Source organism: Mya arenaria, chromosome 10 (genome assembly GCF_026914265.1).
Source record: "Mya arenaria isolate MELC-2E11 chromosome 10, ASM2691426v1".
In the NCBI taxonomy this organism is placed as follows: Eukaryota; Metazoa; Mollusca; class Bivalvia; order Myida; family Myidae; genus Mya; species Mya arenaria.
In genome coordinates, this window is record NC_069131.1 from 36,441,930 (window position 1) to 36,512,268 (window position 70,339).

The 70,339-nt window shown below is 35.1% G+C and overlaps 2 protein-coding genes and 1 long non-coding RNA gene across 5 annotated transcripts in view; all 3 read right to left on the reverse strand.

Moving 5' to 3' along the window:
• Positions 1-2,702: 2,702 nt before the first annotated feature.
• LOC128204236 (uncharacterized) lies at positions 2,703-15,762 on the reverse strand. 2 transcript variants are annotated; one of them, XR_008256135.1, is made up of 3 exons: positions 15,689-15,762; positions 5,902-6,008; positions 2,703-5,004 (listed from the first exon to the last, which is right to left on the reverse strand). It is a non-coding gene; the product is annotated as an uncharacterized LOC128204236 (long non-coding RNA). The 2 variants fall into 2 exon arrangements; XR_008256134.1 differs by lacking the exon at positions 15,689-15,762 and adding an exon at positions 15,261-15,403.
• Positions 15,763-30,938: 15,176 nt separating this feature from the next.
• Positions 30,939-44,285, reverse strand: LOC128207025 (uncharacterized). Of its 2 annotated transcripts, none has more exons than XM_052909820.1 (22): positions 44,021-44,285; positions 43,316-43,346; positions 39,405-41,255; positions 39,099-39,219; positions 38,888-38,937; positions 38,524-38,688; positions 38,254-38,417; positions 37,885-37,972; positions 37,697-37,761; positions 37,466-37,502; positions 37,122-37,225; positions 36,834-36,959; positions 36,057-36,205; positions 35,651-35,786; positions 35,141-35,269; positions 34,845-34,944; positions 34,558-34,634; positions 33,822-33,956; positions 33,568-33,699; positions 32,973-33,130; positions 32,538-32,673; positions 30,939-32,196 (listed from the first exon to the last, which is right to left on the reverse strand). In XM_052909820.1, the coding sequence occupies exons 1-22, from the start codon at positions 44,033-44,035 to the stop codon at positions 32,098-32,100; spliced, it is 4,068 nt and encodes a 1,355-aa protein (XP_052765780.1). In that variant the 5' UTR covers positions 44,036-44,285; the 3' UTR covers positions 30,939-32,097. The 2 variants fall into 2 exon arrangements, with proteins under 2 accessions (XP_052765780.1, XP_052765779.1); XM_052909819.1 differs by having other exon boundaries at positions 34,845-34,947.
• Positions 44,286-57,465: 13,180 nt separating this feature from the next.
• LOC128204653 (organic cation transporter-like protein) overlaps positions 57,466-70,339 on the reverse strand; it is a 19,464-nt gene continuing 6,590 nt past the window's right edge. The window contains exon 12 of the mRNA XM_052906053.1: positions 57,466-57,629. Coding sequence (XP_052762013.1) covers positions 57,466-57,629 — 164 coding nt within the window. The remainder of the gene's footprint in view (positions 57,630-70,339) is intronic.

A 70,339-nucleotide genomic window follows, 5' to 3' on the forward strand; every position in this document is an offset into this window, starting at 1 on the left:
GTACAACTTTCATTGGTTAAATCTAACTAAAATAAACAAGCTCGATTTTGCTAAAGGTGATTAGCTGATAAAATCACTCTCTAGTCCGTTTCCTGGCTAGAAACTGTTACTGTGTCATTTTTGAGAGGCCATCCATGAGATAGTAGCCCTGGTAGGGATCGAACCCACATAGTCATGGGTAAGAAGCAGAAACCTACACCACTAAACCACTTTCATCCTTAAAGTACCGAGAGGCAGGCATCACGCGGCAAAGAGATCGAGCTAAATGGACCATGGAATGAACCCACGATTACGACTTCAATAGGCTACGCCTTAACCAATAGGCTATGGAGACGGTATTAATGCATGTACTCAATTGAAGATTCAGTGGGGGGGGGGGGGTCAGTCGTCCGTTTATACATTCTTAGTCAATATCGGGGAAAATACAATATTAAGATAAAAATGCCCTATTTCGGACTGTAAATTAGAGGAGTACACCTACCCCGGCCCAACATTTTAAGCCATTCAATTTCTGTTCTGAAGGAGGGGCGGATGTGGAAAGATTGAGCCAATGAGTTTCTGTAATCAGAATTGTTGTTTCATAATGTTATAGTTCCTTTAAACAGTTTAAACGTTTTAGGACATCGAAATAAACAGACGCATGTTCAGTTTAAACATACTCTGTATACAACGTTCTCGTACTCCAGTGCGATGATGCTATGCATTATATTTATCATCCGACCTCTGATGAACAGGAATGACGACGTTTAAAAGCTATTATTTATACAATTATGATCATCTGACTGACTATCTGCCAAAACTTTTCTGTTTAAAGAGACTCTCTCATGTTTTAACACCAGACATATTTTTTTCTCGTAATGCATCTGAACACTTATATTTATTTTACTCCTTGGTACTGAATTTGCAGAAATAATAGTAACCAGGTTGATATTCTTTTATACTTCAATTGCATTTTTAAAAAAAGATGGGAGCAAGCCCATGCCGGTGCAGATAACACATACTCGAAGATTATGTCAATCAATTGATTGTGCAACAGCCTTTTGTTGAATCGTGTTTGTAACGCATTTCAAAATTTTGGACTTCAAAGACTATATATTTTAGCACATATCAACATTTAGGGTTCCAGCCATCAATAGCTTAGCTTTAACACTTAGTTTGATTCACAATACTTTATTTCGTAATAACAAGCTATAAAATCCAAGTAAAAGATGCATTTTCAAAACCCTGTACGCTTCACTTAAATTCACTCAAATACTCAAGTGAGAAAGATTTAAAAAAGTATGTCATAAACATATCCCTTTAGCGGCTGAGGAAGCCGGTCCAAACCATTCACATACTAAAAAACTGAGTTTCTTAATATATAAATCTCTAATAAATTTGCCAAATAAAATTCAACATGGGTGAACAATTATAAAAAAAAATAACATATTTTATGTATTGCAACATATTTATAAAAAGATAAAGTCAATTGAATCAAATGAATATTTTCAACGTACTTTCTTTCCCGCGGTAAGTGGACTTTTCATCTTACTCCAACAAGTGATGAGTATGGTTGATTCTCTTGTGACTGAAATCAACATTTTTAAACACTTGGTGTATTTCAAATCTAGTCCATATAAACATCCCCTTTAGATTCTTTGACGATTGCATTTTCCATGGGAGATCACTGCGTAGGATAATCATACAAGTGTTGTTTAGCCACACTGTGGTTTCAATAATGTCAGGGGCGTAGCTACCCCTCTATTCATGTGGATTCATAAATGTGCTGGGGGGTTCGGGGGCATGCCCCCCTCAGAAAATTTTGAAAACCATGGTGCAATCTAGTGCATTCTGGAAAATAACCAGTTTTTGGATCATGTAGTCAAGTTCGCATACTGCTACTTCAGTTTTTTTTTTTTCAGAACCATGTTTTTTTCAGCCGCGTATTCACGTATAGGTGGCTACACGCCTGTATGTTGTGCATATGAATGTATAATTTGGTTTATATGATGCATCCTTAATGTAACACCTCCTTGCTGCTACACCAATAGAAACTTCATTGAATATTAGCAGTAAAAGAACTAGCACTGACGTTCCCAATTTTCGTCTGGGTCATTTAAATAATAGAAAACAAATTACAAGATAAACAAATTTGTTTTGACTTCTTTAATGAATTATATAAACACATTGTACAAACATATCATGACACTTTTAAACAAAAAGTATGGCTGTCAATTAAACAGTATGCTAGCTTTAAAGATTGAGGCAAACCATTGGAATTTTACAGCGGACTTAAAAAGGTGTATTTAAAGCTGCAATCTCACTAATTGATCGTTTTGACTACCGGCACTCTTTTATTGTTGGTCTATAAATAGACCATTTTTTTGCATAGACCCAATTTTAAGTGATATAAGACTTCTGAAATAAGATCAGATTGCATTTTGTCATATTTATGGCTAAAATGATGTTTTATGGGTATAGTAGCATTACGAACAATTTAATGTAAATGAACTTTTCGGCAGTCTTACCAAACATTTTTGATTGGTTCTATTGTGAATTATCTAATATGACTGAATTAAAGGAATGATAACCAAATCAGCTTTTGAGACAAAAATTTTAAAGTGTCTAAAATGACAATCTGTGAAAGTGCAGCTTTAAGTTTTGATCATTTACACATTGTTAAATTATAAATAACTGTTTAAAAGGTCTCATGTAAAAAATAAGATAATAATTTTCATACAAATATCTAAAATTGATTAAAATAATAAAGTACCATTAACATATTTCTTAATAGTGCTGTTTCTCAACTGACAAAACCATTCAAAGCCATCATTTCAACTATGAAGTTATTTTTAACTTTCAACTTTTTTATAGCATATATGCAACAAAATATACCAAAAATACAAGCCATGAACAATATGATTGTTCAACTTGCATTGTCCTTGACCTTTTAAAATGACCATTTTCCTGTTCTGTCTATTTGTAAGTTGTGCCCTGGGGAATGAAGTATGACTGTATGAATCACAATAAGCAATAAAAACACTAAAATAAATCCCCCATTACCCCTGTAATTTCTAATACAGCAGTAAAATCAAGCAATGTTCAAGATTGATTGTGCTGCCAAATCAAAAACATGTTTGCCAAAACATTTAGAGCTGCATTCTCACAGATATACCGTTTTAACAACTTTTGTTTTGTCTTGGAATGAGCAAATTTTTGCGTAAATATCAGCAAACCAATGGTAAAAGATTGCTGACAAAACATCAAATCCCAGATTTCATATTTCCTTCGAAGATTAATGTTACTAACGGTTTAAGAAAAGTGCATAAAACATCAATGTTTTAACTTAAATAAAAAAGTCTGCAATTGAATTTTTTGTCAGTAGTCTTATATTACTGGTTTCCATGCATTTTTCGCAAAGACTGGATGGTACCAATCCAAAACAAACAAGAGGCCCAAAAGGGCCTATGCTCTACTGGCTGGGTTTGTGTGGTCAACATCACTGTTTTCGAAAAGAACCAACCCCTTATGGGTATCTGAATACTCAAAACTGAAGACTGTATCATATTCGCAAGCATTTATTACAAAATAGCATTTTTTATACTATCAAGGCCCATCATCTAATAATTTCAAGGCCAATAATCCAGGAAACATGGGCAGATCAGGTTTTTGAAAGGAACTGAGCTCTAATGGATATACTGGACAAGTTTCATCAAGATACAATCAAAACTGAAGACTGTATCGTGTTACCGAGCAATTGTTTACTGACACACTATTTTTTTTTATTATCAAGGCCCATAATCTTGGCATGCATGGGCGGATCTGGCTGGTTTTCGAAAGGAACCGAGCTCATATGGATATGTAGATACTGTACAAGTTTCATTGAGATACAATCAAAAAGGCTGTATCATGTTAACGAGCAATTGCCTACTGACACACTGATTTTTGTATACTATCAAGGCCCATAAACTAGGCATACATGGGCGGATCTGGCTGGTTTTCGAAAGGAACTGTAGGCTGTATCATGTAAACGAGGATTGTTTACAGACGCACATACTACGTACACATTACCATCGCATAAGCTCTTCTGGCCTTTGGCCAGTAGAGCTAAAAATGAAAACAGTTGTCAAAACATCCAAAGTGTGAGAGTGCATCTTTAACATTTGAAAGTAACTCTGTTTGCCTCATGCCCCTAAACAAGGTTTAATCATATTATATGAGCAGTGGGCTTGTCCCTGTATTTTTTATTGTATGATTGCAGTAATGGATACTGGTCTCATTACCTTCTGACAATTTTTCATCAATTTTAAGGAAACAGAAAACACATATTAAGCTCATATAACGCTGTACAAATTTAATCTATTTCATTACGTTGAGAAATAGTCCCTAAAAATATTAATTGTGGAAACATATCTTATCTAAATACATACAGGAAATAGTGACATCATTTACCAATTTAGTATGAAAAATGCAGTTTCCTGATATTTGAATAGTGGTTCTTTATTTAAGCATCTCAATTCATTCAACATACACATAGTATGTATCAAGTTTCAAAGGAAACCAAATCATTGTAACAATTGTTTTCAAAGCAAATATTCACACTCTTGACAAACTTCTCTTCCTAGTTTCAACCTTGAGACTTTTTGATGAGTCTGCACCTTCCCTCCTCTTATACAGTGGCTTCAAGCAATAAAGCTAAAAGCTCAAGTTGAGCAGCTGGTGAACAAGACTGCTGTGTTGATAGTTAGTTGACAAACTGCACACTTGATGCCATAAATCATGTCCATCAACCTCTAGAATAAAGAAATGACGCAGCACAGAATTGATTTCAATTGGACCTCTCTGTACTTTCATCCCCTAAGGCCTTGTTGTAGTCAAAGACTATGTCTTAGTGTGCAGTGCGTGATCTCGAGAAGCCTAAATCTGCTCGTCTGAGGAAGTAAGTCTGGCAGAGTGTGAAACTCCTGTCTACTCATATGCTATACGCCTGTGATCTATGTCTTCTTGTTTGTGCCCAACCATCACCTGAAGAGAATTTAGAGGAAGTTAGTGCTTGATTACAAGTTAATGTGACAAAACAAGGTCTTTTATTTATGCCACCAAGATCTAGTATTCCAAGTGTCATATCTTGTATGTTAACTCAAAGCAATTGAGCATAAACTGTTTGGTAATTTATTTTAAGTCACTGCTTCCACTTATACTATCAGTAATATTGAACATGAACCGACTGACCCAAATATTATTCTAAATATTTTTATGTGCAGAAACCATAATCCTATTAACCCAAAAGTAATCCAATTATATGTCTTCACAAAACATTTTACAACAATATTTGTCAATTTAACTCAAATATTGATTGTTTTTTTGTCAGAAAAACACAGAGATGGCCCTATATATATTGCTCACCTGATTTGAGAAAGGATTCTAAATTAGTTATTGTTTGAACACTTACTAGACACTTTCGGTCTGACTTTATAATGCAGCTGGTGAAAATATTAAATGTCCCTTTATAATGGGCTTACAAAAACATAAAAAAAAATGTATTTGTTTAAAAATTACAAAGGGCCATAATTCTTACAAAATAAGTTTGTATTGAGCAGAATAAAAAGGCTTTGCCTAAAATACAACCTCAGAACTATATTTACAAGTAAAACAAAAAAATCTACAACTTGAAATATGTTTGCTATATCTGGTTTTGAGAGAGAATGATCAGAAGAAAACATCACACATTCACAATCATATTAAAAAATAATTTAGTTTTTTTTTTTTAATAAATTCTATTTCAAAAACACTGCAAAAGACAAGACACTTACATTCAATTTCTTGATTTAATACATTGATGATTATCAATTCTCATGAAGCGAGATGGGTCTTACACTCTAACCAGTGCAACTTGCATGTTCTTAGTTGCTCAGTTATTACCTTTTTTAAATTTCTCCTCTTGATCTGAGCCACGCCAAAATGATGGGAGATGCTTTTGTTGTCTTTTCCATCAGAAAGTATAGCACCTCTGTGTTTCTGTTTATCTCCTGAAACAGTAATAGTTTATTAATAATAATAACAATAATAATAATTAGTGACTTTTATTGGAATTATTTTCACCGCTTGTGCCTTGCACATTGGGGAACAAAATTGACTCTCGGAAAAATACAAATTGGACAGGCCAACATCGATAATATATTGGTAAAATATACATATTTTATTTATAACAGTATGCAGTTGTTGTTTTTTCAAATCCTACATAATTATATTATCAATGATATTTCATAATACAATATAAGTTATATAAAAATTGAAATAACACGGCATAGTTGTTGACAAAACATGAACAAATAAATGTGTAAGACTACTACTTTATGGGGTGTAAATAACTCAGGGCTATATTTCACTTTAGGGACATTTGAACACTTTTGGTGAAGATCCACTACCACACCCACTAATCCCCCCCTTCTGAAACCATATTTTTTATGGATCAACATATGGTAAAGGAATTTGACAGATGGTAACCTTAGGAACATTTCTGTGACATTATTTTGAAAACAGGCCAGCAGGATCTGAGGAGAAGATTTTTCCATTTAGACATATAGCGAAAAGTAGCTCCGCACCCTACAGCAAGTTTTTTTATGAATCAATATCCGGTGAAGAAAATTCATACAGGGTATTGAAACATTTTTTTTGCTTCATATGAAGATAACTTAACTAGCTCTTCATCATACTAAATAAAAATTAGCACAGTCTATGCCGCACACACAGAGCCCCGCATTTGATCTTTTACCAAAGTTTGATTGAGAGTTTAGTTTCTTGGCACACTATGACAAGTCTTTACAGGTATATTAAAGCTGCACTCTCACAGATTGATCGTTTTGAAAAAGTTTTTTTTTTATCTTGGAATGAGCCACTTTATGCGAAAATGAATGGAAACCAGTGATATAAGAGTGCTGACAAAAAATCAGATCACCGATTTTAATTTAAAAAATGGATACTTGTGCATTTTTCTTAAACTGTTAGTAATGCTTTATGCCATTAAAATTAGTTTAGTCAGATCTTATGTCAGCAGTCTTATATCACTTATAGCAGATATTTTGGCAAAAATTGGCTCATTCAAAGACAAAAAATAAAAGATTTGTCAAAATGGTAAATCCGTGAGAGTGCAGCTTTAAAGTGTTTGAGAAAAGTAATCATCTTATCAACACCGGTAAGAAAACAAATACAGGGCTCTTTGCAGCTGTATAGTCTGTCCTTAAGTTAATTCAAAATGGTGAAGAAAAATAAAAGTTGTCTTCTGTTTTAACTTTTAAGTCATTCAAAGGAATATTGCCTACTGTTGCAGCATTTGTGACTGCACATATCATGTGATATACACACACTGATATATAACAAAACCAAGTTCATTTGTCTCAGTATTTGCCAATTTTGGGCTTTCACTTCTTGAACATGTTTTGAGTTTTAGTGATCTGAATAGGCTAATGTTTTTTATGACAATGATGCAGGTGATCTAAAACATATTTTTTTCATCAAAAGATCTAGGAATGAACAAATTTTTTTTGTGTGAAAAAACAACAGTTCAATTCATTTTTTTATGTAATTTAGTTAAAAACAAAACTTATTTAAAGTAACTATATATATATCTCTATATAATTCTATTATTTATTCCACAGAATATATTCCAACAGCAAATTTTAATGATATGCTTTTTTCAACCATTCCAATTTATTTTGTCAATAAGATCATTTAAACTATTAGCAGGCAAATTGACTATATTTAATAAATATCAGTAGGAAAATGACCAACTAAGATCTTAATTATACACAGTAAAGACAGTTACCATGACAATACTTGGTGCTTTTAGATGAAGGCAAAGATAACAGTCAGAGAGTTGCTACTGAAAAATTTCTTATCAAAATTTGATCAGGGTCAGTAGCCTTCAATGATATATTGTCATGGACCTATAAACTATGGTTTATAGGTCTGTGATTTATGTATATTGAATTAAAAATAAATAAAAATGTACATTCATTTTACTATATTCTTCTTTATATCTTAAATTCTGAACAATACAATTTTATTGTTTTATATGTCAGTGAATGCATGACTTGTGTTCTTTTTTAGTTGCTAAACTTTTAATACTAACATGCCACACATATATATTAATGTTTTATGCAGTTTTCTTAAATCGTTAGTAAGGCTTAAGCCATTAATTATTAATTTCTGACCGAAATATGCCAATCTTTGATGTTACCTTTTGTCAGCAATCTTCAATCATTGATTTGCAGATCTATATTTACCAAAAATTTGCTTTTTCCAAGACAAAAATAAAAAAAAACAGTTGTAATATTGGTAAATCTGTGAGAGTGCAGCTTTAATTTATTATAATTTGGCGATTAATTCACGTTTACATATCATATATGTGTTTCAAGAAATGGAACTTGATTGGATATTTTAAATATCAAAATATATATTTGATAATCCTATTTGAGTGTCAACAATTATTAAAGTGTGTCAACGTTAATATACCATCCTCCACAGCTCCAACCCTGAAGAACACTCGCACAATATTGTCCCCCACCGCCACTAAGGAAAGTCCCAATAAAATTTAAAACATATTGACCTTAAAACTACTTGTGAATAATAATTTATAATTAATATACTGTCATTTAAACCTTAAAGTTGTTGAAATTATAATAGCTGCATTTTCCACATACTGATAAGTCATTTAAATAGCATAATTCTAGGCACCACCATACTTGTAAGTTTTCTTTTTCTAAGTCTAAATTTAAGTTACTATGAAATGGCCTTATTTATTGCTTTTCCTATGTATTGAATGACTTCGTTCTTTGAAAAAAGGCCTTTTCATTGTTTTTATGATCCTTGTGGGAAACAGTGACACCATTCTGTGTATATCATAAACTTGTCAGACACTTTTAAATGTCCCCACAGAAGGACTGCAGAAAAAACCTTGACACTACCTAGTACAGAAAAGATGCTACACTAAATATTAAAAGTTGTAAATTTCTGGTTCTCAAGCTCTTCAAATTTGTTTAAATTATTACATATAGCTCGATATTTTTAGAATCATTCAATTTTTAAATTATTATCAAAGTGAAGAGTTTGATAAAGATTTAATTTAATACTTTCAATCAATAGCCTTTTTGATACTATAAAATCTATTACTTTACTTATTTTTCCTCCAGAAACCATTCCCTTATATTATAAGAAATTGTTCAATGAGGGTATGATTAAGTAAAATCTCCTATTATAAAGAGTACCATATATATTCATAAAAGAAACACAACTTTCACTGCACTACAATTAAAAAGACAAAGCATTTGCAAAGCAAAGTAGAACATTAGGTCTCTGACTAACTGATACATTCACTTAATCATATGACTGAAAATTTTCTTTCTAAAATTTCTTTTTCTCAAGTTCTTCAACTTTCTTTAAAAATTCTAAAATGGAAAATATGACATATATATATCTTTACTTCAAGAATAAAAAAATAAATAAATAAAATCTTTTTCAGGTAAAGAGTATGATTTAGATTTGAATTTTAACAACTTTTTTTATGTAAAATGTATTATTTTTCATTGCCTTCATTCTTAAAGCAAACCCCTTAAATTTCCATTTCCAAAATCTCCAATTATAAAGAATTCCATATTCATTACAGAAACACTGTCTGTTTGACTATTAACTAGTCTAATAAATAAGCAAAGCAATTATTTAAACATAAAATGATATGATGATGTAATAAGAAATGCTAACAGCAATACGGGATTTTATTTACATTTAGAAATGGGATCAAAGATGACACTTGACATTCTAAATGAACGAGAATGCTTAGAAAATATACAGAAATATGGAAGAGTTTTGTTTCTTAATGACACAAATTCAAAGTAATGTTCCTTTCTTGATTGGGTGGGACTAATTTAGCTCCGCCTAAAAATTGTTTTGTCATCAGATTAGGTATAACACACAATGTGATTGGATCAAAATCCTGATATATAATAAACTCTGAATGGAGGCATCCAATCAAAATCTAGTAATATTTCCATTTGTTTCCAATTGATTGCACCATCAGTGATTTACACAGTCAGTGATTTATGGCCTTTTAACTTGTAATGGTCAAGTGGCAAGTGCATATATGACTTATGTTAAATCATGTTTTAAGAGCTAATTAGAATTTTAAAGTCTAAGCTATGTGACAGAAAATTAATACCAAAATCTTTTTTTGAATTGTAGTAACTGATTCTTTTGCATTTGATGAGGTCAGACATTTTAAGATATATATAATATTCAGTGGATATGTGTTGATCAAGCATTTAATAACATGCCACAAAGCAGAATATTTATGAGGTCATTTTTTTTTTACTTCAGACCCTGGGGCAAGTTTGGAGAGTTGCACAGAATGCTTAAAGAACTTAAGTGTTGGGAATCAGTTCCTGTTTGCAGTGTGTGTAAACCACGTGATAAATTGCGTCATAAATGCTACGTCAGAAGGCAATATTTTGATTTAAAACAAGAGGGCCAAATGGCCCTGAATTGCTCACCTGTCATATATTGCACAGATTTTTTATATTATTTTTCATATATAACACATATAGAGAAAACCCATCAGCCCCAGGGTGTGGCCAATTTTGACCCCAGGGCCATAATTTGAACAAACTTTGTAGAGGTCCACTAGACGATGAATCATGCCAAATATCTAAGCTCTAAGCCACGTAAGTTCAGAGGAGATGATTTTTGAACTTTTCACTATAAACATATAGAGAAAACCCATGACCCCCCAGGGGCCGGGGCCAATTTTGATCTCAGGGCCATAATTTGAACAATCTTTGTAGAGGTCCACTAGACGATGAATCATTCCAAATATCTAAGCTCTAGTCCAAGTAAGTTCAGAGGAAAAGATTTTTGAAGTTTTAACTATAAACATATAGAGAATACCCTAACCCCCCGGGGCGGGGCCAATTTTGACCCCAAGGCCATAATTTGAACAATCTTTGTAGAGGTCCACTAGACGATGAATCATGCCAAATATCTAAGCTCTAAGCAACGTAAGTTCAGAGGAGATTTTTTATTTTTTTTACTATAACCATATAGAGAAAACCCATGACCCCCCAGGGGGCGGGGCCAATTTTGATCTCAGGGCCATAATTTGAACAATCTTTGTAGAGGTCCACTAGACGATGAATCATGCCAAATATCTAAGCTCTAGTCCAAGTAAGTTAAGAGGAGAAGATTTTTGAAGTTTTAACTATAAACATATCGAGTATACCCATGACCCCCCGGGGCGGGGCCAATTTTGACCCCAAGGCCATAATTTGAACAGTCTTTGTATAGGTCCACTAGACGATGAATCATGCCAAATATCTAAGCTCTAGTCCAAGTAAGTTCAAAGGAGAAGATTTTTGAAGTTTTCACTATAAACATATAGAGAAAACCCATGACCCCCCGGGGCGTGGCCAATTTTGACCCCAAGGCCATAATTTGAACAATTTTTGTAAAGGTCCACTAGACGATGAATCATGCCAAATATCTAAGGTCTAGTCCAAGTAAGTTCAGAGGAGAAGATTTTTGAAGTTTTAACTATAAACATATAGCAAATACCCATGACCCCCCGGGGTGGGGCCAATTTTGACCCCAGGGCCATAATTTGAACAAACTTTGTAGAGGTCAACTCGACGATGAATCATGCCAAATATCTAAGCTCTAAGCAACGTAAGTTCAGAGGAGATTTTTGATATTTTTTACTATAAACATATAGAGAAAACCCATGACCCCCCGGGGGCGGGGCCAATTTTGACCCCAAGGCCATAATTTGAACAGTCATTGTAGAGGTCCACTAGACGATGAATCATGCCAAATATCTAAGCTCTAGTCCAAGTAAGTTCAAAAGAGAAGATTTTTGAAGTTTTCACTATAAACATATAGAGAAAACCCATGACCCCCCGGGGCGTGGCCAATTTTGACCCCAAGGCCATAATTTGAACAATTTTTGTAAAGGTCCACTAGACGATGAATCATGCCAAATATCTAATCTCTAGACCAAGTAAGTTCAGAGGAGAAGATTTCTTAAGTTTTCACCATAAATATATAGAGAAAACCCATGACCCCCCGGGGCGTGGCCAATTTTGACCCAAGGGCCATAATTTGAACAATCTTGGTAGAGGACTATTTGGTGATCCTAACTACCAAATATCAACGGCCTAAGCTTTGTGGTTTGGGAGAAGAAGATTTTTAAAGTTTTTCCTTTTGGTTGCCATGGCAACCAGAGTTCTGCATGGAATTGAATTCTTTGAACAACTTTGATAGAAGACCACCCAAGGGACATCCCTATGAAGTTTTATTAATATTGGCCAAGTGGTTAAGGAGGAGATGTCTTTTAAGTAAATTGTTGACGGACGACACACAATGCATGCCGGACAAAAGGCGATCACTAAAGCTCACCTTGTCACAAAGTGACAGGTGAGCTAAAAAGACTTTAAGCAAAGATAACTTTACTATTTCTTCACCATTTTAAATGAAACAAAGCGCAGTCTACGCCACCTACGGAGCCTTGCTTTCGGCCATTTACCAGAGTTTGATTGCGAGTTTAATTGCTTTAAACACTTCGACAAACCTTTTCACAATATGGCCGTCGGACGGAGCACTGTCAAAACATGATTTAGAAAACGGGCGAAGCGTTTGATGAAACTAATGACTTTATCAAATGTCGGTAATAAAACAAATGCGGGGCTCTTTAAGCGGCATAGACTGCCCTTTGTTTCATTTATAATGGTGGTGTAAAAGAAAAGGTATCTTTAATTTAAGTGTTCATTTTAAGCAAAATGTTGCCTTCCGATGTAGCATATATGACGTAATTTATCACGTGGTATACACACACTGGTTTGACTATTGGTAATCAGTTCCACTCACGTTGCTGTTTATTAATAGAAGAAATATTTGTTGACAATACCTGGTACCGTACTTGTAATTTTATTCTTGTACAAAAACTCATCATCCTTTACTCTACTTATGTTAGGTAAAGGATTGAAAATATCTAGTTAGGGTATTTTATGGAATTATTTTTACCACCTGTACAATACAATTTGGGAAAAAAAGTCGACATTGGGAAAAATACAAAATCAGGCTTAAATATCTAATTTAGATTTTAATGGCAAAATATATCATCGAAATTGGAGTTCGGGATGAACAAGCCTGAATTATTACTCTATTGCTTGGCATATTTTTTTTTTCAAGCCCTGCTATATTAAATTCAGAATTAGAACAAGCCCCGATGACATAATTTTCACCAGTGCAGGATTGTGGGCTTGTGCTAAAATATTCTATATACTACATGTTTTAAAGATTTTTATGCATATATTATTTTGTTAATTCATAGTAAGTCTTTTCAAGATTTTTTATTCATTAATGTTATGAAATCTCCACTTATCAAATTTGGAAAACATAAAATATGGTGAAAAATGGACAAGTTTTCACTAGGGAAGAAGGCAGTAAGGCAGTAAATTTCACCAAAAAAACCCACTATTAATGTTGTTGTTGCTTTAGCCATATTGTTAATGATTACAACTGAACAAAATTGACAAGATGAAAGAAGAAAAACTGATTTCAGGAACATACCAGTTATTTTTTCATTATAATTGATCATCAGAACATCACTAATTAGTATAGTCTATCTATATCATTATTAAAAAAAAAGAACATGGAAATTATATTGATATAGTATATGAAAAATATTACTTGAAACTTAATGAAATCTCAAAACGCTGAAGTATAAGCAATAGTATTGTGCCGAAGATCAGTTATAATCGACAATTGATCGGAAAGGCCTTCATCAGCGACAATCGATAGTGAAATTTGAACAATCGATTATAGAAACAAGAGACGTAACCACTACCGACTACCAGTTAAAAGATTGTCTTGAAAATATATTTTGTTTCTGGTCAATACATGTTAATGTTGAAATGTTCATGTGGTACTATGTTGTGTTATCTAGTTATATTATCATGTCAGTAGCTCACTACAGTACCTTATTACAAATTTTCTTTGTAATTTAACTGCAAAAGGATTGGTTCTCAACATCACACTTTTGTGGTTTTAAAATGTTACCGGTATTGTTTACTTCTTAAATCATGTAATAATTTAGTTTTCTCAGTTTTCTGAAAGAAAATGTTCTTGTAAAACACAGAATATTCAACTGTTTGTTTTACTTGTTACTGACTGATTATCAAAACGAAATTGATATTTTTCTTTGTGTTTACTTTACACATGTATTCAATACCGTACACAAAATTTAGAGCCTGCAGTCTCATGATCTGTAATAGTAACTTGTAAACACTAAAGTATAGTTGCGTTCTGAATATATAATGTAATTTATACAAATAAATGTACAAATAATATTGTAAGGGAACATTTTTTCTTAAACTGGTTCATGTAGTTTATCTATATGCCTTATATATGATGACCTAAGATAGTTAAATAATGATTAAAACGATTAATAATCGATCATTGATTGTTTTCATAAACCGATTATCTATAGTAATATTTCAGTCCGATTCCCAACACTAATAAGCAATAAAAACAGTCAATTGTATATATATAATATATATCAACATCTACAGATACTTAGCCATAAGTTTTCAATTTTGGATAAAATTAACAAAATTAGAATTGCATACCTTCTTGAGTACATCTGTTTAATAAAATGAATAATTTTCCTTTATCATTAAGTAAAACAGTTTTTAATTGAAGGATTAAAATTTTGAGCTACTAATTGCATTACCATAGATCTACTCAAATTTTGACACTTTTTAAAGAATAACCAATAATAATTTCCAAATCTTCAAATGTAAAAGATCTACAGCATTCTTCCAAAATGGAAATATTTCATACTTGACTGAGTTCTTATTGAAAAATTGTCCTGAGGTAAAATGGTATTATTAAAACATGTGCTAACAATATTCCCAAATAATTTGGTACAGTATGACAAACAAATAAGCACATGATTGTGAAGAATCACTGTTTCTATGTACAATTGACTGGTGCAATAGTTAGCAATAGACTTGGCGTCAATTGAATTTAGTTTGAAGGATAAACAATAACACTTTTTTAACACTTTTTTACCTTTTTTTTTCAAAAAAATGATTGCAGTCAATTGTAACCATGAACTCCCCAGGTCCGGGGAATAGTGGGATTTTCGGTTCAGCCAACCCCGGCTTTATAAAGCTACAATAATTAGCAATCAGGGATACTTTTTTATTATTTTGACATTTGTTATTAAAGTTAACCTGGGAGGAAAAGTGCGCCCGGTGTGGGGCTCGAACCCACGACCGCCGGAACACTAGCATGGCGCTCTAACCAACTGGGCTACCCGGGTGGGCGGCTGGTTCTAACCGACACTAACTACATTATGTAAGGATATCCCTGTCTCGAGTCTGCCATAGTCTAAAAATCTTCAAAAGACTGAAGGCCATTTAGGTGGACTAACCCCCGCTTAAATTCCTTCCCTGCAGGAATGAACTGATGGGAAAATGTCCTCGCACCAAAGGGAACCTAGGTTACGCCCATTCCCGAGGAAATTTTGCGGGGAAAAAGCAGACAAAGCTTTGCGGAGTAATGTCACTATGTGGGGGGGGGCATACCTGTGCGTGATCAAAAATAACAAACAATTCTTATCATTTAAACCATCATGAAAACAAACGGCATTTAGACTTACCATACAGTTGTCTTCAATAAGTCCATAGCCCAAAATTTTATGATTGTCCATTTCAATCCATTTTTTACGGTCGGCCCAGTTGTCTATCCTAAATTATGATCGGACCTGCTTGAGGCCATCATAATTATTAATGTCGTTCATCTTTGTCGTGATATTTTTTTTTACTTTTATGTTATAAAAGGAATGGCAATATTACTATATTATAGTATATTCCATACTTTTTTAGGAGTCTATCATGAACTATTTTAATGCAATGTTTATAAATACGTTGAAACTGTTGTCTATCACAGATTATTTAGCTTGACGAAATAGGCTATTGAGCAAACAGATTTTAGGCTTAAAAGTATCACGTTTATGAAACTGTTGTCCGCATCTCAATAATATGTACCTTTTAATACGAAGTTGTTAGTGTCTATCAAAGAAATATTTTAATTGATATTTATGTATGTCATACAAAAATAACCCTATCATATACCATTTCTTTTATGGACATTTGAAGGTACATATTAACAAAATCAATTGATATATTTTAATTTTTGCATCAAATATGTTCTTTGATAATATAAAGAAAAGTACATTGATCAAACAAGTGTAAGTGAGAAAGAAATAGAATTGGCTTCAATTGCCAATCAATAATTTCTGCTCACAGTCTGCAGTCTATCACAGATCAATGAGCAATTGCAATGACCAACAGTTAACACAAACGCTTCCGTGGGAGGGGGGATGGCACACCCGGCACATGCCCCATCACTAAAGTCTTCAAAGTTTGCATTCTATCTCAAAGGAGTGGAAATTAATAAACTACACCTTTCAAATGCCATCATGTGCAGGCGATGTGAACTCATAAAAACAACAAATTCAAACAGCGCAACTTCCTTTAATTATGTCCTCTTGATGTTTCTTCATCCGTATATAAACAACAGTTTCCACGTCTTCCAACAATTTCCAATACTGGTGAAAATGTATCCATCATCCGTGTGATATTTGCTGAAAACAAGAAAAGCATACATGCCATAAAACTGAGAAAAAAGTTATTTTCTCCAGTCTTGTAGCAGAACGCAATCCTTGAACATGTGCAAGATATGCCATGAAGTCAATATCACCACTACTTGAAGGCCACCGATGTGTTATGTTCACTTGTATGTCCTTCTGATGTCTTCACAAATTGCTTACGTCTAGCGGACCCTTGGGGGGAGGGGTACGCCCCTTAGGTATGTCCTCTCTTGGGGAGCGGAGTACGCCCCTTAGGTATGCCCTTTCTTGGGGAGCGGAGTACGCCCCTTAGGTATGCCCTTTCTTGGGGAGCGGAGTACGCCCCTTAGGTATGCCCTCTCTAACGTCTATTCCTGAACTCTCCCCTGCTTTTAAGATAAACTTTCATAACCAGTATCACTTATTACCTTATTATTATAATAAAATTCATTAAACTTATCTTGAAGCCATATGATGGCAGATAAACAATGGTTAAAGTTAAATGAACAGTAATGTTCATTTCTATTTTTTTTTATTGATAAGATTAATCCCAGTATGAAAGATTCATTTTATATTAGAAAATAAATAAAATATATATGGTTAGGAAAGACAATTAAGAAAACCATGTTTTATGATAGACAATATTTTTTATGTAAATGATAAATAAGAAAAAATATTCTTATTGTCTATCATGAAATATATATTTCTTATTGTCTATCATGAAAAATATTTCTTACTGTCTATCAAGAATTGTTTTTATTATTGCCTATCATGAAATATTTTTCTAACTGTCTATCATAAATATTATCATATTTTATGATAGACAATAAGAATTTTTTTTTAATATTTCTTATTGTCTATCATGAAAAATATTTCTTACGGTCTATCATGAATTATTTTTATTATTGTCTATCATGAAATATTTTTCTGTCTATCATAAATTTTAATACATATGTTTAAATTAAAATATTTCTTATTGTCTATCATGAAATTTTTTCTTATTGTCTATCAGGAATTATTTTCATTATCATCTATCATGAAATATTTTTCTTACTGTCTATCATAAATTTTAATAAATATATTTTATGATAGACAATACGAAAACAAATTATACATAATTACAGTAAAGCAAAAACCATGATTGACTGTAAGAAACTTACTACTTGTGTTTTCATGTAATTATAGGACAAATAAGAAAAATATAAATAATTCTTATTGTCTATCATAAATTTAAAAAACAACAACATATTTTACGATAGATAATAAGAAAAAATCTGGATAAACAGCTAAAGTTCAACATTTCAAGAATAATATTTTACGATAGACAAGAGGAACTGCGTTGATCATGAATGATAGATAGTATGACAAATAAGACCACTTTTTATGCTTCAACTATAAATTTTTCATAATTTGTTTTCAAGATAGACACCAAAAATGTGTTTCTCCTTTGTTGACTTTCGTCTATAAACTCGAAGTTAGAGCAATATTAAAACCATTACCAAGATTTCCAAATCCTTTAGGCGAAGACCATGACAAAAAACGAGTTGTCGTTTCAATTTCATGTGTTCGAATCGCATCCAGAGCCTCCAATAAACTTTTTTGCATGGTCGCCGCCATGTTGTATCACCTAAAACGACCAATTTACGGTAGTCGAGCTACTTTACATTACTTTACAGTATATTAATAATTGTGATGCCCAATAAGAGGTCGTATAATAATCTGAGATAGACAATAGCATCGACGATTTTTTACACGAATGTTCGTCTGAGGTCACCGGAGTAGGTCCTACTTGATTTGATGCTAAACCGGTTTAAGAAAATGTTCGTCTCCTACGCAGTAACCTCCCCTACTGTACAGTAGCAAATATAAAATCCATCACAAAATCTTCGCCTAACTCTCATAAATGTGATTTAAAAATATGTTAATATTTAATCAACGTGTTTAACGATATTCATCTTTGAAACATTATTACAGTATCTTTATCCTCCATTCACAAACACGTAGACATGATATTGATATGCAAAGTACATGCGTATATTTGATAAACGAACAAAAACATGCAAACAGGTAGCAGGATGAAACAATATGAACAATATCATTCCTAATGCTTAGAACGTATACTTGATCAAAGATAATGTCATTCAAGACATGAGTTTTTAAACTATCATGAATTGCGTGAAGGGCTATACACTTTTGCAAAAAAAAACCCCTTGCAATAGTATTTGGATATATTTACTTCTTATTTATCAATGTAATGCTATCATTCAGTTATGGCAGGTGTTCAATGTAACTGAGCACAATTTAAGAGTGTAAACGAATTTCGTCACTGCTTTTAGCTACAGCTCCTAAACCCTGACAATAAGTGAACCGAGATAATGGCTCCTTTTCAAAGAATCATTTGAAATGGATGAATTCTGAAACAAAGAATGATTGTTGAGCTTATTTTTTTACGAAGTATTAAGTCAATATACAATGTTATAGAACATTTATAAATAATATCACTGACTTAGATATAATTGTTTAACCTATACTGGTAATAGGTTCGTGATAGTGCTATCATACATATATGTACCCATTTCATATGACAAGAAAAATAACATACCGTGAGTGATGGAAACGAAATAATAAAAAGAAGCCACTTTTGCATAGGATAAAAGATACACATCGAAAGGTTTTTTTTCTTTAAATTTGAGTGATCAAATTAAGTTTGTCACTAAGTCAACATAGTTTAATGTACCTACTGACAATATAAGATGGTGTTCTCTAACCTATTCGATTAACTGAAAGACACAAATTGAGCCCACCAGGAAATGAAAATTAGTAAGTTATTCTTTTTAAAAGTATTTAATATTTTCGAGCATCTAGGACCAGAAGGCTTCAGAAAAGGATAAATAATTCGCAAATCTAACGCAGTTGTATTTAAGATCACTGTTTTAGATTGCACACAACGTCACAAGTGAAAACACCGATGTAATACTCGAAATCAGGTAACATCTTGCAATGTTATTTTCTTGAATAATCTACAATATTAAATTAATGAGCAATAATATCATGACATGTATATATCACAACTTTATTTCTCCCCAGCAGATGTTATACGGTGAAAGTCTCCAACTGGTGATTCCTCCAACTTTTGTGATCACCAACTTCTGTGAACTCCAATTGGTGGCTTTTATCTATAGAAATTGACTGTGGAATTCTCCAATTGGAATTTTCCCCAATTGGAGAGCCGTTTTTACAAAATCATAATTTTTGATTATTTATTAGATTTTAATTATGTTTATGAATCTAGTACTACAGACATACATAGAAATGTAATTTTCTGTTCCAAATTGTAATATTTGATTTTTTTCAAATTGCTGATTTTTTCCCCCGTTTCGGCTCATATGGAAAATTCTCCAATTGGAGTTTGCCAAAACCCCGCGGGGGACCTAAAATCCAATTGGTGGCCAACGGGAGAAATCAAAATTGGAATTAAAATTTTCATATTTCTTAAAACTTTTTTTTTAATTTTGCTTAAAATATTTCTTATTTAATGGGCAAACTTTCTATGTGTCGCTTTTGAAGTTGATATCTAAGATAATAAAAAAACTAAGTTTGCAAGTAAACCGGATTTGCAAACTTATACCGGATGCTGTAGGAATTTTGTTCGTCAAAATAAAATTGATTGTTATAAACGTAAATTGCGTGAAATACATGCCTTAAAGAATACTTAACCTAGAGAATTTAGGATAAACTAAAAACAACTAAAATCACAATTTGAACACTTTCCGTGAATATTTTGAAAGTCTTGAAAGTGTTGCTTTTAATTGTACTGTACGAATGATGGAATGGATGATGTTTGTGAAAAATCGATTTTTATAAACCCAATATAGCTGTCACAGAACTACATCAACCTATTAATGCTTATGAAATTTTAAATGCTGTCAAATGTCTTAAAAGGGAATACGCCTAAGATGGTGATTTTAATTGAATAAATATTTCGTTGAAAGAATTATCTAAATACTTAAGCGATATATTGATTTGTAGTCTTCCCAGATATATCGATCGAAGGGATTATAATCCTATTCCATAAAACGAATAGTGTTCACGCTGTCAAAAGCATAGAGATATCACTCTCGTTAGATGAGTTGACTATCGTATGTGTTATCACTGTATTAGATAAACGCATTGAAGTGTTGTGACGCACATAATATTGTTTCGGACGCACAATTCGGAGCTCGGAAAAGATATTCTACTGTTGATGGAATATTTGTGCAAACGTTCTTTATTGAAATGAAACATGTGTACGTTTTATTTTTTGATATGATAAAATGTTTTCATTTTATTTATAGAACTGCCTTATGGCTGAATATGTATAAATGTGGCATTCAAGGCAAAATACTTGATTCGTAACATGCATCAAAAAGTAATATCCTGTGTCAAATCATGCTGCAATAATTCTGAATATTTTGCTGTTGGCTAACGGCAAGGGATGGTAATGCCACCTTTTTGATTTTTTATGTTTGTTCTAGAGGTGTATTTATAAAATAAATTTGATTCAGGTTTGCAAAAAGATGATGTAGTAGTATTATATAATTGTTTGCAGAGCAAAAGACGCCTATTGAAGTACAGAACCATTTCTGTATGGGTATTATAGTACAGTTAGGCATGAAGTTAACTCTAAAAATAAATAAGCGTGATGGATTATTTGTCACTCGACATTGGACCTACAATGGGGACCTTATTGACATTGTAAATAATTGAAGTTACCTCGGAACTATTTTCATTTATATACGGATCTTTGTTCTTAACCAAAACACTTGATTGGTAAAGCTTTAAGGCCATGATTGTTACATGATGGCTCAAGACCACAGTTATCTGCCCCCCGTTGACCAAGATCCGGATGTGAATACAGAAAAAAACAGTGCTTGTGTTCAAGTATCAATATTTTATTAAAATTGAATGAAAAAGAAGCAAAAAATGTTCTTTTTGCAGAGAACTTGACTGAATTTGACACTCTATTGCAGAAATTGATAGTTTTCAATGTAAATATTGGAATAATCATAGCTTGTGGAAGTCTGAAAATTAGTTGTTTGTAGCCGATTGACTTCCTGGCGGAAGGGTTATGTATTTGAACTCAATTTTGACAGTCGGGTCAATGGTCAACATGGTGTTTTCTTGTGATTATATTTTGTGTCTTGAATTGTTCTAGAGATGCCATGTCCTTGTTTTTTAATTGGGGTGTGTATAAAGTCAAAAGCCAGGTTAGTGTCTATATGAAACATATAGTAAAAATAACTGTGGTCTCACGCCATGATGTAAATGCCAAGAATATGATCTCACTATATAAACGTCATTTCAATTAATTGACGCTTTTGTTGTATCTATTTTGAGATTGTTGAGGGTTAGTGCTTGTATCAATGGTAAACTAGGCGTATATCCTTTTTATTTACATAGGTTTATAAGAATGATAACAAATATTGGTTAAAAGTAGTAAATACTAATGATATAATCCTAAAAATTGAATATGTCATTGAGCAAACCTTGCAATATTGTAAAAGCGGTAAAAGAATCTGGGTGTCGAATGTTAAGAAATTGTAAAATGATCATGGTTTCTCATTCCCTCCGATAATAATGCCAATATTGATTGGTAAATATGTTTTAATGAATTTAAATGTAGACTAAAATATAATTTTTATCAATATTGGCTCGGTTCGTTAAACAAACGTTCAGTATTAACTGTATATAAACAAATTAAAACCTCACTAGAATACGAAAACTATCTAGGTGTTTTACCAAAACAAACTATGTTTAGACTTCTACGGACTATGACTGTACTCCCACTGTGCATTCCGACTGGTAGGAATGCAAGAAACCGTACACCAAGCGAGAAAAAATATTGTTTAATCTGTAATGCAAATGATATAGCAGATGAATTTCATTTTATTTGTGTATGTCCAGGTTATTCTAATATTAGAAAGAGACATCAAAATCGTATTTAATGCATGCGCCCTTATGTGTACAAAGTTTTATAATGATTGAAATCAAATGAAGAGATTGAATTAATTAAACAAGCAATTCATAACAATGAAGCTCATATGATTATAAATAGTCTGTAGAATGTTAAAAGATAAATGTAAAGTTCAGCCTCTAAAACAGTAGTAGTTGTTACAATTAGTATTTTTTTATATAAGTACTTAAATACTCCCGTATGACTTATTATAACATATTATTCTTTTTACTATTTAACGTATGTATACGATGACATGATATATGATAACATGTATGAATACAACGTACAAATTTAAGTAAACGAATGTCTGTTCTGCCCTGTCCTGTTCTGGTATGCAGCCACAGTATCAAGCAGAGAAAAATAACTCTGGTCAACAGAAGCTGCTTTGAGGTGATAAACTATATATACACAGTGTTAATCAATTGAACGCTTCAACAAGGTTGTGCTAAACATTTTACAACATACTATAAGGTAACTAAGTACTCAGTTAACAGCTTGGACCAACTTCGTGATTATGCACAAATAATGTCGCACCACAGTCTATAACATACAATAATATTGACTCCAAACCGAGCAAATCTACATCAGCCTACAGGAATGTGTATTAAGATTGAGAACTACCCTTTTTTAACGTGCTCCCACTTTCAGCCTTAATGTAAATGTTATGGAATCAGTAGTTTACTTAACACAAGCTGTCACAAGAATGTGATGGAACTGCTTTTCGTCATCGCTAAAATGGCCAAGCGAAATAGTCTTGCAGAATTTTGCAGTATATTTCAACTTTTCAACAAAATCCGTTACGTATTTTTTGTATGAATAGACTTAAGCAATATAATTAAAGTATATAGCACGTACATCTTTGCAAATATTGTCTTAATTGTAATGATGATTTCTTCGAAACCAATATTATAGGATATTTCTCAGGATATGTTTTTATAAGTTATTACAATGTGAATGTATTTTGCTATACTTCAACATACAGAACAGACATGTTTAGTACATAATACATGGCTTGAGTTTAATGTAAGTTCAACATACGTCAAACATCATAACAAAAACGCTTTTTTCTTTTTTAATAGTTCTTGTTTATCATGTAGTGTTTATTTCTTGTAAAAAGGACCTAATGTTATTTTTTTGTAATAATGCTTTATGCGTGTGTTTATTACATAAGAAAAAAAGAGTAGGGCATTAGTTAACAGAATGTATGTTTACCGTGAAAACATCATAACATGCACTGTGGATTTAGAACAAACAACATATATCAGTGTTTATTCCGTGTCAATAAAAATATTGTTAAGTATAAATATTTATTGTTTATCAGGAAAATGTTGAAATCTCATAGTTAGGCCTATAATGATCATACTTGATTGCTATGTTATTGGCACTTATTGCAATATGTTTTATTCATTGCAATATTTATGTAAAACATTAATTATTATGTTGACCTAAGTTTGTAGATAAGGACTAATGGCATAGGTGATGTGAGAAAGATCTCATAAGTCTTTAAAAACCCTTTTGGTATTGTGAGTCTTTTGCTCAAGTCTTGTTCAGTTTAGCTTTTGAAGATTTTCAAAGAACTGCAAAACAAGTCCAGCTGTCTAGAAAGACTATGTCAAACCCTGACCAGATATAATTTCTTGTCTTTTCAAATTACCAACTTGGAAATGGTTTTATCATAACATAGGATATTGGTTTGAACATGTTAATGTTTTTGTATGTGGAATGAAATATCATAAGTGGCACTAAATTGAACATAATTTATAGTTCTCATTGATATTACACATAGCCCCAAGTACATATTGATCTAAGATTTAAGACTTGGATGGAGTCAGGGCAAGAAAAATGCATGTTAATACATTGTACTTTCCAACACAAGAACTGTTTGTTTATTCAAGTAAATAAAGCAATCCCAACACCAAGGAACTGCAGTATTGCATAACCAGCTTAATTGACATTATGAGTTGAGGTTCAAATTGCTGCAATTAAAGGCACATCTAGTTTTCAGAATTATTCAAACTCTGATTTAGCAACCTTAATTTAGTTATATGAACTACTTTTGCGAAATGAAAGCTTTTTTAGATTTACAAGGACGGGTGAAAAGTATTTGCCAAATGTACTGCAACACCTGATACCTGTTGCCTAGGAATCCAACAAATTCTTGGCACTCCAAATGTTACAGTACTATTCAATTTTGAGTGCTTGAAAAGAAAGCTTCTTGATTCTACATTCAACATCTTCTTTCTGTATGACATATTGGACCAGGAGAATCATGAACCTACAACCTCTGGCATCTATTGAGATAGGGAGCTATCAAGACAGTGACAGAGGACAATATAAGAATGGCCAACTGCTGCATTTATTGAGTTATCTAATGCATACAAATTAAGACGGAGAAAATAATTCTAAATTTTTCCATACTACTTCCTTAAGCATCTTGTACATGTATGTAGTTGTCTTTTACAATGATTGTTCAAAGTTACAATGGTCCTGTGGGTTAAAGATGCTCTGTCCACGGGATAACAGGTTTTGTACATAATAGGGTTATAAGTACTGCGTTTTGATCCAGGAGGTTGTATTCGACTCAAGTAGATTTTTGCAGATTCGGACACCACAAGGCACAAGGCCGAGTAAAATCAAAATCTACAAAAAACTACCAGAATCAAATATGACATCCCGCCATATCCGGATCAAAACGCAGTACAAATAACCCTTTTATTATATACATTACTGATTAGATGACTTAAAAGCCACATCTTTGCATAATAAATTTCATTTTAAGGATGCACTCATTGGTTTAATGACGTCAATTTAATATTGCGCAACATACTTGTTATGACGTGACGTCACAAGAGTGGTATATGGCAGTATTGCACTGGAGCGGAATATGGGTTAAAGTGTTTTGTGATATGTATTGCATGTGGATTGATGATAGGTATAAAATAAAGAATAAAATTATGTTTGGTATTCCATTCTCACTAGCAGTGTGATGAACTGCTGACACCATGTTATGAAATTTGATGGTCAAAGTATTTAAAAGACATTTCAATATTTCATACTTTTTAAACGATATTCATCTCATCTTAGTCTACTCAACTTGCTTTGCTATGTAAAAAGTCTGCAGCAGTTATATGAATAGCATTAGACAGAAGACAGTGCCTAATATTATCAACAGCACTAAGTTATCATGGCAACATGTTATATGAATTGAATACCAAGCACAAATTAAGAGGAAAAAAATAATTCTTCACTTTTTAAATAAAAACAACTTCTTAATAGCATTGTGTATGCATTCTGACATAGGTGTACAATGTAGATGTCTTTTACAAAGATTGTTCAAAGTATGGCCCTGTGGTTTAAAGCTCCCCTGAAAAAGAGGTGAGAGGTTTTATATATAGTATATAATTACATCATTGAAAATCTTCTATGAAACTGCAAATAACAGTCCTTTGATATAAAATGGTTTTTGTCAATAAATGTACGTGCAGCCAGTGATACTAGCGGAGAAAAACAATATTGGTAACCTATGGTGGTATTTAAGAGTGTGCAAAATATTAAGTTTGTTTGAGGCGGTAAACTATATATATAACACTGTGTTAATCAATAGACCGCATCAACAATGTTCGTCCCAACAGTTTATTCAAAACTGTTTATGTATGTACGTGAAGTTAGCGGCCTAGCGGCGTGAAGTTAGGGCCTAGCGGCCTAGTGGTGTGAAGTTAGCGGCCTAGCGGCGTGAAGTTGGCGGCCAAGCGGCGTAGCGGCCTGGCGGCCTAATTATTTATTTTCTATTTCCAAGCAATGCGGTTTTTTTAAAACAATGATAAATCAAAGTTTTTTATTCATATAGTTACATAGCGGCCTTAAATTGTTTTCTATTCAGAACATTTTTCTTTACCTTTTATTCTAAAACAATTTTAAGCAATTCAAAGCATTAAACATGCCTGTTCTTCTAAAGCAATGATATATTTACTGTTTTATGCACAAATAATAACTCTGAAGCGTTTTTAAACTTTTTTTAAAAAAGTCGATCAAGCACTTCAGCGACCTAGCGGCCTAGCGGCGTGAAATTAGCGGCCTGGCGCCCAACAGCCTAAATTAGAACCTATTTCAAAGCATGTATACATGCATTTTCTTTTAAAACAATGACATATTAACTGTTTTTATGCACACATTAACACATTAAAGCGATTACCAACATTTTTTTTCAAAAACGACGATAAAGCAGTCAGCTATTTCAAAGCATTAAACATGCCTGTTATTCTAAAACAATGATGTATTTACTGTTTTTATGCACAAATTATCACTCTGAAGCGTTTTTTATTTTATTTTTTCTAAAAAAGTCGATCGAGCACTTCAGCGGCCTAGCGGCGTGAAGTTAGCGGCCTGGCGGCCTAACGGCCTAAAATGGTTTCCTATTTCAAAGCATGTATACATGCATTTTCTTCTAAAACAATGACATATTAACTGTTTGAATGCACAGATTAACACTTTGAAGCTATTAGCGATAATCAACATATTTTTTTCAAAAAAGTCGTTTAAGCAGTAAGCTATTTCAAAGCATTAAACATGCCTGATCTTCTAAAACAATGATATATTTACTGTTTTTATGCACAAATTATCACTCTGAAGCGTTTTTCCTTTTTTTTTTCAAAAAAGTCGATCGAGCACTTCAGCGGCCTAAATTGATTTCACGTCGGAAGTACAAAAATTATAACACAAGCTCGAAGAGGTATCTTCCGACAAAATGCAAATATTACATATTCATAATGCAACATAGAAACGGGAAGATAATAAATGCATTCAAATAAGATAAATCGATTCTAAATGGATTATAAACATACGAGAATTAAAAAAAAACTTTTGACTAGATAATGTGTGTATTGAAAAGTGCTTTCAAGATTGTTCAAAGATAATGTTTGAATGTAATACTGAGAAATATTTAAATCTAAAATCAAAAAATGCAAATAACATTGATACAAATTCAGATAGCTAAATAAATTACAAAAGAGTAGCACAAAGTACATGATTTTGGAGAAAACATAAATCTGAGGAAAAAGTAACATTTGAACAGAAGAATGCGTTTTTAAAATAAATTTAAATGAAGGATAAAAATAGGGCTGAGCATGCTAAATACTACATAAATTGAGAGTAGACGCAAAGGGTTTTAATGACTTTAACTACGGTATTTATATATTACCATACTTACAAGGAACAGCATGAAATGAAGATACTATCATATTTTTACAGGTTGCATTAAAGAGTTAATGATTAGCTGCAGTGTAACGCACTGATAGGTTAGAAAGCTTTGTACAGTGTTATTTTTAAAACAACACATACACCACTTGGATATTGGTCTTGATTAGTTTTTCAAATTCTTTAAAATTGTCTTTTTGTCTCAACTCATTTGGAATGTTGTTTCATATATAAGAAGCCTCAAAACTAAATGAGTTCTTGCCATATGATGAAATTCTTATCCTAGAAAAGTCAACTGTGTTATCAACTCTGAGACTGTATTCTCTGTGCATTTGAATATTTTATAAGAGAACAAGGAAGGTTAGGCGTAGTTAACAGTTTGTGTTGTTATTGTGAAAACATTAAAACCTGCAGGGTAGATATATATAAAAATATTCTAAATACATCTGGTCATTATGTTTGTCAACAAGTGCACTCTATATTTGGTATTTTCAAAGCGATGAACTATACGTTATATGTGTTAATCAATTGAACGCATGAACAATGTTGGTCCCAACAATTTATTCCATACTATTATGATAGCAAGTACTCAGTAAACTTCTTGGTTGCGCGCAACCAGTCTATGCAATAAAATAATAATACGGGCTCATAATCGAACAAAACGTCGAGCCCTATTCAAGCTACAAAGAGCTGGGTTAACAGTGAGAACTTAAAATTAGGAAGAGCACTGACATCAGCATATCCGACAAATTTCCATTTAGTATCGAGTTCAAGCGCCAATTTCCCGTCATTCATTTATTGGATTAATTAAATGTGTACTTTAGTACAGGGACACTGGCTAGTATGGAGGCATTTCCTGCTGAACATTTAGGAGTTTCACATTTATTTTTAGTCTTCTAACCGATTGGTTTGCCGACTAAATTGATCGGAAATCCACAACAATGAACAAATACTTACATTGTATGGCTATGGCACATTAATCTAATGTACATGTTTATCTACAGTTGTGTGAATACGGAAGTGAATACTTTTTAGGAGGGGGGACTACTACTTTGCGAATCTCTGAACACTGATAATGGCTCAAACATATTTCATTGAGCCACAAATAAACATCATTTCAATAATGAATATAAATACATAATCACATTTTAGGATACGAAAGGTATAAATAAATAAATAGAGTTCCTTTCCCTGTTATAATAAATTACAATTTGCGATTGAGGGAGTTACTTCTAATGAAGTTATTATCATACAAGCTCATATAAAATCATGTTTTTAACACAGATGATTGTATGTGATTACTTATATTTTAGAATAAAATGTGTATTTAGGAACTGTTTAAACGTATTAATAAAAGAAGAAGAAATTATGATATATGAGAAAAGGGGGAGTAGAAAGAAGAAAAGAGGCAATGTAAAATATGTGTGGGTGTGGGTGGGTGAAATCGATCACTGGCTTTCAAATCGTTTTATATGTAAATAAAACGTTGAACTGCATCAAATATAGTACTATTTTGCTCTACAGTCAGGGCATCATCACCATTTGATAAAGGACGGAGGGTTTCTTCCGACAGAGATTGAACGTTGGTAAGCATATATGTTGCTCTTGTTAAGTAAAGAGTGGACAAAGAGAGCGAAAATTGGTTTGTAATCTCTTGTCTATCACAACTACAAAATGGTGAGGGAATAATAAATTTAACAAAGTGGTGATGATTCAGGGGACACATCCTTATATTGTGTATCCTGATTCATTTATATGCAGTCACGCGCGACAGTTTATTCGTTTCTTCACTAAATCTGATACGTATCATAAGACACGTTGAATTTACGTTTATATACAAACATGTGTATCACTGCTTTGACTCTATCTTTCGATGAGATTAATGTTCGTGTATTGAATATACTTTTAGGGACTTGCTCTGTAAATACACAATATCAATGATAGCAAATATATTTGCACTAAGAATAATTCAAATTATTTGCTGGAAATATTTCCTAGTCAAACGACGCTTCGGAAACACTCAATTTTCATCCTGATGTAGTATTATGATCTAACCAACTTTGATCACATGACGATATCTCATCACAAGCCTTACTATTGCGTTACCTGTTGCGGCCGCTACAGTTTGAAAATGTCTTAGATAAATATCCTTATGATCTCGAAAATCTGTGAAGTTTAAAAATGCCTCGATGTGACAAAGGGTTCAAAAGAGAAATGTGCAGTTTAGCCCAGCGGCAGAACGTCCGACAGAGCAAGTGAGGCAAACAGAGCATGAGAGAGGTGTAACTCCCTACCCTCCCAATCCCCCCAAAATGCCGTTCAATCACTTAACTCGTTCTCTACTCCATCAGAAATTATGCGCTAGCTGCCGACAACGAGGCCGTTCATCTGTTGGAATTTAGAACAAAAGCCACATGGAAATATGAATGTACAATGGAAGGGTTAGTGAGCCCAAATATTGAGTTAATGGACCGCCACCAAATGGACGCCCCCCTATAATGACCCTGCAGCAAAAAATAAAGAAACCAATTAAAAACGACTGAGGTTCATTTACTTTTGCCTTCTCTTAAGTTTGGATAATACCTCTTTGGTTTTGTTAACTGGGATTTGTACCATCATCTTGTTAGAATTTAATTCCAATCCGAGAAAGGTTAGCACTTCTACAGGTTTAAACGGAGTCATGGGTACATTGAGCCGCTGCATTATGCTTTAAAGGGGCTACTAAGCTGTTCACACGAGGACCATATCCTGTCGCCGCCGATGAAATTCTCTTAGTAATATATTAACAATCCTGATGATAATCTGGACTAAACACAATACTTCAAAAATGTCGTTCTCGTTCAAACGATGAGCGATTAATCGAGCAACACAATGATTCTGTTTGTGATTATTGCAACAGTTTTTATTGTTTAAATATGCATTTGTAGTGATAATAACATTATAACTTGTTCCCTCGCATTCTTCAGGTAAGCCGCATGAGTTACATTATGTTATAATCTACGTGTATATTCATATATCATGGCTTATGTAGATGAATACCTTGTACCTACAAGGCGAAATATGTGTATACAAAAATGAAAAATGAAAACAAAAAGGTTATATTTATTGACATGTACATAGAGGATAAGTGATCGCAAAGTATTTTACAGAATAAGCCCCCAAAACTAGCTTTCACAAGTGGCAATTTTAGAAATGACGTCGGTGGAATTGTTACTCAGCAGTGTGTGCTTACGTTTGAATTTGACATGATATCGGACTTACTCTTTAGAGTAGTGAAAACTATCAAACTTTAAGAAGCCAGCTGCTTCAACGCATCTATTACAGTGCAAAGACGCTTCTTCTCTCCACGGGCCTTTTTCTTTGACATTCCTTCGTAAAATGTCCCTCTCTTTCAGCAAATCGTTGAAGTCAAGATCGTTTTCTTTGTTGATTTTGCTCTAGGAGTAAGTTCTAGCAATTCCCGGGACAATAGCTCTCCCTTTTGCCCTGGGTCGCAAATGAAACCCTCAACATCTACCGCGTTCTTAAATCTCGCATCACCAGACGCCACTTTTCAATTTTTTTCAAATGTAATATCTTAACAATGACCGCTCGACCGGAGGAGTGCTTAACAATGAAAGCGCTAAAAACAGCGCCACTTATCAGAGAATTATGGGAAAAGAGTGACGTCAGAGAACGCTTAATAATTATCGTATTTATGTCTAAATCTAATGTTTGAAACAGTAAAATATCAAAAGATTATCTCCTCAAAAAAAACTATATAAACTAACGCGAAAGCATAAGATATTACAACTTCAAATTACACATTTTTGAAATTGCAATTTACGTCTTCATACTAAAATCTGATTATTAAGTGCAGAATATATACAACATGCAAAACATCAACAATACACCAATCGCAGTCAAAACAAAATCACTATTTACAGCAGTGGCGCATACAAAGTCAATCAACATTGGTAGTAAAATTGTTCAGTTCAATGAAAAAGTCTCTAATACATAACTAGAGAGTACAATTAGTATATTGCCGGCGATTATACATATTCAAGCGTTAGTACATTATACTTACAAATGATAATTAGAAAAAAAACGTCCTGGTTAAATGAACTATACATAAAGAAATATAGTTAATAAAAGTTCAAATAAGGCAAACAAATTGTTTCCACAGTGTTTTGACAAATGCGGGAACTCCTGATTTCTTGCTCTCAGTAAAGGGTAAAAAAGTCAATCGAGCGTAAAGACACTAAACATTTTACTGTCTCAAACCCACCCTCTGTATGTTGCAGTATGTGTTCCCGTCATGGGTGTTTACGTACTCTAGTAGACAATCGTAGCAGAATTGAAATTGCTCCTACAAAGATAAAGTGAAGTCATTTCAACACAACACACGTACATGTTATGAAGAAGACCAAACCTGCCGTGAGTACATTTTGAATAATTATTTTTATAAAACAATTGTTTTGTTTGTGATATCGAGAGTCTACACAATGATTCTAACAACATGTTGTTTTGGCTTATAACAGGCAATCTAGCATTGCATTTGTCGATGTATGCGTATGCTAGCTGCTTAAAAGCAGCAGCAGATGATATATTGAACCAATCGTGTTGACAAAACAAAGTATTCTACTCAATTTACCTCGCACCACAAAGAACAATCATTCTTAACGAGGTAGCTATTTATGGGATGTTTACCTTGCAGGGAATGGCCAATGCTCTCCTAGACCTAACCTTTCGAACTGCATTCACAACACTGGCCTCACCTTCACAGTTCATCCTCTGTATGAGCAAAGATATCACACAGAACAGACCACTCTTGCTAGCACCGTCCCTGTTATAGAAAGAAAATGGGCGCATTGAAAAAAGGACCAACATTTTATTTTATCTGTAATATTCGTATCTATGGATATGTTTGTGTTGTAAATGCACCGAGGTAGCCATATTCCATTTTAATTTGAATATCTTTGCTTAAGCATGAAGGAAGTAAATAACAAAGTAACTTATTAAAATAAATGTTGATCATTTACAAGGAGATGACAACTACTAAATATGATTATAGTTTATTCTGGTTCCTCCATGTACAATTAATGAAACACATTTTTCATCAAACTATTTCGTATGTTTACATACAGACAGTGAATAAGTATAGGCCCATCGTAAGGAGACGAGTTTGCCACTTCCTCCACATCATCAATAAAACGCAGAAACGTTTTAGCAGACCGTGGCACGACCTTCTTTTTGTCCCAGTCAGTAAATTGCAGGTGCGGTACAGAATGTCCCTTGGTTGTCTGATATATATCATAACTATATATGAAACATGTCGTAAACTACTCCTGTAACGGATTGCTAATCGTAGTCACAATGGTATTATTGAAAATATCGACATTAAGAACTAGTTTTATAACCGAGGGTAGTTACTTCCCCTTGATCAAACTGAACTCATCACTTTTGAACCAGTCAATGTTGCATGAAATTATTTGATATTAAAATACCCTTGAAATAAAATACGATATTACACTAAAATCAACAAATATCCTTTATACCTTAAGCAAACACAATACACCCGATATGATTTGGCACATAAAAACAAAAAAACTAATGATTGATCTGTTACCGATCTGAGTTAATACTATCATAAGTAAATAAATACATGGTCTACGTATTTTTAAGACCCTTAATATATAATAACATTTTTCATATATAATTGTTTACACAAATAATATACCCCTGTAGCTCCTGAATACTCAAACTTCAGTGTCCTCTTTGTGAACGTCGGCTGCACCTCCTTCTGACTGATTACGGTGAATGAACCTCTGCTCAGTACTTGGTTGTCGGCAGGAAAGTACAACCCGATATCCTTAAATCATATGTACTATGTCAAGATCATTATAAGAATATACAATTGGTTTATCGGATTTAAAAACAACGACATCAATACATGATGTTGTTAGATACGGAAATAAAATATTGTTCTTGTACCCCATTGTTGTCCAAATCGGGCTCAAGGTTAACAATGCAGGAACAGTTTTCTTGCATAACAAGGGTAAAGAAATCTGTCAGCGTAGATGGCAGAGGCGTCTGTGCCACTAAATATCGCCTTTTCGTCGTGAAGCTCTGTAAAGAAAAGCTTTGTGTCACAAGTAAGATTGTTACATGATAGTCATCTGAAATGTTTTATTGTTTTGGCATGTCTATTTTCAATGCCTGGTTCTGTAACTCTATATGTGAACTCTTATTTCACCTCATCGTCCATCATTTACCCATCTGCACGCATTTCCTATGTTTAATTTATCGAACGGTGACCGTTTAAACAACCGATTAGGTTCTTCGACCACATGCTCAGTTTATATATTTACTTCAGATTGGCGCGAGCTGTCCCTTCTTCAAACGCAATAAATATCTTTATTATGACGTATACTGGGTTTGCAGTTTAGTGAAGTATATAGGAAAAGTATGTTCCCATTCTGTGTATTACGATTGTTATTTTCTGCGCGTTTGTATACGTTCTGTGTGTTTATTTGATGTTGGCAGTTCAAATATTTACTTCGGATAAGCGCGAGCTGTCACTTGTTCAAAGGTAATAAATATCCTTATTATCACGTATACTGTGTATGCAGCACTTATTTACTAAAGAGAATCCTACATAGGTCATAACAGTTGCATCATAGAAAAAAATAAGAGGAGTACATTTTAACCAACTCCTAGCTGAGCTTACGTCAATATAAATAGCATTAATGTAGTCAGATGCTCCGGGCTTCAAATAGAGAAAGAGTCGTGGTCTGTTTACATCACCTGAAGAAATAATCATCATGTCAAATAAAAACCAAATCTTAATTCAAATGCACTGACCTAATTACCGTTTAAAGTAAAATATTTTTCATGCATTGGAATTTAGAGTATGAGTTTAACTCACAATTGGCATAGACCAAATAATGATTGTTTTAAATGATTATTTTTGTATCTCAACGTAAACTCTAAATACTTATATACAAGGACACTAACCAGGAACATCTGCAGAAGGTCTATTTCCATCTTTCAGTTTATTCCTTTCTACAGCACGGTGGTTTTCGTCTGACTTTTGTTCAACAGCTGAATTCATTTGCTTCTAATGCAAAATAACTTCAAATTAAATCATGTGTGTAATAAGTCTTAGACTTAAATCAGTACATATCTATGAAAGTGATTTATTACTTTAAATGCTTTAAATGGGCATCCATATGTATATCACTGTGAATTACAATTGGCATTTTGAAATGTTTTCTGAAACTGTAAAAAAAAATAAAAATTGAGGAAGATACCTGAAATTGTCTGTCAATTGTCGTCTTGTTAGTAGAAGTCATAAAGTCTTGAAGGTGGTCTCCCTTTATTGTCTGACAATCGATTGTCAATGAATGAACCAATGCTCTGTGTAGATATTTGTATTGTCCCTGTAAAACATAGACATATCATCGATAGCCAATGATGTGGTAGATAGAATGCTTTAATAGTAAGGCAATAGATATCTAACAACAATTGATCTTCAATATACATTGAACGGAAAAAGCAAGAATCAAAGGATTTTACTAAGGAAAATGTATACTTGTTAATTGGAATCATATAGAACAAAGCTTAGAGTAAAATTTAAAAGAAAATATTAAGTAAAACTTGGTAAATCGTGTTAGTAGTCTTATCAACCAAGTGGTCAGGATTGTTCGTGAAAGGACAAATAAGCTCTTTCTTATTATACAGTATTCCAATCTAACAAAATTCACTATCATCACCTTTGCACCAAACGACTTTTCGAAAACAACACGAAATATATTTATTACCAGTGTCTGAATCATGTTTGGTCTGTTTTGCCTCATGTTGATCACACAACCCTGTATGGCGATTGCTTCTTCGGTCTCTCCCTCATTGGTCAAAATGTCAAGTGCAATGTAGGTCCCGGTCCTTCCGACACCAGCGCTACAAGTATAAAAACAAACATTTTATCATGTTTTCTTCTACATTCCAATGTATTTATTCACATGTTCTTACCTTCTATCTCAAAACCTTACCAAAACCATAAGATGGCAGTATTGGTGTTCCATGTGCTATACCTTTTGCGTACTCTACCATTCCATTTGTTTTATGTATAAAGACCGCGTTTTGCCACAAGCATTGGCATCAGGCTACCGCTCTTAGACACCAAGGAACGTTTGTTGAATTTAGACATTGTAATTAACCATAGCTGACCTGCAATGAACAAGGACTGGACCATGTAACTGTGTTGTCGAATTGATGACAGCCTGTCTAAAATCAATGATTGAAGTGACATTCTCAGGAACATCTTTGTCAGGCCAACAAGTAAAGTGTAGATGGTGCAGTTTTCTTTGTTCAGAGCCCTAAACACATTAAAAGGACAATTGTAACATCCTTGTAGTAACTAGTTATAATGTCTAAGGTTACAACTTATACTAGTTTTTGCTTTGTAAAATTGGTAATGTGACTTTAAAGCTGCACTATCACAGATTTGCCGTTTTGACTACTTTATTTTTTTTTTTTGTCTTGGAATGAGCGAAGTTTTGCGTAAATATCTGAAAGCCAGTGATAAGACTGTTGACAAAACTCAGATTGCAGAAGTTCATGTTCCCGTCTTAAATTAATGGTGTATGGCTAAAAGCGTTACAAACGGTTTAAAAAAATGCATAAACATCAATTTTTGAACTTGAAAATATGCGTTCTATTTTTATTAGCAGTCTTATATCACTGGTTTCCATACATTTTCGCATAAAATGGCTCGTCCAAAGACAAAAAAAGTTGTCAAAACGTTCAATCTGTGAGAGTGCAGCTTAAAGTGCATGTAGCAACTGTTGATTTGCTCACCATAACATTAAATTATTACATTATTGGTTGGTTTGATGTGTTATTCATGAAACATAGGAGCTATATTTCAATCATTCTGAACGGAAAATACGTTACGGAAAATCGAGTTAATCGGACACACCCAATTTCAAACCCCGGCTTAAATACCTTAATCAAGATGAATGATCTCCTTGTATAATCTGAAAACGTCTGTTCGTTTTCACTTCTGACGTTCACTTCTCCATACAGTTTACTGGTCCCGGGGTCCGGCCAATACTGCTCACATTTCGGATTCTGGAAGACAGTTCTCTTATAAGGTTTTATAGCATAACATATATCAACGAGATGTTGTCATTAGCCGAATTACAACGCAATTGAAAGGATATACGTAAAATGGAAACAGGAAAGTAAAAAAGTACTTGAAGAAAACATGTTAATCATACACAATATACTCACTCCTTGTTCTATTAGGTTTGTTACCATGACAACTTTTTCAACTTTTTCTTGCCAAATCATTCGCCAGAAAATACGGAAATCTCCCAGTTGCTTTGACATTGGACCTGTTAAACATTGATTTTCTTAAGAAACTCCAGATCAAACAATGTGTGTGAAAACTAAGGTCGAAGATTAGATCGCTGGTAAAGATTATCCTTATTGTTCATTAATATTTGTGCTTTTGTCGGTTCAGCATACATGTATTGTGAGTAGTTCACGCTTTCAAACGATGTCAAATTATATTTTATGAATAATGAAATAGTTTGCATTGACATTTATTCAAAAGGGATATTAAATTCTCTTACCCAGGGTTGCAATGTATTCATTTCGTTTATTATAACCCTGAAAATGAAACGGAGATTGAAAGAGTCATAAATGCATTCAATTATTGAAGTCGAATATATCCTATTACTGAATTGGCGCCCTTAAATATGAAATACGATTCCCTTTTGCTGAATAAGGAAGTTTTGGCTGATACAAGGATAAACATTTGTATACTTTTGGCCGTAAAGGTTTTGAAAAGAAAACTTATTTACATCGATATAACTAGCGTTGATAAAGTCGGATTCTCCGCCTCTAATTTTCACTCTCGTTTCATCATCTGAAAAACATAAACATGGAATATAACAAATTACGACAATTGCCATAAAACCCAGCGACATTTAAATATAATATTTCGACTTAAAGGTGGATAAGAGTACCCGAGTAAATTCCACAAACTTACAAGGATAAATTCCTTTGTATCTGTTCTTTGCCACATTCTGCGGTAGTTGCGAGTCGTGGAAGGCCTTTCCCAGGCCATATGGAAATTTCTGTTTGATTAAACATTTGTTCCAATGAAATACTTATATTTCATTAGTTACAATGAATCAACATACATAGGGCAAATTTATATGAATGTTTAAGGAATGATCGTTTTCATCCGAAGTTTCTATACTATAAAAAGTAAAAGTGCAAGTTTTTTGTTGAACAATGAAGTATATTGATGTTTATTAATATAGTAGGTTTTTCATTAAAAGACATCCCAATGCAAAATAATCATCTGAAATTTTGGAAATTAGTATAATAAATTGAGAAATGTGTTTCAACTGACCTCAAACTCTTCTACATATTCATTCTCCTGCTTTTCCTCAACATATTTTGTTAACGTAGCGATGCGGATTTTATCTTTTGAAACCTTTTCCGAATTATTGTAATATATCCCACCCTTTTCTTCGAACTGAATTGCTATATCCCTAGCAATAGTGTCATTCTCATCTGCAATAACACAATATTGGTTCAACTTTAAAGCTAAAAACTAATTAATTATTGGTCAATGATAAAAACTGTCATTATGACAAAACTAGTACAAAAAGGTTGTGACCTATTTCTAGGTTGTCTTCTGTTTTCGGTTGTGGTTCCGGTATGGTCTTCCTTTGCCTCTCTTTAATGATTTGTCTGGCAGGTGCTTGTATCTGACGTTTCTCCTTGGAAACGTGTGTATTTGGTGTCGAAATATTTAAAGCGTTTTCGTACGTTGAGATTATGTCTGTAAATATATCATTCATTAGGGGGTATAAATACTATAAAATGGGCTCCATGATAACATCCATACATCTTCATAAACAAGCACATTGTGCTTGAATATTTTTAAGTCTTATCGAACACGCTTTTAAGCTGTTGACTAAACCAAGCTTATTAGATAAGGAGAATCGAAACAGTACATAAATAATCAAGTTAGAAATTACCTGTCTCTTTGACCGCTGTATGTGCTTTCGAATAAAAACGGTTTTGTGACCTGATCAAAAGAGGACAAAAGATATAATATATTGATTTAATTATTACACAGTAATGGACGGTTCATTTCAAATTTACTCATTTACAGTTGCAATTTGTTAATATTAAACGTCTAGCATTCTTGTTTTGTCAGAACTATTTTAGTAATTATATTATCCAAACCTCCGAAGAAGCAGGACGATTGCAGCGACCACTACACCAACTACGATTACACCCCCGGCCGCACCTCCCCCTATGACGGCCCCTGAAACTTGACCTCCACCCTTCTCTCCCTGCGCAGCAGCTGTGGTTTATAAACGAATGAAAGTAGGATATTAAATTTTATTGAATATAAGCAGTGTATAAGCTGCGGAATTGGATATGAAAACAAGTTTAAAATTACCTAAAATATGTTGCAAATAAAATATTACAAAATTAATGTTCGGTCTTCAATGAATTACTAACTGTATACACTAATTGGTTACTTACCAATGTTACAAAACGGTCCCTCATAACCTAGTATACAACTGTTAATGCAATGACCTTCAATATTGCATTTCGTTTTTTCACCGTTGTCTGCACACGTGTCTGGACAGTTTTTGTCACACTTTGTGCCATACATATTTGTAACGCATCCAGTACAATCCCCCGAGGTTCTGTCACATTGAGATCCTTCGCAATTGGAATTACATGTCATGTTACAAAAAGGTCCATAGACAGTATTTATTGTACATTCATTGCATCTGCCCGTGTCTTGAGCACAACCTTTGCAGTTTGCCTTACAGGGCATGCATTTACCACTGTTTGGATAGAATTCTTCTTTGCAGTGTAAACAAAACATTCCTGTTTGGTTGCAAGATTCGCACTCACTATCAAAACTAGTACATGAGGTTTCGCAATCATCACCAGTATATCCGTCATCACAACCTCTCAAACACTGGTTCTCTGAAGAACATTCTCTATTCTTGCAATGACTACTACATTCACAGCACGTACCATCATAGGTATAAAACGTGTCATTCTGACATGATGTACAATACGAGCTATCAATGCAGTACTTAATGTTACATTTACAATCTTTGCTTTGCAGTGCGAATCCATTTATGCACTCATTACACACTTCACTGTTTAGTTCACATTGGCAGTTTGGAAAACATTTACAACCAGGTCCGCTAAATCCACCGAAACACGACTTGCAGTTTGATGAATTTGTCTGAGAACATGTTTTACAAATGCTTTCACATCTGTCATTGCAGGTTTCCCCTGTTGATCCATCCACACAACCATCCGTACAAAAGCCATCCCCTTTTTCACATCGAGATATCAGACAATTAACTGAGCAGTTGTTTGAGCAGTCTAAACCATAAAATCCTTCTTCACACGTTAAACAGTCTTCAATTGAAGAGCAACTATAACAGCGATCCGGGCAAGATAAATGGCAATGATTACCATAATAACCGTCATTACAAATTTCACATATTGCTCCTTTGAAGTTGTTAGTACAATTACATGTGCCGTCGCCTTTGTTACAGACGTTGCCTGTACAACCTTGTCCGCATGGTTTATCACAGGAATTACCATGATTCCCTGCAACACAGGTTTCGCACATTGTTCCTGTAAAATTGGGTAAACAGTCGCAAGTCCCGTCTCTGTTGCACGTTCCATTGCTGCAACCATTTGTACATGGAGTGTCGCAGTTGTCACCGTAATATCCAGGTATACAATTCTCACAGGTGCTTCCGGAAAATTGCATTTGACATGTACAGTTGCCATCATTGTTACAAATGTCCTCACAGCCCACGGAACATGGTTTCGAACAAAAACTAGAGAGGTCAAAATGGCCAGGCTTGCAAGAAATACAATTTGTTGCGTTTGTGCATCTGCAGTTCTTGTTGTTACAATTATTACTGCAAAGTTCTCCATATTTCCCTTGAACGCATACGTCACATTTATCACCTTCAAAATTGTCCATACAGTCGCATTTTCCATCGTCATGGCATTTCCCTTCATTGCAACCTTTTGAACAAACCGAATTGCAATTTTGGCCAACATCGTAAAACCCATCAAGGCAAGTATCACATTCGCTTTGGTAACATGCGCAGTTATCACATGGTTTTGAACAATCGCTAGATAGTTCGTAGAATCCTGGTTTACATGATAGACATGAACCGTCGGCTTGGCGACAAGACTGACAGTTTCCTGGACAGGGCCACATGCAGCGAGGTTGATAAAATCCATCGATGCAGCCACCCGTACACACCTGATCCTGGCCTTTTTTGTCAGTTTCACATTTGTCGGTCAGGCAGCACATGCATCGACCAGGACATGCGTTGCATTTAGCTGTTGTCAGTTAATACAATTGTTTGAACACAAAATTTGGCATAAATAAATTACGCAAACACAAACGTTCTGGTATAAATTGTAAAACATACTCCAATTTGGTTATATAAATACATTGTATCGAGGAATAACATTTTAATTTTATTATGAAAACAACGAGAACAAGTCCGAAAATTCAAATACAGCTTTTAAGCGAGCAATATAAGATGAAGGACTTTAAATTAACTTTTGAATGAATATTTGAATGAATCATTAAATGAACTTTTAAATGATCTTAGGAATGAATGAATAAATGAATGAATGCATGAAATAATGAATAAATTAATTAATTAATTATTGACTGACTGACTGACTGAATGACTGAATGAATGAATGAATGAATTAATTAATTAATTAATTAATTAATTAATTAATTAATTAATTAATTAATTAATGAATGAATGAATTAATTAATTAATTAATTAATTAATTAATTAATTAATTAATTAATTAATTAATTAATTAATTAATTAATTAATTAATTAATTAATTAATTAATTAATTAATTAATTAATTAATTAATTAAAGGCAAAGAAGTGAAGGAACAAAGAAGTGAAGGAAGGACGGAAGAAGTGAAGGAAGGAAGGAAGAAAGGAAGGGAGAAAGGAAGGAAGTTATCAAGGCATGGATCAAGGAAGGAAGGAAGGAACCAAGAAAGGAATCAAGGAAGGAAGGAATCCAGAAAGGAAGGACTCAATGAAGGGAAAAAGGAAGGAAGGACTCAAGGAAGGACTCAAGGAAGGGAGAAAGGAAGGAAGGACTCAAGGAAGGAAGGAAGGACTCAAGGAAGGAAGAAAGGAAGGAAGGACTCGAGGAAGGAAGAAAGGAAGGAAGGACTCAAGGAAGGAAGGAAGAAAGGAAGGGAGAAAGGAAGGAAGGACTCAAGGAAGGAAGAAAGGAAGGGAGAAAGGAAGGAAGGACTCAAAGAAGGAAGAAAGGAAGGAAGGACTGAAGGAAGGAAGAAAGGAAGGACTCAAGGAAGGGAGAAAGGAAGGAAGGACTCAAGGAAGGGAGAAAGGAAGGAAGGACTCAAGGAAGGGAGAAAGGAAGGAAGGAAGGACTCAAGGAAGGAAGGAAGAAAGGACTCAAGGAAGGGAGAAAGGAAGGAAGGAATCAAGGAATGGAGAAAGGAAGGAAGGACTCAAGGAAGGGAGAAAGGAAGGAAGGACTCAAGGAAGGACTCAAGGAAGGACTCAAGTAAGGGAGAAAGGAAGGAAGGACTCAAGGAAGGGAGAAAGGAAGGAATGACTCAAGGAAGGAAGGAAGGAAGGAAGGACTCAAAGAAGGAAGCAAGGAAGGACTCAAGGAAGGGAGAAAGGAAGGAATGACTCAAGGAAGGAAGGAAGGACTCAAGGAAGAGAGAAAGGAAGGAAGGAAGGACTCAAGGAAGAGAGAAAGGAAGGAAGGAAGGACACAAGGAAGGAAGGAAGGAAGGAAGGAAGGAAGGAAGGAAGGAAGGAAGGAAGGAAGGAAGGAAGGAAGGAAGGAAGGAAGGAAGGAAGGAAGGAAGGAAGGAAGGAAGGAAGGAAGGAAGGAAGGAAGGAAGGAAGGAAGGAAGGAAGGAAGGAAGGGAGGGAGGGAGGGAGGGAGGGAGGGAGGGAGGGAGGGAGGGAGGGAGGGAGGGAGGGAGGGAGGGAGGGAGGGAGGGAGGGAGGGAGGAAGGAAGGGAGGAAGGAAGGAAGGACTCAAGGAAGGAAGGAAGGGAGGAAGGAAGGAAGGACTCAAGGAAGGAAGGAAGGAAGGAAGGAAGGAAGGAAGGAAGGAAGGAAGGAAGGAAGGAAGGAAGGAAGGAAGGAAGGAAGGAAGGAAGGAAGGAAGGAAGGAAGGAAGGAAGGAAGGAAGGAAGGAAGGAAGGAAGGAAGGAAGGAAGGAAGGAAGGAAGGAAGGAAGGAACAAACGAAAGATGGAATACAGAAATACAATTGTATTATTATTTATTAAAGACAAAATCATCAAATTAAACGCTTTAACATTTGAACTCATTTAAATAAGTCGAAATATAAAAGAAGAGTTATAAATACCTGTTAAAACCACCACCAATACGAAAACAATCTGAAATATCATTATGAAACAGTGTTTATTTCTCTAATGTTGTTACGATAAAAAATGTTCCGATGAAATAATACAGATATACACTATTGACTTATATTATACATAACATTTTGGTTTAACAGTGGCTTGTCCCTATAAGCAGAAATTTGGTTAAATTTAAAGCTTCTGCATGTTTCGTTCTAGTGTTCATTTTGGTATTAACTAAATGATTAATCATTCATAACCTACTGAATGTAATTGACTGTGAGTAGGTAATATTACTGTCGGAGATTTGGGTTAGTTTGCCTACTTCCGGCAGAGTGCATTCATCATAGACGCATGAATGCTGCTGGTGAAGTCGGAAATATTGTAATGTGTCCCTTTTTTGATATACGCTAGATAGTTGCCATTATACAAATCACGTCAAAACACATACTCAATTAAAATAGAATTTTCTTATGGTGCACGTAGGTATTCCATTACGCATCAGTATTGTTTTTTATGTGACATTAATACGTGTATAAATAAATAGTTTATAATCATATTGTGACATTTACAATTATATTATCATAACAATGAAAATCATCGTGGTTAATTCATAACACGGTACATAAATATATAATAAACTTATTGTGATATTTACAATTATAATATAATGGAAACCATATTGGTTAATTCGTAAAACCAAATAATACCTTAGAAAAGTCCATTTTTGTTCACTTTTTAGGCAGACGCTTTTATAAGTAGGCACACATTACATTGTTGAATTAGCTCGGCTTGAAACCTCCATAAGAACTTCCTCTTTCAAGCTACAATGAATGAAGTTAAGATTTAAAGAGTCTCTTATATGTCCATTATCCTTGTATTTTGGGCCACGTTAGAGACTATTTACAACTGGTCTTCCATTACGATCGCTTATTTAAAAAACGAAATTTCACGGTGATCGTATTTCAAGTAGTGTTATTACAGTCATAAGTAGATAGATTGGTCCCTGGCGTGGTTTTCGTGATATTTTATACGGATGGATTTAAAGGGACAAGACACCTGGGGCCATGATTACGAACAGTCTCAAGTCCAAGTCTAGACTCAGACTCAGAAAAGCATTTTTATAAAGTAACAGAAAATCATATGTATTCCATTTCTTTTACAAAACAATATGTCAACAATAGTAAACATTCAAATAGTAATATATTTCAGCAAATTAAACCATCAATGCTTTGAAAAAAGGAAGATCACAATGAAATTTAGTTTTACCATATTGAGTCTTGAGTCTGAACTCAGACTTGAGACTGTTCGTAAACACTGCCCCAGGTGATACAATTGCAAGAAAAAAAATCTCAAAAACTTACATAAACATTATATAAGTGTGAAAAATTATTGAATCTTACTTACTGATGTATTACAGCGCTTGTTAGGTTTTAAAACATAACGATTTCTACATTAGTATTCATAGATTTGTTTCTTGATACTATTTTTAAAGTGTTAAATGCTCAATTGTCAAGGCTTGATATGGATTTGATGGTCAATCATAACTCTGACAGTGTGGAAATATCATACCAAAACTGATATTTTTGGCATCAATGTGTGTATACCACGTCATAAATTGCGTCATATATGTACGTCGGAAGGCAACATTTTACTTAAAATGAAGACTTAAATAAAGACACCTTTTCTTTTACTACACCAATTTAGATAAAACAAAGGGCGCATTCGTTTTATTGCCAAAGTTTGATATGGTGGTTAGTTTCATCAAACACTTCGACAAACCTGTTTCCAAAAATAATATTTTAACAGTGCGCCGTCAGAAGGCCGTTTCGTGAAAAGGTTTGTCGAAGTGATTTTAGAAACTAAACTTTCAATCAAATTGGTAAAAGACCGAAAGCGGGGCTCTGTAATCGGCATAGACTGCGCAAAGTTCCATTTAAAATGGTGAAGAAATGGGGAAGTTTCTTTGTTAAAAGTCTTCATTCGAAGTGAAATATTGCTTTCCGACGTAGCAGTTATGACGCAATGTATCACGTGGTATACACACACTGAGCATTGGAGTATATGGAAGTCTTACTTATTGGTCCCTTATAGTCATTGTAATATACAGACATCCGTAAATCTATCGGCGCAACCGTCCAGACACATGGAATCTCAAAGTACATACTGTAGTCGAAACAAACAAGCTCAAATCAATACATTTAAAGGATAAAAACAATTTGTTAGCCTCATATTATCCTTCATGTTTGCATTTTCTGCTCATCTTATATAAAGATAAACGAGAAACCCAGGCTGGGCCTGCTATTTAGGCAAACCATGTGGCAGAAACCAAGAACATACCTAATACTCTTATTTCATGCATTAGTAAACGATACTGAAATCTACCTATACATCTTAAACGATCATACACATTTGCAAGCTGTTAGGAATGAATTTAACTACGCATACAAAGTACATTATAATTAAATAGAAATTGGTTGAAAGCATGGCATTTATCTTGCAAAAATCGTGCGTAATCTGATACTTGTATTTCGAGGGGTGAAAGCGAAAAGGTTCTATTTGCTTCTTTATGTAATGTCACTTAGAACCTTTTCGCATTCACACCTCGAATTTTGCATTCCTCATATTAGATGTATTTCGTTCGATGCACGTATTTGCATATTTGCAAACCATTATAACCAACTTTAACAAATCCAAGTCAACAATGATTTAAAAACGATAAATATGAACATGTAAAACTCAACTTTATAATACGATAAAAGTTAAAGTGACACTCTTATTCAAAATCAATACAATCAAATGTATTTAAAAAACATAAATTTTGACTGATAAACCTTTAACTACTTACTTAATAATGCATGTATTAATATTAATTACTGATAACAATATTGGTACCGCGTATTTAATAGCAGAAAGGGCAAACATATTAAAAGATTGGCGAATGCTAAAAGATTTAATGTGGTCTACTATAGTTTTATGCTAATTCCGTTAAGAAATGAATTGCCGGGTTGATGTCATTATCGGGTTGAGAACGCAATTTGGCTGGTCAAAGAGCGTGGAGTGCGAAGACATTTGTAATATATCACTTGGAAATAATCATTTATATTCTAATTATGCATCTGGTTTGTTACTATAGTGTGGCAAATGAAAACTGTGATTGTTATCTGTAAACAATGAATATTGTTAACGCAAAGCCATAGAGAATATTCTCCGATCAAATTGCCGCGCTAAAACGCCTTTTATGGTTGCATGGTATTATGATAATCGTGTCATGGTTAATACGTGTATGAACGTGGCGTATATTGATACAATGACACATAATCTGTTTTGATTCGTACAAACATCCTTTAAGCTGCACTCTCACAGAATTACCGTTTTTCCAACTTTTTTTATTTTTTGTCTTGGAACTATTCCGATAATTTGAATGTGGATTCGGAGCGCATTACCAATGATTCACCACGATTTTCATGGTAACGAAACTTCGGAATTATTGCAAAATATAAATGTAACAAAACAGAATGATGACACTCACACTCAAGTGTTAACCCTTTTGTTCCGTCTTTCAATCTCCATCGTTTCTACAATTTATATAAACGTTTGATATTATCCATGGTTATGACACAGTTGTCTTTCACTGTCGATCTTCGGCTTTAGGCTATCTTTGCAGCTACATTCACAATAAACTTCGAAGTATTTATACCTACAGCCTTGTACACTTTCAGGTATGGAGAATCAGTTTCAACTAATAACGTATCTGACGGGACTTCCTGCATTGCCGTTTGCTGATAGTTGTCAAAGAAACGAACCATTACGATCAACCCAATATAACTACAGTCGAACCCCGTTGGCTCGAACTCGCTTGGCTCGCATTCCTCGTTGACTCGAATTAAATGTTAAGGATCGATCTCTTTACAATGATCGTAAGTTTTCTCGCTTGGCTCGAATTTTCCGGGGTCGAAGTATTTTCACCGGTCCCTAGGAGTTCGAGCCATCGGGGTTCGACTGTATTGCGGAATTCATATATCCAACCTCTCCAGGTTTCGGTTGTTTCACTGAAGCAATGTAAATGAAAAAGTTGATTTCATGCAGAATTACCACTATTTCTGATGATATCTGAACATCTTCGGAACATTTCGCCAGGTTCTTTGTCGTTTAGATCCCGAATATGATGAATAACAGAAATCCAGATGACGCCAATCTAAGCACCTCCACTAAACCTTGTCTTGGATCTCCCACTTCTCTTCTGGCTCAGTATGATCCGATCCTACTTCTCTCAAAGCAACGGTTTTGGAAAGTTTTAATTGCTGTTCTTACTTACAAATGATTGAAAAAAGACATATCCAAGAACGAAATGTTCCGTTGATATTTTCCCACTGTAGCCGCAAAACCAGACCGAACAGTTATAGTGGTCGAAGAAATTGGCTACAACTGTTGGGTCTGGTTTTGCGGCTACAGTGGGAAAATATCAACGGAACATTTCGTTCTTGGATATGTCTTCAACATAATTCCTCGGATTTGTTCATACAGACGCATTGTACAGATCTTTCGTTTAATTAAACTTATTGAATTTCAGTCTATACTATGAACAGTCTAAATGAAAATGGCTGTCAATGACCTCAGTTTCCGTTGGTACTGGAATTACTTGTTGAATATGAGCAGTTGTAGTTCATGTAGAACGTTGTTGTTCTGTGGATGATTGTTAAGAAATCGGTTGATCAGAAGCGTTGTTAGTGTTTGTATATTGAACTGTTCTCTTCCCTTTTGAGAAAGTGACTTGCAGGGTGCCTGGTGTTACCTACAGGATTGCGTTCCATCTTCTGAGGACAAAGATTGTATCAGTTCTAAAATAGTTCTCCAATATCCCAGCGGATTCAGTGGGTCAAACTGAAAATATTTGGGACAATGTAAATGTTTATATCTTACGATTATACCAACCACTCTTTTACTTGTCTGTGATGTGAATATACCATGAAATCATAACAGTTTTTTACAATTATTTTTAAACAATGGTACGTGTATAGACAATTTTCTCTGCAAGCTAAAATAACTTTTTAAGTTCTAAATCATGCATTTGAGGTTCACCTATATTCTCCTTAAGACATTGTGAAGGAAGATGATTTGTTCAACATGTTGACGTAGATTTGTGTAAGACCACTATGGCATTGGAAGACTGAAATTTGATACAAGCATTTTAATGTCATGGATTTTGAACTGAGTTGTTAGATCCTCTCTGTCTTAATAACCTATATCTGTCAAGTTAGTTATCTGAATTAGTTGTATCATCACAGATGATAACTACCTAGCATTCCATGTTTGTATTCGTCTGGTTTTTTTTTTGTCAATTTCCATAGCTTCATGCAAATAATTGGATTCTATTTTCATTGATTTGATTGCGTCATTATTTGAGTCAGAAGAATGGTTGGAAGGTGTATTAACAGATGTATTAACTTCCGTTTCCGCCATATTTTTTTCACCTGACAAATTGGTTTCTAAATCCAAAATCGCGTGTTTAATTTGATGAGTCAGGGCATTGGAACATGGATTTACAGATGCATTAAATTAAGTTTCTGTCCCATCTTCATCACACAACAGATAGGGTTCTAAATCCAAAAATTATATATTTGTATCTTCCTCACCCAACTCATAGTGTACAATATCCATAAGTGAACCATTAACCATATTATCTGCATCACCCAAAAGAGTTGGAACTATATCATCATCTGGAGTAACAAGAGTGTCAACAGTGAAATCTTCAAAAGGTTATCTTTTAACAGAATTTGATGGATTGTCAAAACAAATAATGTCTCGATAGGAAAGAACGTCACTGCCACTATCTGCTCATTCCTCTTTTTGTGGGTTTGGAATTCTACCACCAGCTACCCCCACCCCCCACCCCCTCCCATATAAAGTACTCCAATGATTGCAAACATTCTGCAGAAAAAATATTGTCTGCATAACTCTTGGCCTCACGGATGAACTTTGGACAATTTGGCATTGTTCTGTAACAATCCCATTAATCCTTTATTGGCCCTTTACCAAACCTAATTGAAACATCAATAATTTGCCTTATGGCAACTGTACTTTACAAGAACATAATGTTTCCATTTCCTTACAATAGCATTATCATGGGACTACATTAGATGTGTCTATTATATATAGCAATATTCCTGAATCATCAATACAATCACAAATTCAGAAAAAAAACGACCATAATATCCACACTTGGTCTAATTGATGTGCAATAGACATATAATACATTAATTCAATGTATACTCAACATGACATTGAGTAACTTTTGCAATATTACAGTTTGAAAATCTTGATTTGCATTATTCATGACGCCCGCCAACCACAAAACTGAGTCTCTATTTTCAACTAGTTAAAAGCAGGAAATATGTACCATTGAAAAGATTCAGCACCATTATTCTGATAAAGACAACAAGTACAAAAAACATCCACTGTACATACCTTGTAAAATATGAGCTCAAACATCGAATCTCAGAGCAGATGTAGATGGATTTAGATTATTATCAGGAACGTCAAAAATGTAAGTCGTCTCAGTCGGTCGTCAGTCAAAGTCGGCCTATTTCCTGGTAGCTGGTTCACTACATAAGCTTCTATTAGACTGGTTTATTAAATATATAAAAGTGACTGGTTCCGTTAACCCAACACAATATACGATTTCTCCCTTAAGCGTTCTGATTTCATGTACATTTCTTGAAAACTCAGAATTAAATAAAGGCTTACGAACTCCGGAATGTCGTTTACTCGATTACTTTTTAATACAGAGGATGGGAGATTTGGGAATGTACGTATTTCACAGTTTTTTTTACGTTACTATGCGATTTATTTATTTATTTAACAAGAACGTAGACACTGTACATAAAACGTATAAATGTATTTATTCAAAACAAGTCTTTAGAATATGAAATCTTCATGTGCAATTGTTTTTTATTTGATTCGATTTACGTCTCCGTATAAGCAGTTAAATGTGATCGCAATTATCTAAACACAAAAATATTTAGTTAATATTTTCACTAAATATTATGAGAAAACGTCAGAAACTGGGTGAGTTAAAGAGAAGGCGAACTTGTTTTAATGGTTTCTGAATGTGCACCGGTTTCTCAGAAAAGGGAGCGTATGGTATCAAGAACGTTTTGTTGTTGTTGTTAATTGTTGTTGTTTTTTTGTTGTTTTTTTTTTGGGGGGGGGTTGTTGTTTTCATTCGTCATAGTCGTGTTGTTTATAATTTTAAACTAAACGCTATTATATGTCGTTGCAAATACAAATACAAATTAGGTTGCAATACGTTTTTGTCAATCAATTAAATAAAAAAAAACGATCGCATGCCCTTATGCCACAGACATGGTCAATAACTACCACCCGGCGTAGTAAGGTCAGTTTCGGCACTTCAAAGAGTTTCGATGCGCTAAAATACCGACTTTGTACAGCATACCAAATATAACTTTTACTCAGAACTGTGTCCAAATTATGTTTTCAGTCAAAATTATGTTTTCAGGTTACAGATAAGTGGTATGCACCAAAACAAGCAGTTATTCATCCCATTTATTTGGTGAATACATACCCATAACCATTCAACCAGCTTAGTGTTCGCGATTACATTTTGTCTACTGACCCATCATCTGTATAAATCTACTAGTTCTTTATGGATGGCCGCTGATTCTTCAAAATAAATGTTCGGCAAGATATGGGCCAGACTGCGCAAGGTTGCACTTTATTTATCTTATTTCATTTTAAAAGGATGGAAAACAAGGTTACATGTATTCATCCAAGACAACGACAGTTTCTTTGTTTTTTGACATAAATAACGTCCCATATATTTGGCTGGTGTAACCCTCAGAAACGAACCTATCGTTATAAGGTATAATAATAATACACAGTTAGATAGTCATAAACTCATCTAAATACGAATTACCGCATTGCCGCATTTGAATCATAATTTAAGCTGGAAATATTTATTATTAATCAAGGGAAAAGTAAAAATAAAACATGTTTTTTAATGGTTTTATGTTACAACGGATAGTGGTAGCCATATGCAAACAGCATTGATGCATGTTTCGAATTTCCGCATGGAAGCAATATAAATAAAATCAAGGGCAAAGTAAAAATAAAACAACTTTTTTAATGGTTTTATGTTACAACGGATAGTGGTAGCTATATACAAAAAGAGTGGATACATGTTTTGGCAGCCTATTCATCATAATGATTACTCTCACACCTGGTAGGAACACACGGTATCAATAATACAACGAAAACAACAGGGACAAGCCCAGAAGTCGTACATTCAAAACTAAACCTGTTCAGAGGCAGAAGGCACTGGCCCAAACGACAATGATTGTGGGTGTGTAAGCTAGAAACGACAATGATTGTGGGGGTGTAAGCTAGAAACGACAATGATTGTGGGTGTGTAAGCTAGAAACGACAATGATTGTGGGTGTGTAAGCTAGAAACGAAAATGATGGTGGTGTGTAAGCTAGAAACGACAATGGTGGTGGTGTGTAAGCTAGAAACGACAATGATTGTGGTGTGTAAGCTAGAAACGACAATGGTGGTGATGTGTAAGCTAGAAACGACAATGGTGGTGGTGTGTCAGCTGGAAACGACAATGGTGGTGGTGTGTAAGCTAGAAACGACAATGGTGGTGGTGTGTAAGCTAGAAACGACAATGGTGGTGTTGTGTAAGCTAGAAACGACAATGGTGGTGGTGTGTAAGCTAGAAACGACAATGGTGGTGGTGTGTAAGCTAGAAACGACAATGGTGGTGGTGTGTAAGCTAGAAACGACAATGGTGGTGGTGTGTAAGCTAGAAACGACAATGATGGTGGTGTGTACGCTAGAAACGACAACGCTGGTGGTGTGTAAGCTAGAAACGACAACGGTGGTGGTATGAAAGCTAGAAACGACAACGGTGGTGGTGTGTAAGCTAGAAACGACAATGGTGGTGATATGTAAGCTAGAAACGACAATGGTGGTAGTGTGTAAGCTAGAAACGACAATGGTGGTGGTGTGTAAGCTAGAAACGACAATGGTGGTGGTGTGTAAGCTAGAAACGACAATGGTGGTGGTGTGTAAGCTAGAAACGACAAAGATGGTGGTGTGTAAGCTAGAAACGACAATGATGTGGGTGTGTAAGCTTCTTTATAATCGCACTCGGGTCTTACCCATTTGGCGAGTTCTTTGTTAAGATTGTTAGTCATTTTAGGTTGTTGGAGCATACTGCATAGATAGAGTGTTACCCCGGTTAGAGCTACCCTGGTTTTTTAGCGTGCACCAGTGTATAGCACTGTCACACAGGATCCCCATTGAACCTCCCTCCCGGAAGACGATTAGTATTTTTAGTGATGCGACGGGGAATCAAACCCCTAGATTGATAGTCAAGTGTGTTTACACTAGACCACGGATCCGCCACAAACGACAATGAATTACAGACACAAAGGTATATACATTACATACACATATACAAACACCCAAACTACACCCAAAGCACACAAACATCAAGATAGCTTTACCGATAAATTATTGGATTACAAGATACAAGATACAAGAATCTTTATTTAAGGCCACTACTTTTATATAAATTGGTTTACAAAACCGGCGGGTCTAATTATCCGAAAAGTACAAAAAAAATAAAAAATGAATTTCACTATTTTTTCAAAATTATTTTCCCGACCGTATTGATTTTGGTGCGAAACGAAAGAAAAACGCACAGATAAGAGTACGAATGCCGTAGATCTCGACTGGTTTGTTGTTCCGTGGCCGTATTTGCCAATTTATAGTGATAGCATGTGAGCCAGTCAACTGTTATGGCAGCGTCGATGGCAATGGCGAAATTGACGATAGCAGTCATTCTTTGTATGAAATAATTAATTAAAATATGCAGGAGTTGTTAAAATAACAATAGCAATAAACATTGGCAAATTTAACAGCCGACACAAACAATAACTGTCAGGTGATTGTTGTTATTCCCCGCCAATTTAGGTCATGAAAATATTGTTGTTTATAGATAAAAAAAAATTGTCAGCGGCTGCCATCGAATTAGTAGACACAAATATCTGTAAATTATGTGTGAAAAAAACATTTTATGGTTAAATATCAAATAACAGTGCACTAAGTGTGAGTGGTGAAATCGAAAGTAAAATTTCTAAGTTGACACCGGTGACCTAGTTTCACAAGTTCGGTCGATGGTGTTTATGGATTTGAAATCACAAAATGGTTTTGAAATACTTGTTATTGAGTCAATGTAAAGCTTGTGTTTATTCTAGATTACACGTTTATTCATGTTTGGGTTAATAGTAGAGTAAAACCAATGAAAGAGTTGAACACATGTCTCAATGACATTTTAATACTAATGCCAGGAGTTGTGTGCAAAACATTTAGATAAAACAACACGGAATAAGTCCATTTCAATTTGTAATGAACTTGATATTTCACTATAAATGAGATTTGTTGTTGTAACCAAGGAATACTCTTTAAAATGAAAAATAAACAAGCATGAAGTATAGATGCCCTGTGAACTCGTGTATACACAAAATAGCGGAGTTGGGAGAAGATGAAAATATCCGATACATAATTATGGATTTCTCTGTTACTATCATTGGTACATAAAGTTAAGTCACATGCTAGATTTATTATTTTGTTATGTGATTTTTATGTACTGATGTGGTAATTTGCTGCAAGATTTGAATTTGAAATGGATTTGGTGAACATCCCATGGTAAATATCCCGGTCCGAAAATATCCGAACTTAGCATGGATCGGGTTACACACAACTAGGACCCACCATGGTAAAGGTTATTAAAACTCAAATCTAGGTCTAGTTTGGTTTTTAGTTTTTCAGGAATTGCTTTCACAATGTTAAAGCTCAAATGTCTTCATAAAATGTTACTTCCTTATTTACAAAATTGGTAATGATTTCACTTTATTGGCATTTTCCAATATTGAAATAACTGAAACAATGTTTAGAAAATATTATGTATTGTTTTAATACAGTGCAATTTTTTGTATCTTAATGCGTAAAATTGCCTTCTCTTTTTTCAATTTAATATTGTTCAGTTTAGTGTTCTGCATTCACTTTTGCTTTAGCATACCCTTGAAGCTTAACAAATGTCTTGCTGAGTGATATTCAATGTATCTTTGATAAAAAGTGTAGTTTATACATGTAAACATGTTTTATAGTCAATTTCATTGATGTTTTATATGCACAGTATGTAAGATTTAAACTGTGTGTTTAATTAGAACTTTGAAACTTTGAGTGTATTCAAACATGCATTAATAGCAGTTTAAAAATATAAAATGTCATGTAAATGATATAAATTTTCAATGTTTTTATGTTGTTCTCTGATTTTTACCCTTTAACAGTATGTTTTGTGACTTTTTTCCTTTTTTTTTTTTTTTTTTTTTTTTCGACCGCCCGGTGAACATTTTTCCCAAAAATTCTTGTAAACCAAAAAATAAAAAAGGAGTGGCCTAAAGTTGGGTATGTGTAAACAAGAAACATAAGCTCAAAGAGCTATTTCCTGACATGAATAACAGACATACATAACTTAAAAAATAACAATGACCTTGTGACCTAGAAAAAAGCATATATTTTAAGATGCACACATATTGGAGCAAGAATTTACAAAAGCCGTTCGTTATCATATTCATGCATACAACTACTAATAGTAAAATTGGATTAGAGCATCGAAAACAGTGATAACATCAACAAGTTTTCCCAGCTGTACGGATAATTCACACGCGCACGGTTCCACTAGTTGACATACCACTGTAGAATGGTTATTTCTTTCAAAAGTATAACTTTAAGCTGCACTCTCACAGATTATACATTTTGACACCTTTTTAATTTTTGTCTTGGAACGAGCCAATTTTTTTCGAAATTCAACGAAAACACGTTATATAAAACTGCTGACAAAAATAGATCGCAGTTTTTTTAAATTTAAGTTGAAAAATCCATGTTTTATCCATTTTTCTTAAATTGTAAATAACGAATTAAGCCATAAAATAATAATTTTCGAACAGAAATATGTAAATCTGCGCTCTGACCTTTTGTCAGTAATCTTTTATTATTAATTTGCAGATATTTATGCAAATATTTGCTCTTTCCAAGACAAAACAAAATTGTGAAAACGGTAAATCTGTGAGAGTGCAGCTTAAAATGGTAATCATATGCATTGAAATAACTTAACTTAATTGTAATTAGCAAAATAAACAAGGCATTGGAACCGCTGGTGAAACGTGAGGGACAACCCCAGTGGTCGCAGATTAAAAACAAAATTGTTAAAGTGATACTCATATTCAAAATCAATACATACACATGTAAAACAAACATAAACTTTGAGTGATACACCCTCAACTACTTACTAAATAATGCATTTATGGAAAATATAAATAACTATTAACAGTATTATAACTGTGTATTTAAAAGCTAAACACACACAAATATTAAATGATCGGTGAATGTTAAATGATTAACTGTGATTTACTATAGTCTCATAAGGTAGCAATACCGTGTTTTCTGCACCTTTCTTTTAAATCAAACTCAGTATCCTTCATAAGAACCATTGTTTTCGACATTTGTTCATCCATTTTGGTATATTAAAACAATTGTTTTAAATGTGTCAAATTTTGGGGGGTAGTAAGGGTGCATCTTTAAGAAGCACAAGCTGATGGCCAAAACAACAATAAACAAGAAACAAAAACGTATAAATATATACAAACAACCAGACAGAGCACAGAACCATCCAAATAGCTTTACCGATAAATTATGGATCACCACATTCCAGCGATCAGAGAAATACACGTTTCAAGTTGTATCGTTAATATTTGTAAAACATGGCCTTTGGCAATGAATATTCTCATATACACTCGAACCCCGTTGACACGAACTCGCTTGGCTCGAGATCCTCGTTGCCTCGAACTTGATGTCAAGGACCGATTTCTTTATCTTGAATGTAAGCATTCCCGCTTGGTTCGAATTTTTCCGAGGCCAACCCGAGCGTAGGGTGTTTAACGGACACGAGGTTTACTGAGTTTCCGCAGAACACCCTACGCGAGGGTTAGGATGAACCTATCTTACACGAACGGCTATGGTAGATGCTTTTTCTCCCACCTCAGTTAAACAAAGTAAAGTAAACATGTATTTTTCGCTGACATTCTTTTGTGCGTAGTGAAAATAAATGCGTAGAGATATGTGATAATTCGTGGTTGTCATGGACATGCGCGCAGTGATTCAGATTAGTCAAATCGTTCTTTAAATAGTTCTGAGGAGAAAGCAGCATAATTGCTTGAATTGAGCGTAAAACACTTTTTTATGGTTGCATTTAAGCGAGAAATAATTTATAAGGATTGTAAATATTGACACAAGACAAGGTTTCAATGATGATACAGACGACGATCTTCAACAAGGGAGGTAATTGTGTGATGACAATAAAAAAAGAAATTCTAATACGGGTACTTGTTTTATCTTTGCCCGTGGGCAAGATAAGAATTTCTAACATGGTAAAAAAAATTAATCTACTTATATAAGGTGGGAGAAATACTTTTCTTGTAACATGGCTTAAACACCTCAGGAAATTGAATCAATACGGTCCCATTACCTCTTTACCCTAACATTTCCCCAAAAACATTATTTTAATGCATAAATATTTCATACATTTATGCCGAAATTTGCCAAGACGTGAAAGATAAGTAAACTGTAGTGTTAAAAAATAATTGAAGAAATAAGGAATAGATAATAATTTTCTCCACAAAATACAGTCATAAATAAACACGTTGACTTTCGCATGGTATTCAGAACATCTCTAAACACGTTTATTCATGCGAGGATGCAGTTGTATTTTCTCGGAAGGAAAACAATTAAAAAGGATGCTAGAACATCTTGTAGTCCCTCAAAACTATTTTGATCGGTATTCAGTTTTAGTCTTAATTAAATCTAAGAACGATGTTGCTAATCGGATTGCTCGATATAAATAACGGAGCTATACAGTGAATGGAGTCAACGATGTATGACCATAAGACTGACTTAAGTTGCATATTGAATACCTCATGGTAAACAAGTGTTCAATATACATTTATACTAGAAAAGCTTAAAAAAATACACATATATCTTTTCGCCTTCACCTGTCGAACTGCTCTATTTAATCTCCACTCCATCCCATGCAACCGTAGGTTAAAGCGGTCACCGCTGCGCCGACATTAGCACCTACGGCCATCCAGTAGGACCATCCATACTTCTCCATGATACCAAGGTCCTCCTTTGCCTTTGCACCGAATACAGCGATGCCTGATGTAATATCTGCACCTGCAATATAAATTTATACATTTATTAATAAGTTTGAACATTATTTATTTTACAGCGATTGTGAAAAAAGCTAGGATAACTTGTACTAAGTCACTCTGGTTGGCACGATGTTGCGGGAGAGTGTAGAATGCGGGAAATCCCGAAGAAGACCAAGTTGTCCAGCTTGGTGACTACTTATACATTTATTTCTTATTTCATAGTTTCGTCAAGTTTTTTCTGGTAACGATAAAGTATGCTTATCGGTTGGCTGTAAAACCACTCAGTTTACCTCTGAGTCATGTTTCATTTTTGCTTATTTGAGTCAAACATTGCTTTAAATTAAGTGCAGAAATTAGGTTTTCATATACCAACAGGGGTCAATATAATTTCTGATGCTGATTGATTTCCTATTCGGGTCAAACTTTGATTAGAATGAAGTACAGAAACTAGGTTGTTTTCATTAAACAACTTGTGTCAATTTAGTTCCTGGTACTGATTGATTTCCGAAACTTGACTTTCAGTTTGTATATATTAATATTAATCAAATCCCTTAGTTTGATTACAAAATATATCGTTTAAGGGGGAAAATATATGCTTTAATTATGACTAATTTTGTCAAATTTCTAAGCTTTTTAGGGTATTTTATTAAATAAATGGGCTTTGAGGCTTGGGAACTTACAGTGTGAATGAAATTATAAAATTCAAAGATCATACTATCTTGTATTAACAATCAACATTCAGCGAACGTTTACGTAATAAACAAATTGAATCAATATGTGTTTTTAAATTAATTGAATCTAAAAACGATGTAGCTAATCGGATGACTCGATATAAATAGCGGTCCTATGCAGTGAATGGAGTCCATGATGTACATGTATAACCATTAGACGGACTTAAGTTGTATATTGAATACCACTCAAGACACAAGTGCTTTTGCTCCAGAAATTATCGAGGTGCAAAAAGGGTTAAAGATAAATTAACTAACTCAAGAATCCCTTTTGGCTATTAAGGTACAAGTAATTGTTCTTTTGCATTAACTAACGTTCGATAGCTAGGGCCCATATATGAATAGCGTTAGAATTTATCGGTAATCCTTTTAACATTATAAAGCTCCGCCTTATTTTATCTTTCCGATATAGGAGTTAATTGGGAGGTATATAGACGTAAATGAAGAAACCCCTCTTTAACAAGGTACACGTCCTGCAATTTGTCCCTCTAACTATTTTTTGCCCTAAATGAGAGTGAATGAATTCCAATATGCAGCCAGATGTATTTTAGTATTGGTTATAACTGGATCGCGCGTACGAAAACCATAATACTTGGAATAGATATATTCTACTTCAAGTGACACTCTTATTCAAAAGCAATACATACACATATTTAACAAACATAAATGTTGAGTGATAAACCTTTAACTACCTTCTAAATAATGTATTTATAGAAATATTAATTAATTTTCACAAGATTGAAACCGTGTGTCAAATAGCTGGAAACGCAAAAACATTAAATTATTGGGGCATGCTAAAAGATTAACTATGATGTACTATCTGTTCATAGGGGAATAATAACGTGTTTTCTGCGCCTCCATAGGAACCATTGTTTTCGACATTTATTCATCCTTTTTGATATATTAAACAATTGTATTAATTGTGGTAAATCTTATTTAGGAGTAAGAGGGCAGCTTTAAGTCACTCTACGAATCAGTTCTGGATAATGTGGGCAACATAATTTATGTGGAGTTGATATTATATGAAAACGACTTTTGCTTAACTTGGCTACCTCCGGAAACCGGTATCCAGGACAGTTCTTAAAGGGGCTGTCTCACGTATGATAAAATAGCGGTAAAAAAAGAAAATTGTCGAAAACTGACATAAACTTGGCATCGATGTGTCCAATGCATTGAAACTTACTAACTGAAGTACCACATAGTTTACCATTTATTTAAGTTCAGCAGTTATTTCGTATTTTCCATTAAAAACAATGACTGGGTATGTCTACCAGGTAGAATTCATTCCTTATGCGTGATTGGCTAGTCGGTGTTATCACGTGATATTACCGAGGTAGGTGTATAGCTTAATTATGTCACCCTATTAGAGCAAGCCTTTGTAGCTCAGTGAGTAAGACGCTGGACTTCAATTTTGGCGACGCGGGTTCGAGCACGGTCCTCGACACATTTTTTTTTTACTTTTGGTACTTTTTTATTTTTTGTCTTGGAACGAGCCATTTTTGCGAAAATCCATGGAAACCAGTTACATAAGATTGCAGACCAAAATAAATTAAAAAGTAAAAAGTAAAACAAAAAGTTAGTAACGGTTTAAGCCAAAAAACATTAATTTTCGAACAACGGAAATATGAAAATCTGCGATCTGATCTTTTGTCAGCAATCTTATATCATGGGTTTGCAGATATTTATACAGCCCAGTAAATGTATCCGTCTACCGTCATGCATCTCGACTACATATACCATATGATTCATACAGCCCAGTGAATGTATCCGTCTACCGTCAGGCATCCCGACTACATATACCATATGATTCATACAGCCCAGTGAATGTATCCGTCTACCGTCATGCATCTCGACTACATATACCATATCATTCATACAGCCCAGTGAATGTATCTGTCTACCGTCATCCATCTCGACTACATATACCATATGATTCATACAGCCCAGTAAATGTATCTGTCTACCGTCATGCATCTCGACTACATATACCATATGATCCATACAACCCAGTGAATACATCTGTCTACCAGCATCCATCCCGACCACATATACCATATCATTCATACAGCCCAGTGAATGTATCCGTCTACCGTCATGCATCTCGACTACATATACCATATGATTCATACAGCCCAGTGAATGTATCTGTCTACCGTCATCCATCCCGACTACATATACCATATGATTCATACAGCCCAGTGAATGTATCTGTCTACCGTCAGGCATCTCGACTACATATACCATATGATTCATACAGCCCAGTGAATGTATCCGTCTACCGTCATGCATCTCGACTACATATACCATATCATTCATACAGCCCAGTGAATGTATCTGTCTACCTTCATCCATCCCGACTACATATACCATATGATTCATACAGCCCAGTGAATGTATCTGTCTACCGTCAGGCATCTCGACTACATATACCATATGATTCATACAGCCCAGTGAATGTATCCGTCTACCGTCATGCATCTCGACTACATATACCATATCATTCATACAGCCCAGTGAATGTATCTGTCTACCTTCATCCATCCCGACTACATATACCATATGATTCATACAGCCCAGTGAATGTATCTGTCTAACGTCAGGCATCTCGACTACATATACCATATGATTCATACAGCCCAGTGAATGTATCCGTCTACCGTCATACATCCCGACTACATATACCATATGATTCATACAGCCCAGTGAATGTATCTGTCTACCGTCATGCATCTCGACTACATATACCATATGATTCATACAGCCCAGTGAATGTATCCGTCTACCGTCATCCATCTCGACTACATATACCATATCATTCATACAGCCCAGTGAATGTATCTGTCTACCGTCATGCATCTCGACTATATATACCATATGATTCATACAGCCCAGTCAATGTATCTGTCTACCGTCTTGCATCTCGACTATATATACCGTATGATTCATACAGCCCAGTGAATGTATCTGTCTACCGTCAGGCATCTCGACTACATATACCATATGATTCATACAGCCCAGTGAATGTATCTGTCTACCGTCAGGCATCCCGACTACATATACCATATGATTCATACAGCCCAGTGAATGTATCCGTCTACCGTCATGCATCTCGACTACATATACCATATGATTCATACAGCCCAGTGAATGTATCTGTCTACCATCATGCATCCCGACTACATATACCATATGATTCATACAGCCCAGTGAATGTATCCGTCTACCGTCATGCATCCCGACTACATATACCATATGATTCATACAGCCCAGTGAATGTATCCGTCTACCGTCATGCATCTCGACTACATATACCATATGATTCATACAGCCCAGTGAATGTATCCGTCTACCGTCATGCATCCCGACTACATATACCATATGATTCATACAGCCCAGTGAATGTATCTGTCTACCATCATGCATCCCGACTACATATACCATATGATTCATACAGCCCAGTGAATAATTCTGTCTACCGTCAGGCATCCCGACTACATATACCATATGATTCATACAACCCAGTGAATGTATCTGTCTACCGTCATGCATCCCGACTACATATACCATATGATTCATACAACCCAGTGAATGTATCCGTCTACCGTCATGCATCCCGACTACATATACCATATGATTCATACAACCCAGTGAATGTATCAGTCTACCGTCAGGCATCCCGACTACATATACCATATGATTCATACAGCCCAGTGAATGTATCTGTCTACCGTCAGGCATCTCGACTACATATACCATATGATTCATACAGCCCAGTGAATGTATCCGTCTACCGTCATGCATCTCGACTGCATATACCATATGATTCATACAGCCCAGTTAATGTATCTGTCTACCGTCATGCATCTCGACTACATATACCATATGATTCATACAGCCCAGTGAATGTATCCGTCTACCGTCATGCATCTCGACTACATATACCATATCATTCATACAGCCCAGTGAATGTATCTGTCTACCGTCTTGCATCTCGACTATATATACCGTATGATTCATACAGCCCAGTCAATGTATCTGTCTACCGTCTTGCATCTCGACTATATATACCGTATGATTCATACAGCCCAGTGAATGTATCCGTCTACGGTCAGGCATCTCGACTACATATACCATATGATTCATACAGCCCAGTGAATGTATCTGTCTACCGTCAGGCATCCCGACTACATATACCATATGATTCATACAGCCCAGTGAATGTATCCGTCTACCGTCATGCATCTCGACTACATATACCATATGATTCATACAGCCCAATGAATGTATCCGTCTACCATCATGCATCCCGACTACATATACCATATGATTCATACAGCCCAGTGAATGTATCTGTCTACCATCATGCATCCCGACTACATATACCATATGATTCATACAGCCCAGTGAATGTATCCGTCTACCGTCATGCATCTCGACTACATATACCATATGATTCATACAGCCCAGTGAATGTATCCGTCTACCGTCATGCATCCCGACTACATATACCATATCATTCATACAGCCCAGTGAATGTATCTGTCTACCATCATGCATCCCGACTACATATACCATATGATTCATACAACTCAGTGAATAATTCTGTCTAACGTCAGGCATCCCGACTACATATACCATATGATTCATACAGCCCAGTGAATGTATCCGTCTACCGTCATGTATCCCGACTACATATACCATATGATTCATACAACCCAGTGAATGTATCCGTCTACCGTCATGCATCCCGACTACATATACCATATGATTCATACAACCCAGTGAATGTATCAGTCTACCGTCAGGCATCCCGACTACATATACCATATGATTCATACAGCCCAGTGAATGTATCTGTCTACCGTCAGGCATCCCGACTACATATACCATATGATTCATACAACCCAGTGAATGTATCCGTCTACCGTCAGGCATCCCGACTACATATACCATATGATTCATACAGCCCAGTGAATGTATCCGTCTACCGTCATGCATCTCGACTACATATACCATATGATTCATACAACCCAGTGAATGTATCCGTCTACCGTCATGCATCTCGACTACATATACCATATGATTCATACAACCCAGTGAATGTATCCGTCTACCGTCATGCATCCCGACTACATATACCATATGATTCATACAGCCCAGTGAATGTATCAGTCTACCGTCAGGCATCCCGACTACATATACCATATGATTCATACAGCCCAGTGAATGTATCCGTCTACCGTCATGCATCCCGACTACATATACCATATGATTCATACAACCCAGTGAATGTATCTGTCTACCGTCATGCATCCCGACTACATATACCATATGATTCATACAGCCCAGTGAATGTATCTGTCTACCGTCAGGCATCCCGACTACATATACCACATGATTCATACAGCCCAGTGAATGTATCTATCTACCGTCATCCATCTCGACTATATATACCATATGATTCATACAGCCCAGTGAATGTATCCGTCTACCGTCATGCATCCCGACTACATATACCATATGATTCATACAGCCCAGTGAATGTATCTTTCTACAGTCATCCATCCCGACTACATATACCATATGATTCATACAGCCCAGTGAATGTATCCGTCTACCGTCAGCCATCTCGACTACATATACCATATGATTCATACAACCCAGTGAATACATCTGTCTACCAGCATCCATCCCGACCACATATACCATATGATTTATACAGCCCAGTGAATGTATCCGTTTACCGTCATCCATCCCGACTAAATATACCATATGATTCATACAACCCAGTGAATGTATCCGTCTACCGTCAGCCATCCCGACTACATATACCATATGATTCATACAACCCAGTGAATACATCTGTCTCCCAGCATCCATCTTGACTACATATACCACATGTTTCATCAAGCCCAGTGAATGTATCTGTCTACCGTCATGCATTCCGACTACATATACAAAATGATTCATAAAGCCCAGTGAATGTATCCGTCTACCGTCAGCCATCTCAACTACATATACCATATGATTCATACAACCCAGTGAATACATCTGTCTCCCAGCATCCATCTTGACTACATATACCACATGTTTCATCAAGCCCAGTGAATGTATCTGTCTACCGTCATGCATTCCGACTACATATACAAAATGATTCATAAAGCCCAGTGAATGTATCCGTCTACCGTCATGCATCCCGACTACATATACCATATGATTCATAAAGCCCAGTGAATGTATCTGTCTAACGTCAGCCATCACGACTACATATACCATATGATTCATACAGCCCAGTGAATGTATCTGTCTACCGTCATGCATCCCGACTACATATACAAAATGATTCATAAAGCCCAGTGAATATATCCGTCTACCGTCAGGCATCCCGACTACATATACAATATACAGCCCTGTGAATGTATCCGTCTACCGTCAGCCATCCCGACTACATATACCATATGATTCATACAACCCAGTGAATACATCTGTCTACCAGCATCTATCTCGACTACATATACCATATGATTCATACAGCCCAGTGAATGTATCCGTCTACCAGCATCTATCTCGACTACATATACCATATGATTCATACAAACCAGTGAATGTATCTGTCTACCGTCATCCATCTCGACTACATATACCATATGATTCATACAGCCCAGTGAATGTATATGTCTACCGTCAGGCATCTCGACTACATATACCATATGATTCATTCAACCCAGTGAATGTATCTGTCTACCGTCAAGCATCCCGACTACATATACCATATGATTCATACAACCCAGTGAATGTATCTGTCTACCGTCATGCATCTCGACTACATATACCATATGATTCATACAACCTAGTGAATGTATCTGTCTACCGTCATGCATCCCGACTACATATACCATATGATTCATACAACCCAGTGAATGTATCTGTCTACCGTCATGCATCCCGACTTTATATACCATATGATTCATACAACCCAGTGAATGTATCTGTCTACCAGCATCTATCTCGACTACATATATCATATGATTCATACAGCCCAGTGAATGTATCCGTCTACCGTCATTCATCTCGACTACATATACCATATGATTCATACAGCCCAATGAATGTATCCGTCTACCGTCATGCATCTCGACTACATTTACCATATGATTCATACAGCCCAGTGAATGTATCTGTCTACCGTCATGCATCCCGACTACATATACCATATGATTCATACAGCCCAGTGAATGTATCCGTCTACCGTCATGCATCTCGACTACATATACCATATGATTCATACAGCCCAGTGAATGTATCTGTCTACCGTCATGCATCTCGACTACATATACCATATGATTCATACAGCCCAGTGAATGTATCTGTCTACCGTCATCCATATCGACTACATATACCATATGATTCATACAGCCCAGTGAATGTATCCGTCTACCGTCATCCATCTCGACTACATATACCATATGATTCATACAGCCCAGTGAATGTATCCGTCTACCGTCATCCATCTCGACTACATATACCATATGATTCATACAGCCCAGTGAATGTATCTGTCTACCGTCATCCATCCCGACTACATATACCATATGATTCATACAGCCCAGTGAATGTATCCGTCTACCGTCATGCATCCCGACTACATATACCATATGATTCATACAGCCCAATGAATGTATCTGTCTACCGTCAGGCATCACGACTACATATACCATAGGATTCATACAGCCCAATGAATGTATCTGTCTACCGTCATCCATCTCGACTGCATATACCATATGATTCATACAGCCCAGTGAATGTATCTGTCTACCGTCATGCATCCCGACTACATATACCATATGATTCATACAGCCCAGTGAATGTATCCGTCTACCGTCAGGCATCCCGACTACATATACCATATGATTCATACAGCCCAGTGAATGTATCCGTCTACCGTCATGCATCCCGACTACATATACCATATGATTCATACAGCCCAGTGAATGAATCTGTCTACCGTCATCCATCCCGACTACATATACCATATGATTCATACAGCCCAGTGAATGTATCCGTCTACCGTCATGCATCCCGACTACATATACCATATGATTCATACAGCCCAGTGAATGTATCCGTCTACCGTCATGCATCCCGACTACATATACCATATGATTCATACAGCCCAGTGAATGTATCCGTCTACCGTCATGCATCTCGACTACATATACCATATGATTCATACAGCCCAGTGAATATATCTGTCTACCATCATGCATCCCGACTACATATACCATATCATTCATACAGCCCAGTGAATGTAACTGTCTAACGTCATGCATCTCGACTACATATACCATAGGATTCATACAGCCCAGTGAATGTATCTGTCTAACGTCATGCATCTCGACTACATATACCATATGATTCATACAACCCAGTGAATACATCTGTCTCCCAGCATCCATCTTGACTACATATACCACATGTTTCATCAAGCCCAGTGAATGTATCTGTCTACCGTCATGCATTCCGACTACATATACAAAATGATTCATAAAGCCCAGTGAATGTATCCGTCTACCGTCATGCATCCCGACTACATATACCATATGATTCATAAAGCCCAGTGAATGTATCTGTCTAATGTCAGCCATCACGACTACATATACCATATGATTCATACAGCCCAGTGAATGTATCTGTCTACCGTCATGCATCCCGACTACATATACAAAATGATTCATAAAGCCCAGTGAATGTATCCGTCTACCGTCATGCATCTCGACTACATATACCATATGATTCATACAGCCCAGTGAATGTATCTGTCTACCGTCATGCATTCCGACTACATATACAAAATGATTCATAAAGCCCAGTGAATGTATCCGTCTACCGTCAGCCATCTCGACTACATATACCATATGATTCATACAACCCAGTGAATACATCTGTCTCCCAGCATCCATCTTGACTACATATACCACATGTTTCATCAAGCCCAGTGAATGTATCTGTCTACCGTCATGCATTCCGACTACATATACAAAATGATTCATAAAGCCCAGTGAATGTATCCGTCTACCGTCATGCATCCCGACTACATATACCATATGATTCATAAAGCCCAGTGAATGTATCTGTCTAATGTCAGCCATCACGACTACATATACCATATGATTCATACAGCCCAGTGAATGTATCTGTCTACCGTCATGCATCCCGACTACATATACAAAATGATTCATAAAGCCCAGTGAATATATCCGTCTACCGTCAGGCATCCCGACTACATATACAATATACAGCCCTGTGAATGTATCCGTCTACCGTCAGCCATCCCGACTACATATACCATATGATTCATACAACCCAGTGAATACATCTGTCTACCAGCATCTATCTCGACTACATATACCATATGATTCATACAGCCCAGTGAATGTATCCGTCTACCAGCATCTATCTCGACTACATATACCATATGATTCATACAAACCAGTGAATGTATCTGTCTACCGTCATCCATCTCGACTACATATACCATATGATTCATACAGCCCAGTGAATGTATCTGTCTACCGTCAGGCATCTCGACTACATATACCATATGATTCATTCAACCCAGTGAATGTATCTGTCTACCGTCAAGCATCCCGAATACATATACCATATGATTCATACAACCCAGTGAATGTATCTGTCTACCGTCATGCATCTCGACTACATATACCATATGATTCATACAACCTAGTGAATGTATCTGTCTACCATCATGCATCCCGACTACATATACCATTGGATTCATACAACCCAGTGAATGTATCTGTCTACCGTCATGCATCCCGATTACATATACCATATGATTCATACAACCTAGTGAATGTATCTGTCTACCGTCATGCATCCCGACTTTATATACCATATGATTCATACAACCCAGTGAATGTATCTGTCTACCAGCATCTATCTCGACTACATATATCATATGATTCATACAGCCCAGTGAATGTATCCGTCTACCGTCATGCATCTCGACTACATATACCATATGATTCATACAGCCCAATGAATGTATCCGTCTACCGTCATGCATCTCGACTACATATACCATATGATTCATACAGCCCAGTGAATGTATCTGTCTACCGTCATGCATCCCGACTACATATACCATATGATTCATACAGCCCAGTGAATGTATCCGTCTACCGTCATGCATCTCGACTACATATACCATATGATTCATACAGCCCAGTGAATGTATCTGTCTACCGTCATGCATCTCGACTACATATACCATATGATTCATACAGCCCAGTGAATGTATCTGTCTACCGTCATGCATCTCGACTACATATACCATATGATTCATACAGCCCAATGAATGTATCCGTCTACCGTCATCCATCTCGACTACATATACCATATGATTCATACAGCCCAGTGAATGTATCCGTCTACCGTCATGCATCCCGACTACATATACCATATGATTCATACAGCCCAATGAATGTATCTGTCTACCGTCAGGCATCACGACTACATATACCATAGGATTCATACAGCCCAATGAATGTATCTGTCTACCGTTATCCATCTCGACTACATATACCATATGATTCATACAGCCCAATGAATGTATCTGTCTACCGTCATGCATCCCGACTACATATACCATATGATTCATACAGCCCAGTGAATGTATCCGTCTACCGTCAGGCATCACGACTACATATACCATATGATTCATACAGCCCAGTGAATGTATCCGTCTACCGTCATGCATCCCGACTACATATACCATATGATTCATACAGCCCAGTGAATGTATCTGTCTAACGTCATCCATCCCGACTACATATACCATATGATTCATACAGCCCAGTGAATGTATCCGTCTACCGTCATGCATCCCGACTACATATACCATATGATTCATACAGCCCAGTGAATGTATCCGTCTACCGTCATGCATCCCGACTACATATACCATATGATTCATACAGCCCAGTGAATGTATCCGTCTACCGTCATGCATCTCGACTACATATACCATATGATTCATACAGCCCAGTGAATATATCTGTCTACCATCATGCATCCCGACTACATATACCATATCATTCATACAGCCCAGTGAATGTAACTGTCTAACGTCATGCATCTCGACTACATATACCATAGGATTTATACAGCCCAGTGAATGTATCTGTCTACCGTCATGCATCTCGACTACATATACCATATGATTCATACAACCCAGTGAATATATCTGTCTACCGTCATGCATTCCAACTACATATACCATATGATTCATACAGCCCAGTGAATGTATCCGTCTACCGTCATGCATCTCGACTACATATACCATATGATTCATACAGCCCAGTGAATATATCTGTCTACCATCATGCATCCCGACTACATATACCATATCATTCATACAGCCCAGTGAATGTAACTGTCTAACGTCATGCATCTCGACTACATATACCATATGATTCATACAGCCCAGTGAATGTATCTGTCTACCGTCATGCATCTCGACTACATATACCATATGATTCATACAACCCAGTGAATATATCTGTCTACCGTCATGCATTCCAACTACATATACCATATGATTCTTACAACCCAGTGAATATATCTGTCTACCGTCATGCATCCCGACTACATATACCATATGATTCATACAACCCAGTGAATGTATCTGTCTACCGTCATGCATTCCAACTACATATACCATATGATTCTTACAACCCAGTGAATGTATCCGTCTACCGTCATGCATCCCGACTACATATACCATATGATTCATACAACTCAGTGAATAATTCTGTCTAACGTCAGGCATCCCGACTATATATACCATATGATTCATACAACTCAGTGAATAATTCTGTCTAACGTCAGGCATCCCGACTACATATACCATATGATTCATACAACTCAGTGAATAATTATGTCTACCGTCATGCATTCCGACTACATATACCATATGATTCAT

What these genes read in the sequence shown, in the direction of transcription:
- LOC128207025 (XM_052909819.1), bottom strand. An exon ending in TGAATACATTGCAACCCTGG is followed by an intron (nt 37,226 to 37,465) that starts GTAAGAGAATTT and finishes AATGTTTAACAG; the next exon opens with GTCCAATGTCAAAGCAACTG. An exon ending in CAAACATGATTCAGACACTG is followed by an intron (nt 35,270 to 35,650) that starts GTAATAAATATA and finishes TATGTTTTACAG; the next exon opens with GGACAATACAAATATCTACA.